The 71881-nt window shown below is 44.0% G+C and overlaps 1 protein-coding gene, 1 long non-coding RNA gene and 1 pseudogene across 3 annotated transcripts in view; 1 reads left to right on the top strand and 2 right to left on the bottom strand.

Annotated features, from left to right (window-relative positions):
- LOC147651512 (coiled-coil domain-containing protein 180-like) overlaps positions 1-42 on the bottom strand; it is a 5873-nt gene extending 5831 nt beyond the window's left edge. Inside the window, exon 1 of the mRNA XM_086842892.1 lies at positions 1-42. This exon is cut by the window's left edge and continues 119 nt beyond it. The gene's annotated coding sequence lies outside the window, so the exon portion shown is untranslated.
- An 18890-nt stretch (positions 43-18932) lies between these two features.
- On the bottom strand, positions 18933-50230 carry LOC111945651 (coiled-coil domain-containing protein 180-like; annotated as a pseudogene). The gene is made up of 29 exons (XR_015273811.1): positions 48629-50230; positions 47719-47801; positions 46352-46461; positions 46133-46261; positions 45856-45966; positions 44707-44802; positions 44299-44462; positions 44025-44144; positions 43251-43333; positions 42479-42567; positions 41096-41269; positions 40463-40578; positions 39539-39683; positions 39056-39119; positions 38187-38419; positions 37415-37632; positions 36724-36899; positions 35927-35980; positions 35441-35651; positions 34781-34928; positions 34367-34511; positions 34039-34155; positions 33490-33588; positions 32164-32555; positions 31505-31776; positions 30889-30944; positions 30036-30117; positions 28961-29032; positions 18933-21525 (listed from the first exon to the last, which is right to left on the bottom strand). The product of XR_015273811.1 is annotated as a coiled-coil domain-containing protein 180-like (transcript).
- A 5-nt stretch (positions 50231-50235) lies between these two features.
- Positions 50236-56096, top strand: LOC147651511 (uncharacterized). The gene is made up of 2 exons (XR_015274116.1): positions 50236-51431; positions 53209-56096. It is a non-coding gene; the product is annotated as an uncharacterized LOC147651511 (long non-coding RNA).
- The last annotated feature ends 15785 nt before the right edge of the window (positions 56097-71881 follow it).

Genomic DNA, 71881 nt, shown 5'->3' with positions numbered 1-71881 from the left:
CCGCTCGGACGCGCTCGCGCCGAGCCCGCGCGTGCCGTTGTCAGACCAACGGGGGCGGGGCCCGCCTCATCCACAGCGCCCCCCGGCGGCCGCTGCCGGCAGTACCCGGCCGGCCATCCCCGCCCGCTCACCCGGGACCTGAGCTCCGGAACCGGGGAACGCAGCCCCCGGTTTGTGTTCGTCTCTGCACAAGGCGGACCAGACTTCCCACGACCGGACCTTTCAGCTCAGCACGGCAATGAGAACACACCTCCGCTTAGGGGAAGGAACTTCTAAGGTCTTCCCCATACATTTTCTCTGAATACCCAAGTCGTTGCCATTCCTGAGGCTAGACTAACGCCTTTTTTTGCCTTACGGCTAAGAAATACCATTGTTCTGATCTACAGGTAAAGGCGCAGAAACTGGAAAACATATTTTTGTCTGGATTTCAGCCCATTTCTTAAAATACTTGGAAGACAAGATAATGGCGCTCTGTGCTATGTCCCACCACGCCACGTCCCTGTTCCCCGTCTGCAGCTGAGCCAGTCTGCAGCGCCCCAGGGAGGCACCCAGGGTCCCGCGGTGCGAGCTCTGTGCTGCTCAGCAGCGGAGTGTGGCTCTGAGGAGAAACATCATCACACGCTGTGCTGTCCCGTCCTGTCCCGTCCTCGCATCAAGAGTTCTGGCGGCCCCTCCACCGACGTCCCCATGGAGGCAGCTGTGGCTGGCCAGAAGACCCCCGGCATGTCCACGGGACGGCTTTCCTCATGGATACCGCAGAGGCTGCTCCCCGTTCCAGGCGTTTGCGCCCGCCCACGTCCCAGGACACACGGCCAAGAGCCGGTCGCTCTCCGGCTTCCGAGCACCTCAAAGCAAGAGCACGCCCGCTGGGTGGTTTCCCCCAAACCAGCGGCAGCGTTGTGCACCCTGGAAGGGTGCGAGCACCCAGGGCTGCAACCCCAACGCCGGGCAGCACCACCCTGCTCGCCGGCCTCTGGCCATCACCTGTCCCGAGCACTGCCCGCGCCCTCTCGGACCCGCCCGGAGAGGCGGCGCCGCGACCACCACACACCGCTCGGAGCAGCTCGGCGTCACTCGATTAGTCTCGGAGTCACTCGGCATCACTCGATTACTCTCGGTGTCACTCGGCTGGACTCGGCGTCATTCGGCTGGACTCGGCGCCACTCGGACCGCCGCCCCGGCCCGGGGCTCTCCCACGGCCGGCACGGCCTCGGCCCCCCCCCCCCCATCCCCCCGCCGTGTGCGAGTTGTTTGCATCGGTGGAAAAGGGTCCGTTTTAATGACAGCATCTTGAAGTTCTGTAAGTGTGAAACTGGGAAGCTCTGGAGCCTTTGTGGTGGTTTAGCCGAAGTGGCGGCTCTGCCGCAGGGGTGTTCCTGTCCGTGGTACCGCTGGCGGGCGGGACAGGGGAAGGAGCGGCCTGAGGGGGCTGCGAGCAGGGCTGTGGGAGGGAGCAGTAGTGGGGAAGGCTCGAAGCCGGCAAGGTCGCCAAAGCACAGGGAGCAGTAGATTCTGCTCTGATGAGGACGATGTTTGACAAGTAAAGAGGGTGATCTAGAGGTGAAAAAAGGCTTTCCCGGATGGTGTTGCTGGAGCAATCAGCTCATCACGTCTGCTGCTCATACATAGAGGTCACAGGCAAGTGCTTTTGCGAGTGGGCAAAATCCTGACCAGGTGACTCAAGGAACTCTGGAGCACTTCGTTTCAAGGGACTGAGAGCTGTGGAGAAAGTGGGCTGCCTGTATTTCAGAGTAGTGTTTCAAACCAGGTGCTTATAGACTGTGTCCTGCTAAAGGATTGTTCTGCAGAGCGCAAACTCGGTCTGAAAGTTTATGATTTATTGCTGTCTTAGCCTCTGACAAATAATCAATAATGATAGTGTTAATAGGCATTAATCAAGAGCCCCAAAGCAGTGGTTCAGCATAATCTGGCTCCCTGAGCTAAGTCAGGGGAGGTTTAGGCTAGGTATCAGGAAAAGCTTTTTTCCCTGCAGGGTGGTTGAGCGCTGGAACAGACTTCCCCAGGGAATTGGTCACAGCACCAAGCCTATCTGAGTTCAAGAAATATTTGGACAATGCTGAGCCCATGTGATGGTATTATTGGGCTGTCACGTGCCAGGCCAGGAGCTGGACTGGATGATCCTGGTGGGTTCCTTCCAACTCAATGGTTCCATAATAAACCTCCACAGGTGCAACTTGAGGCAATTTCCTCTTGTCTGTTACTTGTTACCTGAGAGAAGAGTCCAGTCATCACCTGGCCACACCCTCCTGTTGTGCAGAGCCAGAAGTCCTCCCTGAGCCTCCTTTTCTCCAGACTGAGCACCTCCAGCTCCCTCAGCTGCTCCTTCTCCAGCTCCTTCCCTAGATCTGTTGCCTTTTGTGGACACACTCCAGTCCCTCAATGTCTTTTTTTGTGATCAGGATCCCACAAATAACCGGAGGATTCGAGGTTTGGCCTAAGCAGTGCCCAGAACAGGGGGACAGTCGGTGCCCTGATCCTACTGGCCACACTATGTCTGGTAGAGGCCAGGCTGCCCTTGACCTTCTCGCATACCTGGGCACCGTGCTGGCCCATGTTCAGCTGCAGTAGTGATTTCTCTCTCCACTCCAAAGCAGCAGTTCAGTAATTCTTTTGTTACCAGCCAAGGTGTAGCAGAAGATGAACACAAAGCAAAGGGGAATCAGGTCTTTTCCAGGATGCAGAACAATCTTAAGTGGAGAATAAGGCTTAGAGGAAGCTGTCACAAAGAATGATTTCATTTCAATACCACAGCCCTTTCACTAGTCCAATATGCAAGAAAGAAGAGAAACCAGGGAGCCTGATAATCATTCCTGGTCTCTAGCTCTCTGCTGATTCCTCTGAGGCAGGACTCATCAGCAGACAGCGATTGCACCCTCTGGTGCCTCCTCTGCACTGTGTGAGCAGTGCACAGCAGCTCTGGGAGGGAAGCTTCACTGCAGAGAGCTTGTGCTTTTTGGCTTTTCACCTTTACGAAATGGTGCTTTGGGTCCTTGAACTGAAACACGCAGGACACTCCTCTGCTGAGGAAGAAGCAGCTGCTAAATCTCTTTTTGTGCCCAGCAGGTGAGGAATTACCACGGAATAATTGACGCCACAGATCTTTCAGCTGTAGCTTGCTGTTCCTCTGCAGACTTCTCCTGTGGTAAGATGACTACGGTGACGTTCTGGCAGGCGGTGATCGCTCAGGTGTGAATTCCCAGGCAAGTGATCCCTCAGGTGTGAATTCCCAGCGGGCGATCCCGGGGGGCCAATTCCAGCGGCGATCCCTCGGGCTCACGGTGAAGTCCCACGAGCAGCAGCAGCAGCAGCAGCAGGGCCGGAGGCGCTCCAAGCGCTCTGCGGTACAAGGGGGACACCGGGCGGTCGCTGCCGGCACACACCGGGTCCTGCCCGCTCCTTGCATTTCCTGTCCTGTGATGAAAGGATGGGAAAAATCTCTGATCTTCCACGGACAGTGGAAGGCACCGCTCCTTTGGAGAAGGAAAAGTACTTAATGCAGAATTACTATTTAAGCCTTGTTGCTTGCTCGGAATTTTTAGAAACAATTCCATTTTACAGCCACATAAACAGAGCAGGTATTTAGAAGGTGTGTTCAAAGTCCTGCAAACAAAGAACCATCTCCTGATCACACTGCCTTTGCAGTCTACAAATGGGAATGCACAACATGAGAAGCAAGAAGGTCTGTGCTGAAATCCATGGGTAGGGAAGGACAGCAGCAGTGTGCCAGTGCTTGCTTTTTCAGGAGAGTGCAAAGGATGCAATGGCAAAGGCAGTTTCCTGTGCCTTGGGACTCAGTATTGCTGCAGCACTGGGGAGTGAGTGCCAGCTGTGAATTCTGAGTGCTGGGCTTTCATCCTTGGCATGAGAACTGCTCTTTATTTTTTTTTCCCCCTGTATTCATTCAAAATGGCTTCTGTAAACATTTGTCTATATATTGACTTTTATTTGCAGGGGCACTTGAGAGTCTGGCTGCGATGAGGACCCTAAATTTTAGAAGAGCAAACTTTCAGTTCTTTAAGGAAGTAGTGGAAAGGATGCCTTGGAAACTGTCCTCAGGGATAATGGAGCTGAACAGAGCTGGCACCTATTTGAAGACATTCTTCTTAGAGAACAAGGGCTCACAATTGCCACTTGTAAGAAGTCAAACAAGGAATGCAGGAGACCAGCTTGGCAGTGTAAGGATCTCCTTGTTTAAAATGCAAGAAAATAATATGCATACAACATATGTAATGCAAAGTGGTTTTTGAAAGAAAGTTAAAGCAAGAGGGTTATTGAAAGTTAATATATGTGATGCAAGAAGGTCATATGCAGGCAATATGTAGTGGCACACATCATGGGAAAGATAGAGAGATAACACATTGGTGTGTGAGGATGAGATCAGTATAGCTAAGGTTCAGTTGAAGCTGCATTTGGAAAAGCCTTTAAAAATAATAATAAGGGCACCTAGAGGTACTTCAGTGGGAAAAGAAAGATAAAAAGAAACCTCCCCTATTTCCCCCCTACCCCCACAAGCCAGACAGGACTAGTGACAACAGACAAGGAGGAGGCTGAGGTACTCAACAATTGTTGGTCTCAATTTTTACTGCCAGTCACTATTCCCACATCTCTCAGGTTATTGGGCTGGCAGACTTAATTCCAGCCCCTTGTAGCAGAAGGTCAGGTTTAAGACCACCTGAGGAACCTGAGCATGCACAAGGCCATGGGACCCACCCAGATGCATGGCAGGTCCCTGAGAGAACTGGGAGCTGTAGCTGCTCAGATGTTCCCTCCATCATATTTGAGAAATCAAGGCAGCCAGCTGAAGTCTCCATGGATTGTGTTGTACTAACACAGAAGCCATTTGACTCCAATACTCTTGATCTTTTTTGTAAATCTTAAAGTTCTGAGTAAATTTCTACAAAGGATGTCCAATGCAAAGTTTCAAAATGGAATCTTTGTTATTTGTTTTCATATTGATCTTGGATATTTCCATTTTTTGCACTCCTATATTTTCTAAACATTTGTAGTGACTGAAAAGAAAACTGAAAGGAGTGACTATGTTCTTTCCAGTGGTATAAATGTGTGGCCAAGACTAATATTTTTTAAGACAAATATATTTTTGCTATGTCTATACACATGTGCTTACCTGTGTTTAGTTTATGTGTCCAGGTTTTGGCAATGGGGGAGCCACAGGGCTGGCCTGTGAGAATAGCCCAGGTTCTGTCCTGTCCCACCTGCTTCCAGCTGGCTCCACTTCAGGATGTCCTCCCAGCAGAGAGAAGAGGCTGGGAAAGCAGCCTTTAGAAATGTGACTTTTTGTTTGTTTTGATTTTTTTTTAAGTTAATAAAAACCTTCAACCTGATTTTTTAGTTTTTTTTAAATTTCTGCCTGTTTGTTTGGGTTTTTTTCATTATTTGTTTGGGGTTTTTGTGTCTGTGTTTGTTTTGTTACAGTTTTGTAGAATTCTTTAAGCAAGATTGATTTGAAAGCTGAGCAGTCCTGTACTGTATTCTCCTGGATTCACCTGAGACTCTTCCTAGGCAGCTCCCTGATCCTGTTTGCACTGCGTCACACATCGTTCTCCTGAAGAAACTGTCTGCTCATGGCTTGGATAGGTGCATTGTTTGCTGGTGATAAACTGGGTGATGGCAGGGCCCAGAGTGGTGGGAAGTGGAGTTCATCCAGCTGATCCCCAAGGCTCAGTCTTGGGCCCAGTCCTGTTTAGTATCTTTATCAGTGATCTGGACAAGGGGATTGAGTGCACCCTCAGTAATTCACAGATGATGCCAAGTTGGGTGGGAGTGTTTTTCTCTTCTGGAGGACAGCAGGCACAGAGGCTCTCTCTAACTACAGTTCTACACAGTCCCAGTAGGTGCCCCTGTGCTTACCCCTTCATCTGTCCATCCAGGTCAGTCTGTAACCTCTACACCAGCAGCCTTTATTCATCATGATCAACAGGTCTGGACATGGAGACCAGTTTGTCACTATTCAATGTCAGTCTTGGCTGTGGGCACATGCTACTTCTGCTTTATAAGTGTGACAAATTTTTAATGCTCCAAAGAGTTTTACTATGTACTGTGCATCATGCAGGTTTGGAAAGAAAAAATTTCCCAGGCCAGGAAATAGATATAAAATAAGAGGAGATGTAAACTATTTACTTTTGTGAGTTTTTACTCTTTGTCCTTCTTTCCCAGCTTTATAAATGTCCATTAAATACCTCATAAAATGTTATCATGACATAGCCACTTCTGTAAGGAATTAGATAATCCTGATGCTTTACAAGACACTTGATTTGGCCCAGGTAGAATGCTGTTCACAATCATTTGTCAGCTGTCACTACAAACACCTTTTGTACTGGTGGTTTGTGGGTGCTTGGGTTTTGTTTTATTGGAAAGGACTTTGCTAATTGCACAGAACAGACGTATTTCAATTTATTCTTTCTATGAGTTTACTGACTTTAATTAAATTTTCTCAGTAAAAGGCATTAATAGAAAGTATTATAATAGAACTTTGTAAGCTTTCTTATTCATGAAAATTTCAGTTACTGAAGTTTTAAGAAAAGAAGTGTACATTATCTACTTTGTCATATTGCTAAACTCTATAAGAAAAACATAATATGTAATTGAAGTTGCACCTTCTTTTCTGGAATGAGTAATAAAAGTATTTAATTTGGTAATAATGTACCAAACCAATATACTTCTGAAACAAGTATCCATGGAAATAAAAGATATATTAAAAAAATTACCACAGTTTTACTGTTTTCTAACGTGTTAGCAAATAGGACTTTTTTGCATTTTCTTTTCTTTTAGTTTGTGAACAAGTATGAAAAGGAAGGCTGTGTCTCAGCAGTTTTTCAACAGCTTAAGGAAGAAGACTTCACAACCACCCTGGGCAACCTGTGCCAGTTTGTGGTCACTCTCAAAATAAAAAAGTGTTTCCTGGAGATTAGAGGGGATGTCCTGTATTTCAGTTTGTTACCGCTCACTCCGGTCATGTCACTGGGCCCACTGAGAAGAGCCTGGCTCCCTCTTCTTTGTGCCCTCCCTTCTGGTATTTATAGACATGGATAAGATCACCCTAAGCCTTCTCTTCTCCAGGCTCAATAGTTCCATCTTTCTCCATCTTTCCTCACGGCAGAGTTGCTCCAGTCCTTCCATCATCATCTTCACAGCCCTTCACTGCATTCTTCTGAGCTGAGGAGCCCCAAACTGGAGCCAGCACTAGAGGTGCTCCCCAGTGCTAAGCAGAGGAGAAGGATCCCCTCCCTTGGCCTGCTGGCTGCACTCTCAACACAACTCAGGATCCCTTTGCTCTTCTCTGCCAGAAGGGTGCATATTTTGGCTTGTGTTGATCTTGGTGCTCTCCAGGACCTGCCAAGCCTTTCCTGACCATCTGCTTTCCAGCCCAGCTAGGAGGCCTGCAGCATGCTCTGGTGCCTGCCTGGTAGTGTTCCTCTCCAGAAACAGGACTTGGGGGTTCCCCTTCTTGAACTTGGTGATGTTCCTGTCAGCCCATTTCTCAGGCTTTTCGAGGTTCCTCTGGATGGCCACATGACCTTCTGGCATGTCTTTGTAGATCCTTTCCCTCTATTCAGTGCTGGTGAGGCCTCAGCTGGGCTCCCAAGCTGGATAATGAACAAGTGGGATATGAAGCTACTGGAAAGAGTTCAACAAAACATCACTAAGATGATGACATTTTAGTTCTCACTGTTTTTCATGCACTTCAATTATTTCAGAATATCTGTCTTTTATTTTAGCACCTAGTTTAATCTTCTTTTTGATTCTGTCTGCCATAGAATACTAGAAGTTTCTCCTGTACCTAACATGAAATTGAAAAATAGTTTTATCATGAACAAAATGACTCAACTACTATGGTTTCAATGGAATCAGGATCAGAGTAATATAATTTTTTTTTAACAACTAAATTAACTGACAGTAAATGAAGAAGGAGTGGCTGAGGTCACTTGGTTTGTTCATCCTGGAGCAGAGGAGACTGAGAGCAGACCTTGTCGGCAGCTGCAGCTCCTTCCAAGGGGCAGCAGAGGGGCAGCTCTGGTCTCTGCTCCTTCTGACCAGGGACAGGAGACCCAAGGGCACTGCTGGAGCTGTGTCAGGGGAGGATTAGGCTGGGTATCAGGGAAAGGATTTTTCCCCAGAGGGTGGTCAGGCACAGAACAAGCTCCCCAGGGAATGGGCACAGCCTTAAGGCTGCCAGAGCTTCAGGAGCATTTGAACAATGCTCCCAGGGATGCACAGGGTAGGATTGTTGGGGTGTCTGTGCAGGGTCACGAGTTGGACTGGATGAATCTGGTGGGGGCTCCTTCCATTTCAGGATATTCTGTGTTTCTGTGACTGTAACAGTTATAATTTCAGGATCAACATCAAAATGTTCTATCACCACGTAAGCTGGATGCTGGCACCTCCTGGCACCTCCTGGTGGTCCAGTGGCTCAGATGTTCTTTCTGTCCTGGGCAGGGATAGCGAAGTTGTTTGGGTGACATCTGTCAGTGTTGCACCAGGTACTGAATATTCTATTTTACCCACACCAAGAAGCTTGCTGTAAGCCAATCATGCCTTATAAAGTGCTATCAAGTATGACTCTCAACTTTTAAAATTAATGACCTGACTGAATGTTCCTGATGGAAATACGGCAATCATTCTGAAGAAATACAAGCTCAGTGGTGCAAGGCAAAGGAAAGGGTAGCTTCAAGTGCATTTATCAGCACCCAGTATGTTTGGAGCTAAAAAAACCCTAAAGCCCCCATTCAGCAAACCCTCAATTTTTACAGCCCCATTATGTAATGACATTTAAGCAAGTTATGTAACTGAATGAAACATTTATTAAGTTCCCTCTTAACTATCAGTGAAAATGCTATTAATTCTTTCCTGTATATCATGCATATAGGCATACATCATAATACATAAACTTCACATGTTCTCTCTTCCAAGTTTAGGAGTGATGTATCCCAACAAATAGGAAGTCAGGCAGAAATGCAAGGAGGCATGCATGGATGAAAAATGAACTCCCAGACAAAGCCAAACACAAACAGGAAGCCTGCAGAGGATGGAAGCAAGGACAGCCTGGGAGGAATACAGGGGGATTGTCCAAGCAGCCAGGGATTGTCTTGGGAAAGCTTAAGCCCTAATAGAACTAAACTTGGCCAGAGACATCAAGGTTAACACTGGGACTTGGACCAACCTGGTCTGCTGGAAGTGTCCCTGCCCATTGACTCGATCTCCTCGAGTGTGGCCCGGCTAGCTCAGTGATGAGGTTTCTCTTCACTCGAGTTTCGAGCCAGCATATGTTTGTGGGGTTCACTGATTTTCTTCAAGAATTCAAGTCTATAGAGCGAGCAAAGAAATCAGGGGGGGGACTCTCTCTCTGGTTTGCATGCCACAGTTTATTTCTGTGAAGGGGAATCCAAAGGACGAGAGACAAAGGATTTGGGGTCTGGGGGGTCTCTTTTAACAGGGTTTCTCGGAGGGAGGGAACATCAGAGAAAGAAACAATTATTTTTCTCAGTTAGTACATCTTACAAACTTTCTACAAATCAAGGTCACACACACCAAGAGAAGAAATAACAGACACCAACTTCTTCAAATGCCCACAAAGGTGTAGGAGTATTCTCCACAGAGGGGCAGCGGGGGGGAGAGGGGGCGGGCTTGGTTTCCTGGCAACACAGGGGGGAAAGAAAGGGAAGGCAAGGTAAGCATGGCCTCTCAGCTTCCATAGCTCAGAGGCATTCAGGGACAGGAACAACAAAGTTACAAACCTCCGTGTTGGAAAGAAGGGTCTCTCTTCTCCCAAGCCCGTGCTTTCCTGGGCTAAAGAAACTTCAAGCAGCTGGAAATGCCAGCAGGGTCTTCTCTTTTCTCTGTCCGGCCTCTCGCCGTGGGGCTGAGGAGAGAAACTTCAGTAACCGTGGTAACCTGACACCAGGTAAACAGGAGAAAGAGAAGTTGGGGCGGGGGGGAGATCCCAACTAAAAGAGGGGAAAAGATATATTTCAAGCTATCAACTACAACAGGTTAGTATTTTCCCTTGTATAGAAACCTGCTGATAAGAATTCAATGTGACAACTGAAATAGATTTTTCGTTGTCTCATGATTATTTTTTCCCCTAATTTTATATAATGTGAAACATTTAGTTAAATAGCCTGAATTTCATATGTCATGAACAATTAAGCATATGAAAAAATTTAATTGCTAATGCAAACTGTGTCCCTTTACATAGGATGTAGTGAAATTATTCCTTCCATACACACGAGCTCTGTCCCACAAGAACTCTGCTGTTCTCACAGTACCACTATTGATCCAGAAAGATGGGGAAGCTTGCTGTAAAAGTAATGAAAGCAGGATCCTGACCCATGCTCTAATTGTCCTTTCTTCATGGATCCAGCCAGTGAACAGGAACAGTGTGAACACCGGAAAACTTAATTCTGCTGACAAATTTTCAAGCTTGATGTCCAAAAGACATGGTATTTACTGAGTTGACCATTTTATGGATGACTGCTCCACTGAAGAAAAAAAATATACAACCTTTCAAATAGAAGCACAAAACTGTCTTGAAAAGCAACACTATAATTATATTACTATGTTTTTATAGGAACTATAATTATTATATATATATATATAATATAATATTATTATTATTATTATTTATAACTATAACACAAGTGCCAAGTTTTGCTCATGACAATCATCAGTAAATGATTTTATGGTCTTTTGTCTTGACCCATGAGATTTTTCATTTTATTTTCTCTTCTCTCCCATTGAGGAGAGGGAGTGAGAGACCAGCTGGGTGAGGGCCAGATCAAGGTCAATCCACCACCCAACCATCCTCAAACTTCACTTACTCACTGTAGGCTTCTAATACAAGATTCCCTAGGTCAGTGTATTTCAAATTTTGTATTGCAGCCATAACTGGTTGCAAAAGTCAAGAGTTAACTGAGAAATAAGAATGCATTCATGTGATGCTGACGTATGAAATTGCTGATGCCAGCACATGACTTTAATTGCACTGACACAGAAGTTTAAAGCAGAGAAGCTATTTTTACCAGCTCCTTACACACATTCCTAATTGCAAAATTAATTTTTTTGTTTAGAAGAATTCACTTTATAAAAGTATTTCAGCTGAAAGAGAAAAACCCTCTGAAAAGGCAACATATTTCCATAGAAAGTTTAATCAGGAGAGCTATTTTGGATCTTTTCCCCAAACATGATATATAGTGAATGATTTAACACATTTGTGAGCCAACCCACTATAAATGTTTATGAAAGACTGTAATTTTTAAGTATTTTAGAAAAAAAATAACTGGAATTCATTAACACAGCTACTTGCAATCATGGAGAACTTGGGAAAATTTGGGGTTCTGCAGTCTTACTGTCAGATGTATCAAGAATTTCATCATGGTTGAAATAAAAAAGTGTTTATCCTTTCCCTCTTCATTTCTGAAACTTTCTTGTTATTGGCTGCGATCTTTCTTTCATTTCTGTGGAGACCTCCATCCGAAATGCTCCGGCTCCATTCCACTTCCTTCTTACCTACAAATATCTCCTCTGTTGTAACAGGACAGCTTTATAGCGCATACTGAAGCAGAGAAAGCAACTGCAGACTGTCAGATGGAAGAACCCAGCTGGTTTTAGTGTGATCGGTTCCAGGTAAGGGAATCTAAGAAGGAAAAATAAATAAATAAAATAAATTAATAAAATAATCTTTTCTAGGGCAGTGGACATCTGAGGACACTAACAAGTAGATGAGGGCAAGGGAACACTGCAGAAGTTATTACATGCCACCAAACGTGGAACCAGATTCTTCTTGAATCCAAAGTCTAAATTGCTAATAGAATTCAGGGATTGGCTGCTTCTAGCTTAATAGACAAAGTGTGGATTAAAAATCTTGTTTCATATATGTCAACTAAGGAAAAGTTAATCTAACAGTTTACTTAAGGAGTAACAATATTAGGAAACACTATTAACCAGACTCCCAGAGCTCCAGTCCCTGCTTCAGAATGAAGGAATACAATGGACAGAATTTAATACTATGCAAATTGTGAGATTACAAACAAAATAAAATATCTATTAAATATTTATAAATATGTTTCTATGGTGCTTATCTAAGTCTGAGTTTCTAAAATTACGGTAAACCTCACTGACATCCTTGAAATTGATTACATTCTTGCTGTAGGGCTATAGTGGATATCTGAACTAGTTTACTTGTACTGCAACTTACTGGAAAGTATAAGAATATTAAAATTTTATATTTAATATTTCATTGGTTCTGATTATTATTATTTTATTGCATGTTCTGCCTCTTTACTTGGAGCACCTATTCTTTATTGCTGTGTGGCTTTCTATAGTGAGAAGACATCTAGAAACATGCTCGTGGGTTTCAGTTAGACATTATCATCTTCAACATCTAAGTATTTTTTATTTTAAACTATGCTTTCAGTCTCTGACTCTTTAATTTGTACACATATATTTGTGTTTCCTCATTACACCTGATTTTATAGATTAAAAATCCTTAGTAGATGAACCTATAAGCTATGAAGCTTATATATTGTGCAAGAAACTGCATATTAAAGTATTGACATGATACTTACTTAGAACAAAGTTTTCCACATACATTTTTGATGATTCTTACTATCTCCTAACAATGTTATGTCCTTTTGCAGGTAAATGATTTCTCATCTGAGAATTGCCACATCTTTCTTTGATGGTAATGACAATGCCCAAGTCCTCATCTCCCCTTGGCTGTGTGGGTTAGCTTACAGAACCAGATCATAATTCATCGGGGCAGAGGTAGAGTCACAGGTGCTTGAGGCAAAGCACAGTGGGAAAATTCCTGTTGCCATTCACTCCTTCCTCTAGGACACTGGTAGAACGTGGTTGTTTATGTTCTGAAATGGTTTTCCCAGGCTGGACTCCCTGGGCTTGGACTATAAGGAAAAATATGGATGCTCACAGCCCCTGGGTGTTTGGAAACAAAGCCAAGTGAAAGCAAGGCCTCCCTCCAGCTGCACTCTCTGCAGCCACCTCTGTTCCTGCCTCCTGCCCTGAGGGCCGCGGCGGCTGGACGGTGTCCTGTGGGCAGAGCCTGGATCCTGTGGGCACTGCCTGGATCCTGTGGGCAGAGCCTGGATCCTGTGGGCAGCGCCTGGATCCTGTGGGCAGAGCCTGGATCCTGTGGCCAGGGCCTGGATCCTGTGGGCAGAGCCTGGATCCTGTGGCCAGGGCCTGGATCCTGTGGGCAGAGCCTGGATCCTGTGGGCACTGCCTGGATCCTGTGGGCAGAGCCTGGATCCTGTGGGCACTGCCTGGATCCTGTGGGCAGGGCGTGGATCCTGTGGGCAGGGCCTGGATCCTGTGGGCAGAGCCTGGATCCTGTGGGCAGAGCCTGGATCCTGTGGGCACTGCCTGGATCCTGTGGGCAGTGCCTGAATTGCCCAGGCAGCGCTTCGATTCTCCAGGTAGCGCCTGGATCATCCAGGAAACCCCCGTCTCCCTCCCAAACATACCCCGCTTTGGGAACCTGGTGATTTCTAAAATCTATACAATTGGTGAGAAACCTCATCAAGGCATGTGATTGTGAAAAATTAAAATTCCTGCAGGAGGAGATGAATCACAAAAGCATCATCCACCTTCCATCAGCACAGGCCAGGGCTGGCAGGACCCACAGCACCGGGGCAGCTTGTGTCTGCTTCCTGGGGGAATATTTTCCCTCCAGTTCCACAGATTTAAAATCAAAAGAAAGGGTGGAGAGAAATAGGACAGAAGGGATATGTTTGCCTCACCTGGATGAGCTCACTGCTCCCTGCACATGGGCAAGATATTGCCAAGCACAGGACTTGTGTGTTTTTAAAAGCTCAGGCCTCAGAACATCCTTCTGGATCCCTGCTCCAGGATCCACAAGTAATGCCACCAAACCCAAGAACATCCATCAGGGAGCACAGATACAAATGCAAATCCGCCCTGTATTTGCCAGGTTTAATTGGCTGTGCTTGGTGCTGGAAAAATCAAGATCTGGAGTTGCCTAAAGCTCATCAGGAAGGTGACGGATTTTTGCCTGCACTAATGATGTGCAGCTGCTCTTCTCAGATGTTATTGAAGGACTGTGACTTTAAAATCAAAGGTAGAAATATCTTCCTTGTTTTGTGGCTTGGGCTGCCTTCCATTCCTTGGAAAGATTAATGTAGATTCCCTCAGAGAACAAGGTGGTTTTTTCTTAGCAACAATACCTAGGGTTTTTTTTTACAAAAATGGAAGAGTCTCAGAGCCTCCTCTGGAATCCCTTTGGTGATATAAAATTCAAGTTGTTCATCTCTTTTGGCCCAATGAAAGGACTGTCATGAAATTTAATCTGTGACATGCAAACCCACTGTACCACCAAGCAAGTCCTAGATAACTCATCATTAGGGGACCATGTGCTCATTGGAGATACTTCAGAACATGAAGACATGATTCCAAAGCTCTGTGTTATCCAGTCCTGAAATTAAGGTGTTAGAAAAGAGAAAAATGTTCATTTTATGATTGTGTCAGGGCCTGAAGTTGTGTCTAAGGTTGTGCCATCTTTGGTTCATTGTTGTGAACCTCAACAAGATAATGAAGAAAAGTCGATGAAGAAAACCCTCTTGTCTAACTGGTGGGAATTTGACCCTTAAGAGAAACAATGGATGGGTCAATGGATGGGAACTTCAGCTGTGAAAGAGGAACAATACTCACTGGAGCTGAGCTCAGCATGGAGTGGCTCTCATGAGCCATTGTGGCCTCATCGCACACTCTGACCAAGCGTGCAATGCCATTGTAACTGGGAAAATTCCAGTGCAGTGGAGGAGATCGAAGGTGTGGTTCTGTGGAGGAAACAGAGAGAAGGAAAAGATGCACTCCATTTCCATCCAGGGGACAGTCTGAAGGTGCCTGGCCTGCCCCTCCCACCTGAGCACCGTGCTCCTCCTTCTCCTGCTCAGCAGCTTTTCATGAATCTAGGGGTTGGTGTGTGTTATTTGATACATCGACTAATAAAACCAATTTGCTTTGCAATCCCAAGTGCCTTTCAAATCTTTTGTGCACAGGCATCGTCCAGAATCGTCAACATGAATGGGAACAAGGGTGGGATGCCCAGAGCACAGAAACTGGTGCTGTTTTGAATGTGTGTGAGAGAAAACCTGATGCTGTTTGGAGTGTAAATAGGAGAGAAAGTGACACAAACACGGATGGGGCTTGGGCAGTGGAACATGTGGTTGCACCAGGAGAGGGAGCGTGTAGCTGCCCTGAGAGAAGCTGTTCTGTGTGTGTCAAGTAGTGAAGATTTAATTCAGATACCCAGTTGTGTGGGTGGTCCCTGCTGGCTGAGAAGCTGCCATTTGCAATGCCAGGCAAGCACTCCTTCCCTCAGAGATCCCCCAGAATGATCTCTACAGCAGGCAGCTATCTTGGAGGAGAACTGGGATGGAAGAACGGGGTCCTGCATCAAACAAACTCCTTGTGCCACAAGTCACAAGGACTTGGTGTCCCCACATCCCTCCCGGCGCAGGCAGCGCCTTTCTCCTCTGCCCCACACAGCACACACTGCACCGCCCCAGCAACCCAAAGGCTTTGGCATTCAGGATCTCCCCCCAGAACGATGACTATAGCGCAATGAAAAAAGCAACCACTTCGTATTTATTAATTCAATCCTTTTATTTCAACAAAACCATCTTACCTAGACTGGTCAAACTAATCTCTAGGCCATCAGAACACTAATTTCACCTACAGAACTTTATTATTTACCTATGCTAGCTAAAGTTTTCTCCCTGCCCTCCCTCTCTACCCACCCTCTTAACTCCCTTGTGTTTCCTATTACCCCCCCCTTGGTCCCCCCTATCTCTAACCCTCCCTTGTTCTCCCTGCCCTCCCTCTCCTGATCTCTATGGCCGGCTTCACTGCCTCCGGGCCCTGACGCCTGTGGCTCTGTGTTCCCGGCATCGCCGGATCACAGCCGCCACCCTGCTCTGGATGGCCCGGGAGCCGCGCCGCAGCGAGTGCAGCAGAGCCCGGCCGCGGGCCCTGAGGCTGTGCGGGGCCGCTGCCCGGCTCTCTGCTGCTGCCGCCTGCGCGCCAGGGGCTGCACAAGCGGCTGGCTTTGCCATCTCTTGTGGCTGGCCAGTGGCACGCACAGGGTGCTCCTTAACTTCTGGAGCTCTGGCCGGGGCAGCACCTGCTGGCTGGGTGAACCTGGGAGCTGCCAGGCCATAAGATGTGCTTGGCAGCTCAGCATCTTCCTCATCTTCCAGCACCAAGTCGGGGTCCATCAGCAGCTGTGGGTAGCGGGGATTCACCCAGATGGTGTGGATAATGATGGCATTCTTATCTTCCCTTTTCACAGCTGCTCGATCTTCGGTTTTTGTGCCGGTCCAAAGCTCCAGGAGTTTGGGGTCAGAGCTACATGTAGAGCTGGTGTCTGATGTTGACATCAGCAGCGGCAGCAATGCCGAGTAGCTCTCAACCCCACTGGTGCTGGACCGGACATCCTCTGAGATGTCCCCCTCCTCGTTCTGCAGTTCTGGCAGAACTACCCTCGGTGCTGCCCACTGCCCGTGAGCTTCCTGTGTTGCTGAGGGGCCGGGGACGCAGCTGGGGCCGTGCGGGGCAGCTGCCCCGCTCTCTGCCCCTGCTGCGGCGGCTGCTGCCGCCGTCCCCGAGCCCGTGCCCTGAGCCAGGCCCAGCTGCTGGCCGCATCTCCAGATCACGGCCAGCACCTTGCTCAGGATGGCAAGGAAGCCGCACCACAGCAAGTGCAGCAGAGCCCAGGCGCAGGCCCTGAGGCTATGAGGGGCCGCTGCCCGGCTCTCTGGTGCTGCCACCTGCGCGGCAGGCCCAGCCCAGGAGTCACGGTGCAGCAGTTCCCTCGCCCATGGCAAGCCCGGCCCAGGCCCCGAGGCAGCTGCGTGCTGCCCCATCGCCTTCTTCGGAGAGGTGTTCTCTGGCTTCGTGGATGAGCTCGTCTCCATGTCCATAGACATTTCCGACTTGCTCACACTCCGCCTTCTCCCGGGAGCCGCTGTCTCCTGCCGGAGCCGCTGTCTCCTGCCGGAGCTGCTCTCCTGGGAGTGGGCACCGCCGGGCTCTCCGTGCCCTTTTATACCCGCCTGGTCAGGGCGTGGCCCCAGGTGTCACAATGGGCTCTGGGCACACGCAGCCTCCTCGTCACAAAGGGGAACGGTGTGGGTGGGGCACCAAGTGTCCCAAAGGGCTCTGCGAACAGATAAGAAGTCCATAATTTCCCCCTTTATAATGTAGAGTGAGACGCAGGAGAACTCGTATGGTTCAGGTGGCAAAGGAAAAAAATCTGATGATGAGCTATTGGAATACAATTTGGAAAAAGGGAGACCAAATACCCCTGAAGGGCTGGAGTACTTCAGTGTCTCCTTGGCTTCAGTTTAATTCAAAAGGTTTCATTTCTAAAGTGATTAGAAGTGAAACACTTAAAACCCTTTGAAGTGTGCTTTTTCCTTGTGTCTTTTGTCTAAGATTCAGTATTGGGTGATGATTAAGCAGGTATTTAACTGTAAAAATGAATGCCAGCCAAGGTGGAGGGGCACTGGCCTTGACCCCCTAAAAAGTGATGCTGACCTGTGGGACGTAACCACTAAAGAAGTTGCTTTTGAAAGCGAGAGGTATCCATCCAAGAGTGAGACCAGCTCTGCTGTCCTGGTCTGCCACTGAAAACTCAGCGTATTATTCTGCAAAGCAAGAGAGACATGGTAGAATTTGTTTATGTAGCAGGGTGGGTGGTCTATTAGGGTCGGAAGAGGAAAGCTGCATGATTTGGCATGGGGAGAAAAACAGCAGGAGAATGACTGCCAGTAAAGAGAGCTTGAATGTGACTAGCATGTGGTTTGACCATTACCCCTGATTTTTCCAATCTTCCTTGTCCCATTATCCTTGTTGGTTGCAGTTTGGTAGTCTTTGACTCCACAAATGCTGCAGCTGAGTCTTAATGTCAGGCAAATCTGCTTTGAAAAATTGAGACGTATTTCACCTTGACATCTAAAGACATAGACAAAAATCATTCTTACACAAAGTGCTCTCAGGAATTAAGAACAAGCACAGACTAACAGGAAAGAGAAAACATTTGCTTGCACTCAAGTAATTCATCCAGTTCTACTGAGTTTCAGTAGTCTCAAAGAAACAAAAGAACAGTGATACAATTTTGGTATTCCTTTCTATGCCTTCAGTAATACCACCTTGAATTTGTCCATTTTATCCATTTTGCTAGCCACAAGTGTACAGGTTTGGGAAGACTTTCTGTGATGCAAGTGGAATAGAAGATAATGCTGCCAAAGCAAGTGCAGCCAAACCTGGTGACATCTACTCCTTCTTTCAAAGTCTGTTTGTTCATCTTCAAAGGAACCAAATATGTAAGAAATCTGATACTATTGGTACCAGAGAAGTTGTGAGTTCCCCATTCCAAAAGTGTTCAAGGCTAGGCTGGACATGGTTTGGAGCAACCTAGTCTACTGGAAGGTGGCCCTACCCATGGTAGAGGGTGGATGAGTTTTAAGGTCCATTCCAACTCAAACCATTCTGTAAGTCTATGAATCTGGTACTGTATTGTGATGAATCTGGTGTGTTGAGTGTAAGAGGCAGATGTGGAACATGTTCCATGCAGATAATATACTATAGTAAGAGTCTCCCACTGTCTCTGATGTGCCAGGTAGCCAGAATTACTTAGATGAAATAAATGTGCTACAGTACTCTCTTCTCCTTCATTACTGCATTTTTTTTTAGTATGGGTTAGTGACTCGATCTCCTCAAGTGTGGCCCGGCTAGCTCAGTGATGAGGTTTCTCTTCACTCGAGTTTCGAGCCAGCATATGTTTGTGGGGTTCACTGATTTTCTTCAAGAATTCAAGTCTATAGAGCGAGTAAAGGAATCAGGGGGGGAACTCTCTCTGGTTTGCATGCCACAGTTTATTTCTGTGAAGGGGAATCCAAAGGATGAGAGACAAAGGATTTGGGGTCTGGGAGGTCTCTTTTAACAGGGTTTCTCGGAGGGAGGGAACATCAGAGAAAGAACCAATTATTTTTCTCAGTACATCTTACAAACTTTCTACAAATCAAGGTTACACACACCAAGAGAAGAAATAACAGACACCAACTTCTTCAAATGCCCACAAAGGTGTAGGAGTATTCTCCACAGAGGGGCAGAGGGGGGGAGAGGGGGCGGGCTTGGTTTCCTGGCAACACAGGGGGGAAAGAAAGGGAAGGCAAGGTAAGCATGGCCTCTCAGCTTCCATAGCTCAGAGGCATTCTGGGACAGGAACAACAAAGTTACAAACTTGCGTGTTGGAAAGAAGGGTCTCTCTTCTCCCAAGCCCGTGCTTTCCTGGGCTAAAGAAACTTCAAGCAGCTGGAAATGCCAGCAGGGTCTTCTCTTTTCTCTATCCGGCCTCTCGCCGTGGGGCTGAGGAGAGAAACTTCAGTAACCGTGGTAACCTGACACCAGGTAAACAGGAGAAAGAGAAGCTGGGGGGGGCGGGTGGGGCGGGAAACGGACTAAAAGAGGGGAAAAGATATATTTCAAGCTATCAACTACAACATCTCCCCCTAATTTTTTCCAAAAGAAGGAAGGGAACTCGGTTTTACTTCTTAAAACCAAGGGGAAGGGGTTTGGGGTGTATTGGGATTTGGGAATTCCACAGCATTTATCTGAGGTGCAGGAGAAATTAACTTGGTGGTGGTGGTAACACACCAACGTTGCAAAACAGAAAACATAATCAAAACAACAACAATTGCAAAAAACCCTAAAACAGTTTGGAATACAGAAGACAGCCATCCCGAAAATCCCCATGCTGAGAAAATGTCCACAAAACTGTCATGCTCGGGATGGTTTCTTCCTAAAATACAGGTAAACAAGGAACAAAAACCATTAGCTGAATTCATCAATAAACAGATTCAACAGAGGGAAGTCAGGGTAGAATGGAGAATCTGGATTTCCTTCTCCACCCAAATACCTGTTGGATCTTTGAACTTCTGCCACTGAAATATCGGGGGGTCTGGTGGGATGTTTTTCAATGTACGGTTTTACCCACCTCTGTGGGACCCACCGTAAACCCAGGGGTGTTGATACACAAGCGTATCCTCTTCCCCATGTCACTAATTTGTAAGGACCTTCAATTTTTCCACTCTCAGGGTCTCTCATCAACACTGGTGGATGTTCCTTGAGCTTGTGTTTGCCATGAGGGGAGAAATGCTTAACCACTGTGGGGTTTTGATCTTCCACAGAGCAGTTTAAAAAATTGAGAGTGAACAGGGCTTTGCATAATCTTTCTTGTGGTGTTAACTTTACTTTGTCTTTCCATTGATTTTTCAAAACTCGTTTGAGTGACTGGTGTGCTCTCTCTACTATTGCTTGACCTGTTGGAGAGTGAGGGATTCCTGTCTTGTGTCTCACTCCCCATTCTTGCAAAAATTCCTTAAACACTTTGGAAATACATGCTGGTCCATTTTCTGTTTTCATTTCTTTAGGGATTCCTAGCACAGAAAAAGCTTGCAACAGGTGCTTTGTGGCATGCACACCTTTTTCTCCTGCATGGGCTGAGGCAAAAATTGCTCCCGAGAAGGTATCAATGGATACATGTACATATTTTACCTGTCCAAATTCAGGGATGTGTGTTACATCAGTTTGCCATACTTCACAGCTTTCAAGTCCCCTTGGATTAACTCCAGCACCCAGGGATGGCAGAGCTGTGCGCTGAGAGTGGGGATACGTGGCCACAATGGCTTTGGCTTGATCTCGTTTCAGATTAAACTGTCGAATCAAACCTGGTACATTCTGATGCAACATTTCATGGCTTAATTTTGCCTGTTGAAACAGGTCAGGAAGTCTGGCCAGCCCAAGAGGGGCAGCAGCCAGAGAATCAGCTCTGTCATTCCCTTCTGCTATGAAACCACGTGTGAAAGCGTGTGTGACCGGGTATGCATAACAAAATAAGGATGTTCTCGATGGGAAACTGCATAAATCAATTTTGAAAGCAATTCAAACAAAGTTCTGTTTGAGATCTCCTTGAGGACTGCATTCTCTGCTCTGGAAACCACTCCTGCTGTGTGGTGGTGCATATTTCTGGGAGTTACTTTGTTTCTCTGTGAGGTGTCTTTCCCCTCCCCTCCCTGTCCCTGAAACGTTATCCCAGTGCTTGGTGTTATATGTCCCCCTCCCCTCTCCCGAGGTTTGAAAAAGTCCGGGAAAGAGGCACCCAGGCTCTTCTCTCTTCTGGAAGCGAGCCAGAATAAACATCCTCCGATCCCCCGGAGGGAGAAGCAGCACCTTTTTGGTCTTTTCTTGGTCTCGAAGAGCCTCCCTGACCCCTCCATTCGACAGAGCTAGCGTGGATTTACTTCGGGGGGCAAAGGGAAGGTCTCTTCACAAGAATACACCTATGAAAGCAGAACTGACTAAAGAACATGACATTTCCTTCCCTCACCAAGGCAGAGCAAGGTGTTGTTACCCTTCCAGAGAATATTCGTAATAATCCCCTTAAAAGTACTGAAAACCAAAAAAAATTTAAAAATTTAAATTGATGATCAAACTGTTAAATAATCACACTGGCAATATTCACTGTTTTTCCAATATTTTGTTCAGATTAATTTCCGTATGCTTTTCAGAGCATACACAAACCAATATTCAGAATGCCTAAGAACTTTTCCCCACATTAGCACAGATTCTCTTCAGATGCAGCCAGGACAAGGAGCTATTGTAATTGCTCACTGGAGAGCACTGCCATGCCACTGTCAAAAAAAAGTGATCTTAGCCAAATTCCTGTGCCCAAAGAACTAAGTATGCATTTTAGATAAAGAAAAAATATTTGAAGGTGGGTTGAGCTGTTTACTGGAATTATACTGAAAAAGAATATGGAATAAAATTCTCAAATGCTTAAATATCTTAAGCACTAATCTTAATAGTTTTGTATGGCATGTTGTCCTAGTTTAGGGTTTGCCCCTAGGAAGGAAAACTCTAAATGGGGATTTCTACAGGGAAATGCCCCTCTCCACTAACGGGTCCGGGAAAAGGGAAAAAAAAAAATTCCGTGGAGAGAAGTGGAAAAAGCTGTTTATTTAACAGAAATTGAGTAATATTAAATAATAAAACCTCTTGCTGTTTGATGGGATGGTAAGTCTAGGAAGAAAAGTCTTTTTTCATGTGGTGCAGCTCGGCTCGCTCAGGTTCTTATCAGTCCCTCCGGCGCTGGAAAAGTGCCGAGGCCCAGGCCCCGGTGGGCCACAGGCCTGAGCTCCCGGGGTTTGGCTGGGTGTTCAGTCCAGAGCAGGCTTGCACAGATCCAAGAAAATTGAAAAAAACAAAGGTCCAGGGAACTCTTCTGCCTCAGCTAGCTAAAACTAACTAAAAGTCAGAGAGAAGCTCTGTTCCGCTGTCTGTCCGTGCTGCAGACACCACAGTCCAGGAGCGGGGTGCGTGGGAGTGATGTTTTCTTTAACACACTGCGCGCTTCTTCTTCTCTCTCTCTTGCTTTTAAAGACAGTCTTAAAGGTGCAGAACTTAATATATAACATAAACCAGACGATTGGGGATACCAGTATCATAAAGTCACCCCAGGACATTCCACCCCTTATCCCCATATCGTCAACTTATTATCAAAATTAATATATATATATATTTTAACCCTACAACACATACATTATATACAGACAAGGGCATTTATTCATAATCTTCACTTAACTATCAGATCTCTCTGAGGTACACATTGTGTTGTTCCATCTTTCTTCATTATCTACTATGTGCAACTCGGTCCTTGAGCAAAAACAACTCTATGAATGGGTTTGTCTGTACTCGAAGTAGAATTGATCTAAACTGTCTTTCCTAACAAACCTCTGAGATGTACTGCTGGGACCTTGTCTCCGTTTACTTTATGCAGGGGCTCGGATTGGGCTGGGCCTGCTCGATTGGTGGAACCTCGGGTGTTAACTATCCAGGTGGCTTTTGCTAGATGCTGCTCTCAATTTTTGAAAGATCCTCCACTCAACGCTTTTAAGGTAGTCTTTAACAGTCTATTGTACCTCTCTACTTTTCTCGCAGCAGGTGCATGGTAAGGGATATGGTACACCCACTCAATGCCATGTTCTCTAGCCCAGCTGTTTATAAGGTTATTCTTGAAATGAGTCTCATTGTCTGACTCAATCTTCTCAGGGGTACCATGCCTCCAGAGGACTTGCTTTTCAAGTCTCAGGATGGTGTTACGGGCTGTAGCATGAGGCACAGGGTAGGTTTCTAACTATCTAGTGGTGGCTTTTACTATTGTGAGCACGCAGAGCTTGCCTTGGCGGGTTTGGGGCAGTGTGATGTAGTCAATCTGCCAGGCTTCCCTATATTTATATTTGGACTAACGCTCACTATACCATAGCGGCTTCAACCGCTTGGCCTGCTTGATCGTGGCACACGTCTCACAGTCATGGATAACTTGGGAAATACTGTCCATGGTTAGGTCCACTTCTCGGTCTTGTGCCCACTTATAGGTGGCATCTCTACCTTGATGGCCTGAGGTGTCATGGGCCCATCGAGCTAGGAACAACTCTCCCTTGTGTTGCTAATCTAAGTTTATCTTTGACACCTCTATCTTTGTAGCTTGATTTACCTGCTCATTGTTTCAGTGCTCTTCATTAGCCCTGCTCTTGGGGACATGGGCATCTACATGACAGACCCTCACAGACAGTTTCTCTACTCTGGTGGCGATGTCTTTTTCCTCATCAGCAGCCCAGATTGGCTTTCTTCTGCGTTGCCAGTCGGCCTTTTTCCACCTTTCCAGCCATCCCCACAGAGCATTGGCTACCATTCATGAATTTGTGTAGAGGTAGAGCTTTGGCCACTTCTCTCTTTCAGCAATGTCCAGGGCCAGTTGAACAGCTTTGAGTTCAGCAAGTTGGCTTGATCTACCTTCTCTTTCAGTGGCCTCTGCGACCTGTCGTGTGGGGCTCCATACGGCTGTTTTCCACTTCTGGTTCATCCCTATGACGCGACAGGAACCATCAGTAAACAGAGTGTAGCGCGTTTCTTCTGCTGGCAGTTGGTTGTACGGTGGAGCTTCTTCAGCCCGTGTCACTTGTTCTTGCTCTTCTTCATCAGTGAGACTAAAGTTTTCACCTTCTGGCCAGTTTGTAATTATCTCTAAAATCCCAGGGCGATTCGGGTTTCCAATACGGGCGCGCTGCGTGATGAGGGCGATCCACTTGCTCCATGTAGCGTCGGTGGCGTGGTGGATAGCAGGAACCTTTCCTTTAAACATCCACCCCAGCACTGGCAGTCGGGGTGCCAGGAGGAGTTGTGCTTCTGTGCCAATCACTTCTGAGGCGGCTTGAACTCCTTCATAGGTGGCTAAAATTTCCTTCTCTGTGGGAGTGTAGTTGGCTTCGGACCCTCTGTAACTTTGGCTCCAGAATCCCAGTGGTCGGCCTCGAGTCTCCTCAGGCACTTTCTGCCAAAGGCTCCAGGACAGACCGTGGCTCCCGGCTGCAGAGTAGAGCACGTTCTTCACATCTGGTTCTGTTCTGACTGGGCCAAGGGCTACTGCATGAGCGATCTCCTGTTTGATCTGAGTAAAGGCTTGTTGTTGTTCAGGGCCTCACTGGAAAGTGTTCTTTTTGCGGGTGACCAGGTAAAGAGGGCTCACAATCTGGCTGTACTCAGGAATGTGCATCTTCCAAAAACCTATGGCACCTAGGAAAGCTTGCGTTTCCTTCTTGCTGGTGGGTGGAGACATTGCTGTGATCTTATTGACAACCTCAGTGGGAATCTGACGCCGTCTATCTTGCCACTTTACTCCCAGGAACTGAATTTCACGAGCTGGTCTCTTAACTTTGCTCTTCTTGATGGCAAAACCGGCTTTCAGGAGAACCTGGATGATTTTCTCTCTTTTCTCAAAGACCTCTTCAGCCGTCTTTCCCCAAACAATGATGTCATCAATGTACTGCAGATGTTCTGGAGCCTCACCCTTTTCTAGGGCAGCCTGGATCAGTCCATGGCAGATGGTGGGGCTGTGCTTCCACCCCTGGGGCAGTCGGTTCCAGGTGTACTGCACTCCCCTCCACATGAAGGCAAACTGAGGCCTGCATTCTGATGCCAGGGGAATGGAGAAAAATGCATTGGCAATGTCAGTAGTGGCGTACCACTTCACTGCTTTGGACTCCAGCTCGTACTGGAGCTCCAACATATCCGGCACAGCAGCGCTCAGAGGTGGAGTCACTTCATTCAATGCACGATAGTCCACAGTCAATCTCCATTCTCCTGCAGATTTACGCACAGGCCAGATGGGGCTGTTGAAGGGTGAGTGAGTTTTGCTGACCACCCCTTGGCTCTCCAGTTCTCGGATCATCTTGTGGATGGGGATCACAGCATCTCGATTTGTCCTATACTGCCGGCGGTGCACCGTCGAGGTGGTAACTGGTACTCGCTGTTCTTCTACTTTCAGGAGTCTTACTACAGATGGGTTCTCTGACAGTCCAGGCAAAGTGTTCAATTGCTTGATGCTCTCTGTCTCTATAGCTGCTATCTCAAATGCCTACTTAAGCCCCTTTGGGTCCTTAAAATACCCACTTCGGAGGTAGTTTATGCTTAAAATGCATGGGGCCTCTGGGCCAGTCACAATGGGGTGCTTCTTCCACTCATTTCCAGTCAGGCTCACATCAGCTTCCACTAAAGTAAAGTCCTGTGATCCCCCTGTCACACCAGCAATAGAAACAGATTCTGCCCTTACATATCTTGATGGGATTAGGGTACACTGTGCACCAGTGTCAACCAAGGCCTCATATTTTCGTGGTTCTGATGTGCCAGGCCAACGAATCCACACAGTCCAAAAGACACGGTTTTCCCTAGCCTCTACCTGGCTAGAGGCAGGGCCCCTCTGAACTTGGTTATCATCATACTTGTCAGTTTGACTACAGGCTACTGGAGTGGCTTTCTTTTTGGTGGAGTATTCTCCCTGAGTCTTGCTGTCTTTCAGTTCAAGCATCCGTTTTGCCAGAGCAGCAGTAGATTTTCTATGTCATTTTTTCATGTTTTCTCCACAGTCACGTAGGAAAAACCACAGCTCAGCTCTTAGCTTTTTCTCTCTATCTGGGGAACTTCTGCGTTGAGTACCAGGGCTCCTGGTCTGTACTGCTGAGACTGGAAGAAGGTCTTCTCTGAGTTTCTTGAAATTCTCCTTCATTTTGTTGTGGAAGTTTTGCATACGTGTTTCCATAGCTGCAATTTTTGTTTGTATGGGGCCATGCACGGTATCTGCATATGCTCGAAGCTTCTTCGCCATATCCAGCACAGTCTCTTCCCGGTCATCCTGCTTCATTGTTGCTAAAGCAGAAGCGTATTCTTGTGGCCCAAGTCGAACAAGTTTTCGCCACATCACAGATGTGCATGGCACCAAGTCTGGATTTCTAGTACTTAAGTCACTCACAAAGACAATCTCTACTATTGCCATTTCTCTCAAGCGCTGAATCCTTTGTTCTATGGTTTTCTAACGAGTTTGCTGTATATAGAGATCGTCTGCACACAGATATCTTTGTGCCACACTTCTTAGGACCCGTTCCCAGAGACTATAAGGGTCAGCCCCCCTCATCATCTCCTGGTCAATAACCGGATCGTGTGACAGGGACCCCAGATGCCTCGCTTCAGTGCCATCCAGAACTGTAGCCTCACCTGCAGCATCCCACAGACGGACTAACCAACTAATTATAGATTCATCAGGTCGTCGAGTGTAATCTTTTCTCAGGCCACGAAGGTCCTTCAGGGAGAAAGGTTCACCAGTGCCTTCTGATTTTGTGTCAGTTGCTGGTCTTGAGGGTCCTTCCCCCGCATCACCATTATCATCATCTACTGGCCGATCGGTTTTGGTTTTGAATTTCATGCCTCTCGTGGCAGGAGCAACAGACACTGGCTTAGGCTCACTGTCTGGTTTGGCTGCTGGCTTAGGCTCACTGTCTGGTTTAGCCTGAGTCACTGGGGTAGCTGCTGATTTATCTGCTTGCTCTACAGTATCTAGCACCGTGCGATAAGCATACGCTAGGGCCTAGCTTATTGCAATGAGATTTTTCTTTTTAGAATCATCACAGCAATTCTCTTCCAGATATTTCCTTACTTCATCTGGGTTCTGAATTTGTTCACGTGAAAATTCCCAGGCTGGGGGATCAGAAAATTCCTCCAGAGTTCGGCCAATTCTCTCCTATTCTCTACACCACTCAGGATTTCCCACACCTGAGTCTACTTCTGGGGCAGGGGTCTCGTTGGCTCTTCTGGATATCTCAGCCCTCATCTTAGAGAAGCTGCAGACTATATAGAGGAAGCTTAACAGCTGAGCCAGCTGTACTACCAGGAAAGTGGTATCCTTAACACTCAGGGGAAACTGGGTATTCTCAAAGAGGGACATAACAGATTCAAAGGAGAAGAAGGAAAGAAAAGGCTGAAACGCCTCATCCCCTGGTCTTCCTCTAACAAACTGGGTGCAATTACCAATAAACTCCTAAAATGTGCTACTAGGACTGGGAGGCAGGGTCGGGCGAAGAAACCATGAGCCAAACATACCTGACAGAAACTTCAGTAGTTCTATAAACTTCCTATAAATCATTATCACTGAGCCCAGCACAATAACCATTCTAATCCGTGCCCCTCTACTGTGAAAGAGGGCAAAGACAGGTATTAAAACCTCAAAAACTTTTAGGGACCAGGTCCACATGAAGGCTTCTACCCCAAGAGACATTATGTATCTAAACAACATGACTACTGACTGCTTTATCCCAATACAGAGTAAATACAACCAACAATCAGTACAGGTTTTTCCACTTTCTCTCGCCCCACGTTCGGGTGCCAGGAACTGTATTTGTCCTAGTTTAGGGCAAATCAGGAAGGAAAACTCCAAATGGGGATCTCCACAGGGAAATGCCCCTCCCCACCAACGGGTCTGGGAAAAGGAAAAAAAAAAAATTCCGTGGAGAGAAGTGGAAAAAGCTGTTTATTTAACAGAAATTGAGTAATATTAAATAATAAAACCTCTTGCTGTTCGATGGGATGGTAAGTCTAGGAAGAAAAGTCTTTTTTCATGTGGTGCAGCTCGGCTCGCTCAGGTTCTTATCAGTCCCTCCGGCGCTGGAAAAGTGCCGAGGCCCAGGCCCCGGTGGGCCACAGGCGTGAGCTCCCGGGGTTTGGCTGGGTGTTCAGTCCAGGGCAGGCTTGCACAGATCCAAGAAAATTGAAAAAAACAAAGGTCCAGGGAACTCTTCTGCCTCAGCTAGCTAAAACTAACTAAAAGCCAGAGAGAAGCTCTGTCCCGCTGTCTGTCTGTGCTGTAGACACCACAGTCCAGGAGCGGGGTGTGTGGGAGTGATGTTTTCCTTAACACACTGCGCGCTTCTTCTTCCCCCTCTCTTGCTTTCAAAGCCAGTCTTAAAGGTGCAGAACTTAATATATAACATAAACCAGACGACTGGGGATACCAGTATCATAAAGTCACCCCAGGACACATGTACAAAATATCTCAGTTCTATGGAGTACAGCTGCACATATCCAGAAACAATATGATAATTTTCTTAGAGAAAGGGAATGGAACCTGTTTGCTCATTGTTTATCCTGCTAATGGAACACTGAGCACAAGAATGAAGACATAAAATGTATTGGTCTTCTTAGGTGTGAAAAGAATTGAAGCAGAGGCTATTTTACATTCCCCACCCACTTCTTATAAATGTACAAAATGGGCTCCAGTAAGACCCCCCACTTCAGACATTAGACAGAATGAACTAGGTGGCTTAGATCTTCACTCTTACAATGCTGCAAAAAGGAAGTGCTCTGGAAGTACTTTGACCTATAAATATCAAGGCTAAATACCTTCAGTAGTGAATTCTATAGGTCACAATGATACATACATACATACATACCTCAAGGTTTTTTATAGATTAATTTCTTGTTCTGGAAATATTCGACTCACTCAGACTTTGGAGGTTTCTTTCCAAGTATCTGTGCTCTCTCGTCCCTGGTAAGAGATTTCCTGCCTTTTTCACTGGAAAGGAAAAACATTAATTTTAAACTATCCACAAGTGTTTTCCTCTCTGACTGATGATTTGAGCTAGTCAATCATACAACAGACATGAAACTAAAGAAAAATTAGAAAAAAAGGTAACTCCTAAACTAGTATTCTATGGTTCTGGCCAGGACAGGGTTAATTTCTACAGCAGCCAGGAGGGGATATGAGCAGGACCTGGAAGTTATTCCCTACCACCTCTCACCATTGTGGGGGTGGGTGGAAGGGTCCCTGCTGTTGGGGAATGTGGTGGCAGTCGGGTACTGTCACGGGTTTCCTTGTGGTGAGCATTCACATGTGAATCGCTTGCCTCTCTTGTACACTTTGCTATTAACATCACTGCTGTTACTGTTCTTCTTTTAATCTCATTGCTCTTTCTAGTAAATTGTTCTTATCTCAACCTTATCTTCACCTTTTGTTCCTCCAATTTTCCTCTCCAGCTGCTGTAGGGAAAGGGGAGTGAGAAAGTGGCCCACGGTTTGGAGTGTTTTGGTAGGAGTGCAAAATTGGGGAATACCATTCTCAAACCATGACAATATAAATAGAGTATTTTGATGGAAAATGATTCTCAGAATTCTCCTCTAAACTCTCACTTGTTCAAAAATTTATTGTTGTTTTCACTATTACAGTAGCTCATTTCCTCAATCTGTGGACTAAGCTGAAGACAACCTATTTAGACACACCTGAAAATTCAGCCCCACTGATTTAAGGGTTAGTCTATATTTCAACAACTGCAAAATACAAAATTGCAGCAGATTGAAGGCGAAAAAGAAAAATGTTTTTCCAGTCAAAATGTGGGGAAAAAGCCCCACAAAGCTGATCATGTGGACATAAAGAGGTAAGAGATTCCAAGTGATAAGCAGTAGATGGAAAGAAGGGGAATACAAATAAGCAGTATGAATCTTTCAGTGTATAGACCAAGTCTAGGTAAATTCTTGCATAGGAATACTTTAAATGGAATTCCTCACTTTATGGGTCTCACCTTTTTTTTCGCTTTGTTTCACCCCGAGATGAACTCTTGCTAGAAGACTTCTGAGAATGTGCATCAGATACCCTCTTCCTTACTGGGGGAAGAATTGCTTATAGTTAACAAGGGAAGAAGAAGGATATTGCATAAATGCCAACCAACTGAAGTTTTTGATGTGTATATGTATACTGTATTCTTATTTCTATAATGTTTCCTTGTAATATGTAGGGGACAACAACAGGAGCAATCATTTCTGTCAGACAGGCCTGAAGTAACTCAGAAGTGGCAACAGCAATAAAGGTTATGAGCTGGGGCATGAGTCCCAGGAATGTCACAGAAAATACATGGTAAATGGAAGAGATGTAAAGCAAATTTGAGGCAGGTTAATAAGGAGAATGAATGGGCTACATTCATAGTATTAGTGGTCATGGGGACTTGTAAATGTGAAAGCTTTGGAAATGGCTGGAGGAGTCAAGGTCTGCAGAAGAGACATGAGGAAATGGGAACACTAGGCAGGGAGCATCTAGGGTTACCTCTGTGCTCACTTTGGAGTAGATGATAATACACTGTGAGAATACACTGATTCCCTATATATTTCATGATTTTTGCACCACTTCTTTTCTCAACCCTGCTTCCCTGTTGCTATCACAGGTACTCTTTATAACATTATTATCTCATTCTGCAGCTTTCATTGTTTTAGGAATTCAAAATCATCTTAATCTAAGTAAAAATGTCCAGGAAAAGAGGTGAGAAGCACAACTATCTCAGAGTTCCTAGCATAGAAGCCATTGGCCTGGACCGTGTGCAGTAAAATGCCAGGAACTGCAATTTAGATGAAAAGAAAATATTAAAAGAAATACAGGCACACCTGGATCATTTGTCCTCCCGTGGTTTAGGTTTGGGGATTTTTTTGATAGGTCAAATCTAAAAAAAAACCAAATTAAGTACTACTGAATAACAAATAGCAAACAAGGCATGCTCTCTATCCCTGTCACGTGCTGAGCTAAATTTCTGAGCTCATATGTAACAGATAGGATTACTTTCACAACTGACAGTGTACATAGAAGTAATTTCATGGGACTGATTTGTTTAACTGGTATTTTGGAATTTCTACAAGCAAAACTACATTAAAATACTATTTGCAAATCAAACATTTGTCATAGTCTTCATTTTACACTTTTTATATTCAGTCAACTATGCAGCAGATAATCACCTTTTAACTAAAATAAATCTCTAGAAGACAAAACTTAAATACCTGAAATTTATCATTGTATACTAGATGTCACTTATTACTCAAAAATATATTTGGCTATGAGAAATATTGGTTTTAAAAAGAAAGCAGTCTCAGCTAGACGAATTTTTAAAGTTAGATCAGAAAATACATAGTAGTATTACCTATGACCAGTCTATTCACTAGTTCTGGGCAAAGAAAATATAAATAAAGACAAGGAAAGAAAAATACCTTTAGGCAAACAAGTACTTACCCAGATAAATTTTTGATAACATTTATTGCCAAATCATTAAACATAGATGTATCCATTCTGCTTGGATTTAACAAAGGGAATTTGTCAGGATCCAGTCCCATCACCATCCTTTTGCTCTCATCTCTGAGACTGTCTTCTCTGCAATGAGAGCTCTTTTTTGCTCTCATCTCTGGGACAGCAGGAGCAATGGAATCTTGTAACCTCCCATTCATGTCAAGAGTTGTTAAGTCCCCTTGCAATGTCCCATCTGTGTCAGGAGTGGTGAAGTCCTCCTGAAATGGGAAGAAAGATAAAGGAAGCCCTGTAGACTGTAGCAGGCAGTTAGTGAAAGCATTCCATGTAATGACCGGCCACTAAAGCAGATTTTCTAAATGGACAGTATCTTGCTTCACAGGCTAAAGTAAATTTTTTGTCAGCAATGTTGTTACAGCTATACAGCTCTAAAACACTTCTAAGCAGTTAAGAGTAGGTTCTCATAATCATCATAAACAGTATTTAAGGATATACTCTTAAAACAATGATCCACTGAGATTACAAAATAAAGACAGAATTTCCAGAAAAGGGAGGAAAGAAAACAAACCCCATTTGATAAAAACAAAATCCCTTCAGGACACATCTGGGATTTAAAAAAAAAAAAAAGAAACCTGTGAAATATGTACCTCTGAATAGTGTTACACCTTGAAAACAAACTCTTGTGAAGAACTGAGCAACTCACTGCAATGCCATGCATCTCTTTCAGCGTTCTGTAGACTTGGTGATTTACTCAGCCTCTTAAAAAGGCTGTCCTAATGTTACAGTGTCTCTGACATCTTGGCATAATGCAGATTCTTTTTTCATTTGAAAATTCAAAGCACAGATTCTGAAAAGCCATTAAAGTATGTACACAAGAAAATTCTCTTCATATTAAAGGAAATAGAGAATGTGAAAGTTATCTTAGAGTGGCATGTGGAATCTTTGCTTTTACTAAGAAGCAGTCAAGGTACTTGCTCCTCTTTTTCAGCTGTTCCAACACCTCTCTGGCAAAATCATACAACTTTTCAGAAGTTAAAGCCTGAAAAAGATGGTAAGACAGATGGTATTTACTAAACTAACTGTTCTAACCTTTTCAAACATGCTGACTCTTGCAAACAACATATTTGCCTCTGTTCTGCCACCAGTTTATGTACACATACATGGAAGAAATGAGATTGTATACGAGGCTGAGGTTTTGGTTTGGTAAACAGGAAAACAGGTTGTCCAAAAAGGACTATGGTGGTATTAAACCCAGCTAGAAATTAAGCACTGCACAACTCAACCCTCCTTCTCTCCCTCCTTGCCCTGGTGAAATGAGGAGCAGAATCAAAGGCCAACATGTATATTGAGATAAGAACAGTTTAATAATTGAAAGTAAAGTGAAATACAGTGATAATGGTAAATAAATAAATAGTAATAATAATAATAATAGTAACAACAGCAATAATAACAATAATAGTAAGTGAAAAACAAGTGATGCACAACACCATCACCACCTGCTGACCGATGCCAGAGCCCCTTCCTGAACCCAGACTGCCCCTCCCAGATAACTCTCCCCGTTTACAGACTGGGTGTGACATCCCATGGGCTGCAATATCCCTTTGGCCAGTTTGGGTCACCTGTCTCAGCTATGCTCCCTCCCAGTTTCCTTTGTGAACCCCCTCAGTGGCAGAGCAGGAGACAAGGAAAAAAAGTCCTTGACTTAGGATAAGTACAACTTAGCAAAAACTGATTTATCAACACCATTCTCATTCTGAACCCAAAACACAACACTGCAACAGCTACTGAGAAGAAATTAACTCCATCCCAGCTGAATCCAGGACAAGGATCTTTCTGAGCAAAAATTCTGTGTTCCTGCCCAGCCCCAAATATGAGGAAACGTAAGTCTTCCTCAAAAATACTACTTTTTAACAAATTAATAACAATTAATAACAAATCAAATTAAGTACCATTTGATGCTGATTAGAAGTTACTTCTTTATCTGCAGTAGAACAAACATAAGCATCTCTCTTCTGCTGGAGCTTTTCCAGGTAAGGCTTTAATGTGGCTGACTGCAAATTGGAATTCGCTACCTAAAGCAGAAGCAAACACCAGAGAAGTAAAGTCCCCATCCACAGGAGTTTCAGAGGCTCCACTTTCATTACCATTAGACCATTAGAACCACTGATAAAAACTGGTTAAAAATCCCAGGTACTCAGAGGAGAAGCTGAAAACAGTAATTCACAAAAGCAATGCTTCACGTTGTTTGCTGCACCACACAAAAATGCTGGTGAATTCAGATGTATACACTCAATGTGCTGCAAGGCCATAGCGTGCCAGCACAGTGTCAGCACTATTAAAAAGAAGCTTTTCAGCAGATAGTGACTGCTGAAAATAGCAGATAGATAGAAAACAGGTTTTAAATCAACATAAAAATAATGTAATATTTGTCCACTATGAATTCAGCCAAAATCTCCTCAAAGGTATAAGAAAGAAAATTATTATAACGAATTTAAGCAAAGTTCTGATGTTTCTGTTTGTACCTCTGATTTGATTTGCTGTCGTAACCTCCTCAAAGATTGATGGACCTTCCTCATAAAGGCTCGACTCAGAGAGAGAGAAGCAAACCTTTTTTGAGACTGCTTGAACAGTTCTGTAGCCTTTAAGAATGTCAGAAACAAAAGACAGAAGAAGATAATTTTTCACTTTTTAAAACTGAAGTGATAGACCTTGCCATTTTTACTAATTTTTTCCATCATGTAATTGCCAAACAGAACAGATTTACAGTTCTAATCTGAAAGCAGGCTGACTGCAAATCCCATCAAATATGTCAACAGAAAACATAATTTGAAATAATGTAATTCTGCATACCTGCTCCAAGCAGCTCGATTTTATTTGCTCCACATCTGTTTTGACTGAACTTTCAAAGGAGTCAATTTCTTTACTTTCTTTCTGAAGACACTTGCTGAAAAACTTTACCTCCTCAGAAGAAAAGTTACCGACTTCTGAAAATAATCTGAAAGCAAACATAAAAACAATTGGCTGTGAGTCATCTTTTTCCCCAAGACTGTTTCAGCTCAACAGCCCTGAAACATATATATCAACACAAATGTGATGAAAACAGCATAATAATTGTGCTTTAACAAGATGCATTTATTTTTTTAAATGGGAAACTAGATGAATAACAAAATAAAATTTACTTTTACTCTTCTGCCTATGCAACAAACGCTGATTCCCAGAACTCGGTCACCATTTATAAACAACACTTCTATGAAATCTATATACCTGCAACTTTTGAGAAAAATCCACATTTGAATCCCTTAATTTTCCTAATGCTTCCTCCAAGTGCTGCTGGTAACTTCTCACAGTAACCCTGATGGACTCCAGGTGGTTCTGGAGCTCTGATTCCAGATTGTTGCTGGAAGAAGCTGACCTAACAGCAAATAATAAAAGATAAGGAAAGATGTCTGAAAAGGAACACAACACAATGATTCAACAACTGCTGGCTGTAAAGACATGAGCAAATCTGAGGACTCAGAAGTGATTTATGACTCTCAAAGCAGCTCCCCAAGTTGGGATGGTTTGGATGAACCCATGGAAGGTATCAGCAACAGCTGATACTATTGCATCTTTTTCTTCAAAAACAATTAGTCAGCTGCTCTTACAGTGCATGTTCAGTAAACTGGATAAAATCTAAACCAATGAAACATCTTTTCTACTTAAAGACTGTCAGATGAAAATTTCCAGGTGTTCAGTCCTGATTTTAATTTCTTCAGGGCAAGAGAATGAAATTCTTTACATGTTTTCAAGTTTTATCAAGTAGTCTTCATTGAAGAGCAATAACATATGAAAGAACAGGTTCAGAATGCAAGCCATAAACACCTCAGACAGAAATCAGGAGTATTTAACTAGGGAGATTCACAGCAACAGCAGTGGCACACTTACTGCTCAGTCACAGGAGCGTGGAGCAACTCAAACTCCAAGTGACTGACTCGGGAATTGAAGTGTGTGTTGAGGTTATTTAGCTGGTCTGAAAATCTGAGGAATTCAGCTCTCTCCTTTTCCAGGCCTTCTGCCAGTACTGCACAGTGGCGCTCAAGATGCTCTTTGTGAAGTGACAGTTCCTCTGAGAAGAAAGGAACTTTACAACAGGAACATTATTCCCTGTTTACTGTGAACTATCACTATGCCCAGTCAACCTGTGACCAGCAGCAGCAGCAGCAAAATAAAACAAAGCCATACCTCATAGTAGCTGAAATATACAAATTAAATACATTCCATTTGGTTTCTTTGACTTTTCTCCTGTGGAAGACACAGATCCTTAACAGCTCCTAATCCATTCAAACCACATGTGTCTCTTGTCTGCTCCAAGCATTCTTTTTCCTTTATTTTTGGTCATTGCTGACATCTCCATTTATCTCTCTGTTCTCAGTCTCGTAACAAAACCAATGGCCATATTTTTTAATGGAAAATCATTCACTTTTCCTAGTTTTGTGAGGGAAGGAAAAAAGTCAGTTTTGGTCTCTCTTCCAGAATGATAGCTGGATAAATCAAGAGCCAGGCAACCACCTGAAGAAAGCTGCCAGAAGAAGCACCTGTCCTCTTTGCAGAAAAAGGGAAATTGAAAAATTATTTGCCTGCTCTCCAAAAGCAGAAATTTTTGCTTATGTGTTAAAGACCAAGAAACCTGTCTAAAATCCCTTTTTCTCACCATAAAAACTTGACACTTCCTATGCAAAAGGAGTTTTAATTAGACGATGCTCTGTAGCTGCTCAATGCTATTTCACAGAGTTAAATCCTCCCTCTCATGTTTTCAGAAGCTTGGCCCTGACATTTTGGCTCTCCCAACTTGCTAATTTCTTTTCCTGCAATACTTTTAAAATATTTTTTGTACAGCACAGACTCTTGTTAAATAATTTCAAGGTGGATGAGAATTCACAAACATTGACAATAGAATGTTCAGTATCTTCTGCAATCCAGTTGTTAATCAAGGCACTACTGTCTATTTTTCCAAAAATAACACAGCACAAACCAGGAAGAGCTATAGAAAAGAAATATCATTTTAAAAATATGTAAGTAACATAATATACTGGGAATTCTTGACAGCCAACTGCTTTCTATTGTCTTCTACTACTAAGTCAACTAGTGCTGAAACAGATTTTGGCCCACTTAGGACCATCATGTTAGGAACACATGTGATGCTCAGAATACAAAAAAAAAGTCAATACCAGCTCGAACATTGTAGATTTTTGTCTGTATATCCTCCTGCTTTCCTTGATGCAACTTAAGATGCAGCAGAAGTTTTGAATTCAGCTCCTCTTTCTTGGCAGCTACAAAGACATAGGAGTTTGACAAGGATTCTGCAAACCATTTCTCCAAGTGCTCAAAAAAGCAGAGGCGAATCCTATGATTGAAAAAGAAATATTATGGTGAGGAACAGCAAATAATAAGTAAGGATTTATTAAATACATAACTTCTAAGAATTTAACTTCTGGCTATAGGAAGGTATGGTTTCAGTACCATTTGCATAATACTGGTAGAATTTTTGAGCTAGCTGCATATTACTGAGTACCAGGCATTTTACCTTCAAGGCTTTGCAGGGAATTTGGGCAAATTACTTGTCTCACTAGATAATTTTCCTTAAATGATGAATATTCTGTAAAGGTAAATGTTTTTATGGTACTTTGACAGCCATGGATACAAAGCAATATAAACATTTTCTCGTATTTGTATGAATTTCAAAAGTGGATTAATGTAATAATTGTACAATCAATTTTATAATTAAATAGCTAACAATATAAATATCTAATTATACAACACTAATTAGATAACTTTTCCTCTGTAGTCTAATGTTTCTTCTAAGCAGCTGAAATTTGTGTGTTACATAAAGGGAAAGAACAGAATTTGTTTTCTACTTACCTTTCCTTCAGCTTGACAAACATGGCTTCTGTGAGAAGTACATATTTCAGATACATAGGAAGGGATTCTTCTATTTCAAAACTTGTAAGGTAACTCTCTGTGATGTCACTCTTTCCTGCCTCTTCAACTCCAAGAACAGTAAAAGTGTTTCCACTAGCAGTGGAGAAAATCTCCGTGGCAATTTCAGCACTTTCTGCCTCGCTGCTCTTGGATGCTGACTGGGAAACAGTGGGAAATTATCACGTTACTTTTAAAGGTATCAGCATAGAATTAACAGCGCACCAGCTAGTCTAGGAATCCTCAGGATATTTAGAATAATGTTCTCATTCTTAATTTGGACATTTACACAGTTCTGGCAATATTTATATATTTGTATATTTATATATTTATATATTTATTTATATATATGCCAGCAAGACATAGGCAGAGTCAACAATGTTTGAAAACGTTTTTGTTACGGTAATAAATTCATGGAAACGGAAAAACTAATACGTAGGTACAAATACTTAGCTTAAATCATTCACTACAGGCTGAGAACACTGTGATGAAAGACGGATTAGAAAAAAAAAATTATGAAAAATTATCAAAAAGAATGGTTGTGAACTGTTTTATACACTCCATTTTCCCATAAAAGGATCTAGAGCCCTGGGTGCTTTGTATACAAACTAAGCAAAAAAGGACTTTTATTCATTCTCAGCAAAAAGACTTCCTATTCCTCTTTATTTTGGTCAAGACTGCCTTCACTTTCAAATGTATTCTCTTGCTCACTTACCTGCATAATTCTTAGTCCCTGTTCTGCATGCTCATTTTCTTCACTTTTATGAGGAACACTCTCCTCATCTTCTTCTTCCTCTGTTTCTGCAATTTCCTGTGCCAAGATCACCTGCTTCTCCATTAAGTTTGTTTCTCCAGCTGATTTTTGACAACTGTCCCTATCTTCTGGCACCAGTTGAGAGAGGCCATTGTCCTGCTCTGCTCTGGGCTGGGATGTCCTTGCTTCGAGCCCTGGGGGTAATTTTGGATGCCACAATGTTAGAAAGACCTAAAGCTGCTAGAGAAGTCCAAAGGAGGAACACAGAGATAGTGAAGGCTCTGGAGTGGAAACCATACAAGTGGCTGAGGGCATTTGGCTCAGCTGGAGAGAGGAGACTGAGGTCACACCTCACTGGGGGCTGCAGCTCCTCTCGAAGGCAATAGAGGGGCAACTTTAATTTCTGCTCTGTGTGACCAGGGACAGGACCCAAGGGAATGCCTGGAGCTGTGCCAGGGGAGGATTAGACTAGGTACTAGGAAAAGGTTCTTCCCTCAGTGGGTGGTAGGCACTGAACAGGCTGCCCAGGGAATGGGCACAGCCCCAAGGCTGCCAGAGCTCCAGAAACATTTGGACAATGCTCTCAGGGATGCACACGTTGGGATTGTTGGGATGTCTGTGCAAAGCCAAGAGCTGGACTTTCATGATCCCTGCAATTCCCTTCCAACTCAGGATACTCTGATTTTCCTCTCCTTGCACAATGCTCTCAGCTTGCTGCTCCACTGTTTGTTCAGCTTCTGAAGCCTCAACTAGTTACTTACAATTAAAGCAGACTTCTACTGGTTACAGTCCAAAGAAATAGAAATTGAAAAACAAGTAAGCAGAAATACCTGTTTGGACTGTTGAGGTATTATTTTGATCTTGAACTGTGGAGTCTATCGTGCCTTGCAAGTTCTAAAACCAAAACAACAACAAAAAATACCTACCACACTGTTTTAAAATATGGATTTGCTTATAAGAAACCCATATTCCTTCTCAAAATGTTTCTATTTCAGTAAGATATGATAGTCTTGAATAGATCACTTACTATCTAAAGAACCTGTAACACTCAAATAGATTATTTTAAGTCTATTACCTTGTAGTTCTTTGTTCAAAAGGCAAATGGATTTGCTAAAATGCCGTTTGTAACAAGGACAGAGTTAAAAGTGGGACTGAGAAATGTTTTGTTTTCCCTCTGCTATCTCTACCAAAAGCACTTTATTCAATGGCTGAAACAATACTTTATATAATCTGGATTTTAAAGGTAAATTTTCTCTAAAGTGAAAAATGAATACACTAATAAGGTTCTAAACCAGTAGATATTTTCTTTTTACCTGTTTGGAGATTTCCTTCACACTAAAATGCTGGCTGATGGATATACTATAAGAAATCAATTCCCACAAAATAGCTTTTGGGTAAGCCATTACTTCATCCATTACAATTTGCTTGAGTGTCTCATTCCTGTCCAATTTAAGGTCACTGTTTGAGAGACTCAAGTATGTATAGAAATAAAATTCAGTATGATTACAGTGCCTTTAAATCTAAATCTGACCTTCTGATCAGTCTCATAAAACCTTTAGGCTAAATGTTGCGATTGACCTGTTTACACTGAATACAATCACATTCTGGCTTGTTAGAGATTAGTTCATTACAAATAAATAAATGCACAAAAGTTAAGAAATATTTATAGTAAAGCCTTTTACATCCTTCCTTTTGGATGGGGAACCATACAAACACTGCTTACATAAAAGATGTTAAAATATTGTCTTCCATGTTAGTTCTGCACTGTGCTCAGCTGCGACTGAGCCTTTCTGGTTCATCTTCTTCTTACTTGAAAATAAAGCTACATCTTGATTCAAGAAAAATCAATGCTCACACTTGTTTTCATTTACATTTGCATTTGCTTTGTCTCCTAAACAAAAATAATTATGGGGAATTTATGTATATGTTCAGATAGGTTACATTCCATTTCTGCAATCTGGACTTGTATTTTCACTTGGTCTGTTACCTCTGACTTTCTTTTAACTGCTCAAATGAGTGTGGTTTTTGAATGATAGCAGTCTCCCTTTGTCCCATTCCTAAACGGTGGGTATTATTTGCCTTAACCTTGTTCAATATGTACATTATTTTATATTCTTACATGAAGTAAAAAGCAGTCTTTTCCCATACCTTCACACAATAGCATAAACAAGACCTAAGTAGTACAACCAGCGTTAAAATATGCTTTACTTTTTAAGTTTACAATCCAAAACTCATACCTAGTTCTAATTTGATCTAAAGAGGAAAGGGCTTTCTCCAAATATTGCTTCAGCTCTTCTTCACAGCTTGCCATCTTCATTTTTTCCAAACTTGTATCCAGATTATCTTTCATCATCTAAGGCCACATGAAAAAGCTAGTAATAATGGTTTAGTAGATACTAAAATCTCCATTACTATTTAGGATTCAAGTAAGTTAATTATGTACATATATTCTACACCAATAAGGGAAGCTACCTTAGCAAAACTCATCACCCATGAAGATCTGCCTAGATAATGAACACCTCTGACATTGCTATCCCAAGCTGGCTGTTGTAACTATGAGAACTTTGCATCCAACCAGACTCTATACCTGCACAACATCCCATAATAGCAACTTGCAGCCACTTTATACGGAAAGCAGCAGTGATCCTTAACACTGTTGCCCTATCAAGAATAAGACAGGACTGTCCATTCAGTGTGAATCAAGGAGTTAGCAAAAATGCACTTGACTGAATGAAACTGAAAAGTAGAAATTCCAATACAAAAGTCAGATATTATGTTCTTAATTTTATAGCAGCTATTTTGAATTCCAGAGGGTTCTTTGCATTAAGAAGTCCTTTCTTTACAGCACACCCTTGTTTTTATGTTTATACCTGAATTATGTTATCCTGTTCCCATCTGCATTCATCTACTTTCTTCTCAAGTACATCATCCTGCTGGGACAGTTGGAGCTGATGGACATCCCAGAGAGCCATGGCATCCTGAACATAGTTGTACAAGCCTTCACAATGCTGCTCGTGCCATGTAGCCATCTCCTTAAAATCACTCTAAAGAAAAACATTCAAGTGAACAAGTTCTTTTTAAACTGCTGGAAGGTGAAATGAATGAGTAAGAGGATATGTAACGTGATAAAAGGCTGCCTGGAATTACATGACTGGTATTCAACATGGTGTCTTCTATTTGGAGAGTTAAAAAAAATGAAAAATCCAAGTAAACTGGGTAAGAATGTGGATTTTTGTAGTACAAGCTGAGAGTATCAAAACTTCTGTTTATTCTGGCATCATAAAGCACCAAATCACATTCTACAATTTATCACATCAGGAACAACTGTCCAGTCATTTTTATATACAGAATCACAAAAGATCAGATTGGAAGACATTTGGGAGATCATTTAAATATATTCCTCTGTCATAAGGCAGACTGGGTGGGCCATACGTCATTCATCTCTATCATATGCATTTCAGATATAAATTATAATAAAAACACAATATATTTATATTACAAATAATAAACACAATAATTATGAATTCTTCCACAGGAAGCTTTTCCACACCAAACTTTGCTTCTTTGTAGTGCTTAGTCACACTGTGGACCTCTTTCTAATGTGACATCAATAGCCTACAATGCAGAAGGCATTGCAGGTGGGAGCACAGGAAGAAAGGACTAATCCCAAGGAGTGATAAAAATAAATGTAATAGACGCACATTCATGTGCTCCAGCTGTTCTTCAAACCTATGTTTTAGTTTCTCAGTCATCTGGAGCATGTTGGAATGCACAATTTCAACATCTTCTACTGTGCAAATATCCAACAGGGTCATCGAAGTGAAAAGAATAGCCAATTATTCACATGCATATAAGAAATACTGCATGGCTTTCAGAGAAGATGGCTAAACTTAGTGTTTATTTGCTTGTAATGGACAGAGGGAAGATTCAACCTCCTAGAGCCCACATTCCGTTAGTAAACAAAACAATTCAGTTGGATATAAAGGGAGAAACTGAGGCAGAGAGGTGGAATTTCTTTGCCAAGATAAGATGGATTTAGCACAAAGGCTGAGGGTCCTTGCATCCTCCAGGTAAATGCAGGACAGCACCCCCTTCATTACTGGCATTTGTTACAGCTTTTACACATTTCAAGTACCTTTTGAACAGAGTAAGAGGTTAAAAACTTGTTATCTCAATGTTTGGCGGATCCTCAAACATATTTTACTGTAATGACATATCGTACCATCACTTCCACACCCAAAGCTGACACTCACCTTGCAGACCTGCACTTTTTCCTGACATTTGTCCTGGACCAGCTCATACTGGATGCGCATTTTCTCCATGCACTCCACATTAGGTGTGTCTGAATGATATGGAACAGACCACGGTCAACATTCCTGTACTTCACAGTGCAGTGTGAAAAGGAAACATGACAGCAGCCCTGTGCTGAATCTCAGCACAGGGACAGATGCCAGCAGTGTCTGCACACCACTGTGACACCACCAACCAATCAAAAGAGACACCTTAATACACAGCTGTTTATAATTATGCTTCAAAGTAGCAAGTTATTTACAATTGCTACCAACCTCCATGCTACCATACAGGCTACAAAGCTCACTGTGCTCTGCAGCAAGAGAAGGCAGACACAGAGGGAAGGCATACTACAGGACTTGGAGAAAGGAATTATCTGCAATATTTCCCCTCTTCTTCTCTGAGAGTTAAAAAGGAGGATTTTTTTAGGATTGAGAACTGATCCATGTCAAAATTAACCTTCTATTTCCCCCAGATTAATTCTAACAAGCCAGTTTCTGCTAGATCTCACCATGACTAAGTGTTTGCACTGGCCAAAGGAAAGTGATGTCACAGGCAGCTTCTTTGGGTCTTCCTAGTAGCCAGCTCAAAGCAACAGAGAACCTAAGTGGGAACATATAGAATAAAGAATTGAGCAAACATGCACTTTCACAGCAACTGTCTGCCTCATTGTTGCCTGGGGAAAAAGAAAGGATTGCTTGAATTCCAAACTGGTTTTATGATTTCTCAACTTACCAATACTCCTGTTTAAATTCTCCAGAGTTCTGTACCATTCATTTATTATGTCAGATTGTGTATGTTTTGGAGGCAACAAGGTGCTATCAAAGTAGGAAACAAGAGTCAGGTATCTTAAAATACAAATCAGTCCGTACTTAAAATATAAAATTATGAATCAGAGTATCCATACTACTGTGCATTATTTTATTTAAAGCCATTTTGGCAATGAAAATAAACCAAAGAGACTGTTGTTGTTTGAGGCCAACTATTTACTGCCTGACAAGGAACTAAGTGTAATTCCTGCATGTAGGAATGTAATTGTTCCTACATACACTGTAAAAAAACTCCCTGTAAATATTGCAATACATTACACCCAAAAATGCTTCTTGTGTTCAGGATGGATATTCAAACACAGCAGTGTTGGATTTCTATGCAGACTCCTCTCTTAATTTATTACACAAATAAAATCCCACAGAGAAAAAATGTCTTGACATACCAACTTCTAGTTCTCCACCCATTCCTACCCCATTTCAAATGTCAGTAAGATTTACTTTTGCATTCCTGCATTTTTAGCCCTTGATCACCACCTATTTAGTGTAGCTGGTGCAGTGAAAATCAAGAGTGCATTTTTTTCCATTAAAAAGAGCTGTACAAAAATAGGTTTAGACCCTGCCTTATTGCTGAATTTAACAATCACACACTGACAGGAAGCAAAGTGCATTGTGTAGCCAAGTCCCTCATCAACTCCAGAAAGAATTGTTTCCCTTTATGCTATACCCTCTTCTGCCATACCCAATGTGCTGCAAAACTCTCAGTCTCTGTTCACTAAGTACAATCTGCTCCTTTATCATATTTTCCATTTCTGTTTTCACAGTTGGGGGACTCTGTATTTCTTCACTTGCCGTAAATTCTCTGCAGGATGGAAAAAAGATCTGTATAATGGAAACATGATATATGTGATATCATATGTGATATGTATAAAGAAAAAATGATAAAGTATTACTTTTATAGAAACTAGTCACTTTGCGTTATTCATTGTCCAAAATAAGACTGCAAAATTTCTGACCTGAAACTCTGAACTATGCAGTTCTTTTGGATGAGCTTCCAGACCTTGACTCTCTCTTGCCATTTCAGTTGATGCAATTTGTCTTTCTCAAGCTCTGATTTCATTACATTAAAGAGCAGCTTGGCAGTTGCCCTCTCATTACCCAGCAGTACTCTGTTTATATTCTGTGTATTAAAAAATAAAACCAGGAGTAGAAGCATTATACAACATGCAAAAACCAAAAAAATTGTATCTTCTACAGAACATGAGGGGAAAAAAAGGACACAAATGATAATGGATACCCTGCCAAGTCGAAATCTCTTCTATATTTCAGTGATTGATAGGCAGAAAAAATGCATTTCAGTTGGGGAAAAAAAAGACATTCTAGGAATATTCAGACTGATATCTTGCCCCAGGTAAAACATTTACCATGGCCTTATTGTTAATGAGCTGGTGAACATCAGCTGCCAAGAAGAAAGAAATTTCTTCCAGTTTCAAGGTCTACTTGGACAGTACATCTGCTATCTGTGCAATAAAATAATAAAGAAAGTCAACAACGAAGTGTAACTCAAATATCAATTTTCCAAGTCAAAAAACTACAGGAATGAGACAATTTTTCCATTAAAATCAATTTAAATAATTAATCAATTAAATAAATTAAAATGAATTTAAGTTAATTGGATGACACAGACTGAGAAGTAAATTTTAAAATATTACTCTTAGCTATCTTAATGACTGATTTTTTCATTAATTCATAAAAATAGTAATGAAAACATTCCACTTTGCTACTACTCAGCTGATTTCTCTTTAATTGTGATAATTGAGTGCTCTGCAGACAGGCTGCAATATGAATTTAAAAATCAAACCAGCTTCCACTTAACCAGTGTTAAGTGAACACAGAATTAAAGCAAATGTGTTCATCTCTGCCATTTGTTGCAACTAATCCAACAGAAAGGTTACTGGTGATACTCTCAGACTTATTCACCATACCTGAATTACAAAGAGAGGAGGAACAGGCACTGATGGAACAGTTTTTCTTTGCCTACAAGGACAGTGCAGCAAGCTCTTCCAGAGTCTATCCATTTTTTTATCCAAACGTTTCCTATGATGTCCAATGACTTTGACAGGTTAGGCTGGATACTACAAAACTGCAACACATTTGCTACTGACACCCAGCCAACACAAACTAAAATCAAGCTAGCTCATGTCTATGCTCCTTCTCAGCTGCAGAATAGCTATGTTCCCCAAAAAAATAACAGACCAGATGAAAGTTTGACCTACACAAGTCTCCAGGAAAATAAAAGCAGCTCACATATTCCTTGCACCTGTAGTATCCGTAATCGTGAAAGAAAGAAACACCTTAAAACTAGGAAAAAAGTAGCTTTTCCTGATTATGTGGGTGTAAAATGAGTGAAAATAAATGAGTTTATTAGTGAAAAGAAAGCAATCACCACATAACAGAACTACTGGCAGGCCTCTGACTCCTGTGGAAACAAGCTACTCCTGCTCTGCATCCAGCATGGTATCAGCAAATAACAATCTTATGCTTAAGCAACAGTTATTGAGACTGCAGCTCACTTTAACAGCTCGACTCCTTTCAATCTCCTTCAGGGATTCGTCCACTGCCCTAATCCACTTTTTTCTGTTTGAGGGTTCTTCATGGATCATATTCCACAGTTCTTCCAAACCCTGCAATAAAAATCTACTCTCAATCTCATTGAAAAGTGAATATATATAAGAAAAAAATAAAAAAGGAAAAAAACCAATAATTTAGGACTTCAGTGAACCATAAGAAGATATTACATAGAGCAGGTACAAGTAACTGAAGTTGAGCCAATGCTCTGAGCTGCCTTACTTCCAATGAGAAACCTTCCAAAGCCATGCCAGATGCAATCTTTTCAAACAGAAGTTTACTCTTTTCATCTGATTTCATCACTTTAAGCTGAAGGAATTCCTGAATCTTCAAAACAGAGGCTTCCATCTCCTAGAACGGTAGGTCAGTGTAATCATTTCAATATTGGGCCTTGACCTTAGAAGAGCACTCAAGACTCTGCATTAAAAGATCCTGCTTTACCCTGCCAATGCCGTCCAGCTCCTGCTGCATTTCGGTCACTGCTCGATCGTGACGCTTTTGCCGCCGTTCTGCCAGGTACTTCCATGTACCACTGCCTGCTTCCTCAGGAACTGCAGAGAAAGAAATGAGCATTCTATAGCCTGGAACTGTTGCTGCAGAATATGGGATGCGTGAACAATAAATCCCTCAATCTACACTGTAACTGCTGTAGTCTGTGGAGTTCTCACAGTGTACAACATCTTTCCTTGGGAAGTGCAGTCTTAGCAAATGGAGGTAAAAATACAAAATACTAGAGTGTATTTTAAAATTTCCCTTATTAACTTCTGTTTTTCAGAAGGATAATAACATGGAACTATTAGCTCAGCTATGATGTAAAAGAATTGCAACATTTCAGGAATGAGATTTGATTACATCAAAACTGGAATTTATAATGCTAAACATGACCTGTGATTGACAATTTCACAACTGCTTTTTTTTCCTATTAGAAGACTCTTCATCTTCAAAATCATCAAATCATCAAAACTTTGAAACAAAAATTTGAAGATGAGGCCTCTTAAGCTTCAAATCATCAAAAATTGTCGGGCCATTTCTGAGCCTGATTTTTGTTGCCTTGCAGGAGAAAAAAGTGCCAATGTGGCTGTAACCAAACTGTGTATTCTACTCCCCTCTACCTCATTTTGTGATGAGCTGTTAATGATAGATCATTTTCAGTGCATACCTGACCCCCCAGGATACAAGCTGGATGTTAAAATGAGAAGAGGCAGACCCTGCAGGGTGAGATAGTGTTTCTTTATCCTTCCTTCAGCTGGGGAAGCAGCAGCACCACCCATCCAGTGAGGGTCATGTCTGCCAATGGGCCATAATGAACTGAATATGTACTAGCAGAATGGGCAGCTGATCAAGGACTCCAAAAATATTCTAGATTCAAGGGATTCCATCAGTCCATTGTGAACCTCCCTGCCCTGGGGGATGTACCACCTGAACCCCATGTATATAATCTGGGCAGTTGGGCACTTGGGACACCACCACCACCACTGGACATCCAGAGGAGGACCCAAACTTTCACAAGACCACTGCTTCTGGCAGGACTGCAACCACTGCAACCCTGACCACAAGGGTGCCAGGCTGTACTCTGACTTTGTGTTTTAAATGTTTTTCTGTATCATTGCATTTACTGTAATCTTTCTATTAAATTGTAACTCCAATTCAAAATCTCTCACAAGGTATTTGTGTGGGGTTAATTTCTCCTGCTGATTTTCTTTCAAACCAGCATAATTTTATACCTTGTTCAGCTAAAACTGTTACATGTACCATGTCTCCTGTGAATGCAACTTAAAATAGATGACATTAAGAGAAACCAGTTTTACCAACTACATCAGGCAGGCCTCTGACTTTCTCAGCTGCACTTGCATCTACATTTCCCAATGCTTCTGAAAAAGGTATAGGTTGTCTGAAACAGAAAGTGAATAAAGCTTCAATTTGTACTATTAATGCACCAGAAGAGGGACTAACATAATAGTATAATTCACTTTAATTGGCAAAATGTAACATTAAAGTGATCCTAAGTATCATCCCAACTTTCAAGAATATAATTTAAAGAATCAATGTTGCTTCTTCTGAGACAAATTGAAGCCTGGATGGTAGATCCCAGCTTAAAATCTATTAAGATGGCATTAAAGCAATACATGTTAGATTTAGAATGTGTAAACTACAGAGACATACAGAACAGTTCTAACAGGTAAAAAACTGTGAACTCTTTAGGAGACACCAGCAAGAAACGTGGAAATAGCCTTTATCTGCCCAAGTGCTTTTCCCAACAGCCTGGGCACTGGGTTTTTCCTTGGGGTCAGTGAGAATCCCTGTATCATTATTCAGCAGCTGGCTTAGGATAAAAAGGAATGGTTGTATTATCTTCATTCTTGTTTGTCACATTATCTTACAGCATCATCATGTAAGCCATTTACTTGGAAATATAGCCTAAAAAATATGTTTCAGACTGGGTATATATCTAGATTGCTATGAGCAAAGACAACTTCTTTTTAAAAGGAAAGCCATACAATATGCCTTCTATTGCAAATATTGGTCTGTTAGCCTGCACTTCAATGGGCAGCAAGCAGTTCATTATACTAAATTTACACTTGGCAAGGAGACAGTCTATTACAAGTCGTTAGGTCTATGACCAAGAATTCAGTAGTTCCTAATTCCCACTGAAAATCTGTCAATTTCATCCCTCTAGTTATGAACATATCATTGGGGTTTTATGCTTCTGTTCTTTACCTGTCTGACTGTGGCTTTTTTGTGAAGTCACTGATGGGTGTTTCACCAACACATTTCTGCTGATTACATGGTAATGGCATGGCATCAGCAGACATTTCTGAATGCCTATTTAAAGTGTACTTTTTACTCTTCTTAGAGAATCTTGTCTTTTTTCCTTCATCCAAAAGGTGGGCTAAGTGAGCCTTTAAAGAAACATAATCTCAACAATTAGAATTCCTTCAAACCTACTGAATGGAGAACAGCGACAAAATAATTAATAAAAACAGCAGGGGAAAGACAGCAGAAGAGAAAAGTAAAATAATGAACCCTACACACCACATGCATAACCACTTTCATCTAAGGCTATCTTCAAAATGAGAAAAAAAAAAAAAAGGATAATCTTTTGCTTAGAGAGGAAAAGTGGAGTAACTGGATTGTGCTGCCTTGCTTACAGTTACCAAAGTTAACAGCAGAGTTAAAAATGCCTGTATTTGGCTAATTATGCCTCTAAACGTTTTACTACTCTGTTATGATTCTGCCTTTAGTTAATATAACCTGATAGACAACAAAGAAATGGGAACACATGTAGATTCACTGGAGAGCATATGCTGGAGACAACACATCCATTTTTTCCTAAAACAAACCAAAACCACAAATGACCTGAAAATGTTGAAAATGACCTGGGATCATTTCAACAGCCAGCAAACTGAGTAACACAACAAACTCCTTTGGCTCTTACTCAATCCTCTGCTTTTTTTGACCTGGGCCTTGAAGATCTGTTTACAGATCTCTCTGTGAACATGTCACACTCGTCCTATTGAGAACACATGGCTCATCGCAGCTGACTGGCCGCGCCTGCTTCCAGAACTGGCAACTACAAGCTGGGAGCCAAGAGGAGATACAACACTTCACTTGGAAAAGGGCCTTCCTTGAATCCCAGAATCCCAGAATGATTTGGGCTGGAAAGGACCCTAAAGATAGATCATCTTACAACTGCCTGGCATGGGCAGGACACCTTGCACTATCCCCCGTTGCTCCAAGCCCTATCCAGCCTGGCCTTGGACACTCCCAGGGATGGGGCTGCCACAGCCTTTCTGAACAATCTGTGCCAGGGCCTCAGCACCCACACAGGGAAGAATTCCTTTCCAAGCTCCCATCTATCCCCACCCTTTGGCAGTTTGAAGCCATTCCCACTTGTCCTGCCACTCCGGGCCCGTTTCCAAAGACCCTCTCCAGCTCTCTTGGAGCCTCTGTAGGCACTGCAAGGGACTCTAAGGTCTCCCTGGAGCCTTCTCTTCTCCAGACTGAACACCCCCAGCTCTCTCAGCTTCTCCTAAAGCAAAGGAGCACCAGCCTTCACAGCAGCTTCGTACCCTCCCGGAGACTCCTAACGGTGAAACTCCACGCCTACCGCTCCCCTGCCAGGCCCCACGGGTGTCGCTCCCGGGTGTCGCTCCCGGGTGTCGCTCCCGGCTGTCGCTCCCGGGTGTCGCTCCCGGCTGTCGCTCCCGGGTGTCGCTCCCGGGTCTCTCTCCGCCCCCCAGGGGCCCTCAGGCGGTCCCGCTCGGACGCGCTCGCGCCGAGCCCGCGCGTGCCGTTGTCAGACCAACGGGGGCGGGGCCCGCCTCATCCACAGCGCCCCCCGGCGGCCGCTGCCGGCAGTACCCGGCCGGCCATCCCGGCCCGCTCACCCGGGACCTGAGCTCCGGAACCGGGGAACGCAGCCCCCGGTTTGTGTTCGTCTCTGCACAAGGCGGACCAGACTTCCCACGACCGGACCTTTCAGCTCAGCACGGCAATGAGAACACACCTCCGCTTAGGGGAAGGAACTTCTAAGGTCTTCCCCATACATTTTCTCTGAATACCCAAGTCGTTGCCATTCCTGAGGCTAGACTAACGCCTTTTTTTGCCTTACGGCTAAGAAATACCATTGTTCTGATCTACAGGTAAAGGCGCAGAAACTGGAAAACATATTCTTGTCTGGATTTCAGCCCATTTCTTAAAATACTTGGAAGACAAGATAATGGCGCTCTGTGCTATGTCCCACCACGCCACGTCCCTGTTCCCCGTCTGCAGCTGAGCCAGTCTGCAGCGCCCCAGGGAGGCACCCAGGGTCCCGCGGTGCGAGCTCTGTGCTGCTCAGCAGCGGAGTGTGGCTCTGAGGAGAAACATCATCACACGCTGTGCTGTCCCGTCCTGTCCCGTCCTCGCATCAAGAGTTCTGGCGGCCCCTCCACCGACGTCCCCATGGAGGCAGCTGTGGCTGGCCAGAAGACCCCCGGCATGTCCACGGGACGGCTTTCCTCATGGATACCGCAGAGGCTGCTCCCCGTTCCAGGCGTTTGCGCCCGCCCACGTCCCAGGACACACGGCCAAGAGCCGGTCGCCCTCCGGCTTCCGAGCACGCCCCCAAACCAGCGGCAGCGTTGTGCACCCTGGAAGGGTGCGAGCACCCAGGGCTGCAACCCCAACGCCGGGCAGCACCACCCTGCTCGCCGGCCTCTGGCCATCACCTGTCCCGAGCACTGCCCGCGCCCTCCCGGACCCGCCCGGAGAGGCGGCGCCGCGACCACCACACACCGCTCGGAGCAGCTCGGCGTCACTCGATTACTCTCGGCGTCACTCGGCATCACTCGATTACTCTCGGTGTCACTCGGCTGGACTCGGCGTCATTCGGCTGGACTCGGCGCCACTCGGACCGCCGCCCCGGCCCGGGGCTCTCCCACGGCCGGCACGGCCTCGGCCCCCCCCATCCCCCCGCCGTGTGCGAGTTGTTTGCATCGGTGGAAAAGGGTCCGTTTTAATGACAGCATCTTGAAGTTCTGTAAGTGTGAAGCTGGGAAACTCTGGAGCCTTTGTGGTGGTTTAGCCGAAGTGGCGGCTCTGCCGCAGGGGTGTTCCTGTCCGTGGTACCGCTGGCGGGCGGGACAGGGGAAGGAGCGGCCTGAGGGGGCTGCGAGCAGGGCTGTGGGAGGGAGCAGTAGTGGGGAAGGCTCGGAGCCGGCAAGGTCGCCAAAGCACAGGGAGCAGTAGATTCTGCTCTGATGAGGACGATGTTTGACAAGTAAAGAGGGTGATCTAGAGGTGAAAAAAGGCTTTCCCGGATGGTGTTGCTGGAGCAATCAGCTCATCACGTCTGCTGCTCATACATAGAGGTCACAGGCAAGTGCTTTTGCGAGTGGGCAAAATCCTGACCAGGTGACTCAAGGAACTCTGGAGCACTTCGTTTCAAGAGGGCTGTGGAGAAAGTGGGCTGCCTGTATTTCAGAGTAGTGTTTCAAGCCAGGTGCTTATAGACTGTGTCCTGCTAAAGGATTGTTCTGCAGAGCGCAAACTCGGTCTGAAAGTTTATGATTTATTGCTGTCTTAGCCTCTGACAAATAATCAATAATGATAGTGTTAATAGGCATTAATCAAGAGCCCCAAAGCAGTGGTTCAGCATAATCTGGCTCCCTGAGCTAAGTCAGGGAAGGTTTAGGCTAGATATCAGGAAAAGCTTTTTTCCCTGCAGGGTGGTTGAGCGCTGGAACAGACTTCCCCAGGGAATTGGTCACAGCACCAAGCCTATCTGAGTTCAAGAAATATTTGGACAATGCTGAGCCCATGTGATGGTATTATTGGGCTGTCACGTACCAGGCCACGAGCTGGACTGGATGATCCTGGTGGGTTCCTTCCAACTCAATGGTTCCATAATAAACCTCCACAGGTGCAACTTGAGGCAATTTCCTCTTGTCTGTTACTTGTTACCTGAGAGAAGAGTCCAGTCATCACCTGGCCACACCCTCCTGTTGTGCAGAGCCAGAAGTCCTCCCTGAGCCTCCTTTTCTCCAGACTGAGCATCTCCAGCTCCCTCAGCTGCTCCTTCTCCAGCTCCTTCCCTAGATCTGTTGCCTTTTGTGGACACACTCCAGTCCCTCAATGTCTTTTTTTGTCATCAGGATCCCACAAATAACCGGAGGATTCGAGGTTTGGCCTAAGCAGTGCCCAGAACAGGGGGACAGTCGGTGCCCTGATCCTACTGGCCACACTATGTCTGGTAGAGGCCAGGCTGCCCTTGACCTTCTCGCATACCTGGGCACCGTGCTGGCTCATGTTCAGCTGCAGTAGTGATTTCTCTCTCCACTCCAAAGCAGCAGTTCAGTAATTCTTTTGTTACCAGCCAAGGTGTAGCAGAAGATGAACACAAAGCAAAGGGGAATCAGGTCTTTTCCAGGATGCAGAACAATCTTAAGTGGAGAATAAGGCTTAGAGGAAGCTGTCACAAAGAATGATTTCATTTCAATACCACAGCCCTTTCACTAGTCCAATATGCAAGAAAGAAGAGAAACCAGGGAGCCTGATAATCATTCCTAGTCTCTAGCTCTCTGCTGATTCCTCTGAGGCAGGACTCATCAGCAGACAGCGATTGCACCCTCTGGTGCCTCCTCTGCACTGTGTGAGCAGTGCACAGCAGCTCTGGGAGGGAAGCTTCACTGCAGAGAGCTTGTGCTTTTTGGCTTTTCACCTTTACGAAATGTGCTTTGGGTCCTTGAACTGAAACACGCAGGACACTCCTCAGCTGAGGAAGAAGCAGCTGCTAAATCTCTTTTTGTGCCCAGCAGGTGAGGAATTACCACGGAATAATTGACGCCACGGATCTTTCAGCTGTAGCTTGCTGTTCCTCTGCAGACTTCTCCCGTGGTAAGATGACTACGGTGACGTTCTGGCAGGCGGTGATCGCTCAGGTGTGAATTCCCAGGCAAGTGATCGCTCAGGTGTGAATTCCCAGCGGGCGATGCCGGGGGGCCAATTCCAGCGGCGATCCCTCGGGCTCACGGTGAAGTCCCACGAGCAGCAGCAGCAGGGCCGGAGGCGCTCCAAGCGCTCTGCGGTACAAGGGGGACACCGGGCGGTCGCTGCCGGCACACACCGGGTCCTGCCCGCTCCTTGCATTTCCTGTCCTGTGATGAAAGGATGGGAAAAATCTCTGATCTTCCACGGACAATGGAAGGCACCGCTCCTTTGGAGAAGGGAAAGTACTTAATGTAGAATTACTATTTAAGCCTTGTAGCACACTTGCTCGGATGTTTTAGAAACAATTCCATTTTACAGCCACATAAACAGAGCAGGTATTTAGAAGGTGTGTTCAAAGTCCTGCAAACAAAGAACCATCTCCTGATCACACTGCCTTTGCAGTCTACAAATGGGAATGCACAACATGAGAAGCAAGAAGGTCTGTGCTGAAATCCATGTGTAGGGAAGGACAGCAGCAGTGTTCCAGTGCTTGCTTTTTCAGGAGAGTGCAAAGGGTGCAATGGCAAAGGCAGTTTCCTGTGCCTTGGGACTCAGTATTGCTGCAGCACTGGGGAGTGAGTGCCAGCTGTGAATTCTGAGTGCTGGGCTTTCATCCTTGGCATGAGAACTGCTCCTTATTTTTTTTTCCCCCTGTATTCATTCAAAATGGCTTCTGTAAACATTTGTCTATATATTGACTTTTATTTGCAGGGGCACTTGAGAGTGGCTGCGATGAGGACCCTAAATTTTAGGAGAGCAAACTTTCAGTTCTTTAAGGAAGTGTGATAAACGGGCCAGGAGACCAGCTCCTTTTAAAAAGGCCTTTATTAAGCAGCACAGCTCTGGGGTGGGGGCCCGAGGGGTCACGCACACCGCCACTGCTCCCACTGGACACTGCAGAAGAGGAGGATCCGTGCAGCTCTGTCACTAGGGCAGAGCTGGGCCTTCCTTCCTCACGGGAGTCCCCGGGAAGACTCGTTCTTTAGGGCTCGTAGGGCTGTCATAGCAGTCGAGTCTCCTCGAGGTTATGTCGGCCTCTGGAAAGAAGTCAGGGGACTCCTCTGGGTCTTCCTTGTTCGATGGTGCTGGTTTTATTCCTTTCCTTTTGCGTGGCTCGTTGTTTTGGGGTTTTTTCCAGTCTGGGTGCATCCCATAAGTCTCTGGTCTCTCTCGTTTGCATAAAAGTCAGTATGTCATCTTCCTCCTCAGGACGGTACAGCAACTCGGGGCAGGGGTACAATGTTGCCATGTGGGTGTCTAGGAGCAGTGGGGGCAGTGCCTGGCTGAACACGGAACAAGAAATATGGGGTACAGCAATTTGCAATAGGGGTACAAGGTAAGTAAGGAGTTTACAAACAGCAACTGTAACATATTATTCTTAACAGAAGTAGTGGATAGGATGCCTTGGAAACTGTCCTCAGGGATAATGGAGCTGAACAGAGCTGGCACCTATTTGAAGACATTCTTCTTAGAGAACAAGGGCTCACAATTGCCACTTGTAAGAAGTCAAACAAGGAATGCAGGAGACCAGCTTGGCAGTGTAAGGATCTCCTTGTTTAAAATGCAAGAAAATAATATGCATACAACATATGTAATGCAAAGTGGTTTTTGAAAGAAAGTTAAAGCAAGAGGGTTATTGAAAGTTAATATATGTGATGCAAGAAGGTCATATGCAGGCAATATGTAGTGGCACACATCATGGGAAAGATAGAGAGATAACACATTGGTGTGTGAGGATGAGATCAGTATAGCTAAGGTTCAGTTGAAGCTGCATTTGGAAAAGCCTTTAAAAATAATAATAAGGGCACCTAGAGGTACTTCAGTGGGAAAAGGAAGATAAAAAGAAACCTATCACACCTCCCCTATTTCCCCCCTATCCCCACAAGCCAGACAGGACTAGTGACAACAGACAAGGAGGAGGCTGAGGTACTCAACAATTGTTGGTCTCAATTTTTACTGCCAGTCACTATTCCCACATCTCTCAGGTTATTGGGCTGGCAGACTTAATTCCAGCCCCTTGTAGCAGAAGGTCAGGTTTAAAACCACCTGAGGAACCTGAGCATGCACAAGGCCATGGGACCCACCCAGATGCATGGCAGGTCCCTGAGAGAACTGGGAGCTGTAGCTGCTCAGATGTTCCCTCCATCATATTTGAGAAATCAAGGCAGCCAGCTGAAGTCTCCATGGATTGTGTTGTACTAACACAGAAGCCATTTGACTCCAATACTCTTGATCTTTTTTGTAAATCTTAAAGTTCTGAGTAAATTTCTACAAAGGATGTCCAATGCAAAGTTTCAAAATGGAATCTTTGTTATTTGTTTTCATATTGATCTTGGATATTTCCATTTTTTGCACTCCTATATTTTCTAAACATTTGTAGTGATTGAAAAGAAAACTGAAAGGAGTGACTATGTTCTTTCCAGTGGTATAAATGTGTGGCCAAGACTAATATTTTTTAAGACAAATATATTTTTGCTATGTCTATACACATGTGCTTACCTGTGTTTAGTTTATGTTTAGAGGTTTTGGCAATGGGGGAGCCACAGGGCTGGCCTGTGAGAATAGCCCAGGTTCTGTCCTGTCCCACCTGCTTCCAGCTGGCTCCACTTCAGGATGTCCTCCCAGCAGAGAGAAGAGGCTGGGAAAGCAGCCTTTAGAAATGTGACTTTTTGTTTGTTTTGATTTTTTTTTAACTTAATAAAAGCCTTCAACCTGATTTTTTAGGTTTTCTTAATTTCTGCCTGTTTGTTTGGGTTTTTTTCATTATTTGTTTGGGATTTTTGTGTCTGTGTTTGTTTTGTTACATTTTTGTAGAATTCTTTAAGCAAGATTGATTTGAAAGCTGAGCAGTCCTGTACTGTATTCTCCTGGATTCACCTGAGACTCTTCCTAGGCAGCTCCCTGATCCTGTTTGCACTGCGTCACACATCATTCTCCTGAAGAAACTGTCTGCTCATGGCTTGGATAGGTGCATTGTTTGCTGGTGATAAACTGGGTGATGGCAGGGCCCAGAGTGGTGGGAAGTGGAGTTCATCCAGCTGATCCCCAAGGCTCAGTCTTGGGCCCAGTCCTGTTTAGTATCTTTATCAGTGATCTGGACAAGGGGATTGAGTGCACCCTCAGTAATTCACAGATGATGCCAAGTTGGGTGGGAGTGTTTTTCTCTTCTGGAGGACAGCAGGCGCAGAGGCTCTCTCTAACTACAGTTCTACACAGTCCCAGTAGGTGCCCCTGTGCTTACCCCTTCATCTGTCCATCCAGGTCAATCTGTAACCTCTACACCAGCAGCCTTTATTCATCATGATCAACAGGTCTGGACATGGAGACCAGTTTGTCACTATTAAATGTCAGTCTTGGCTGTGGGCACATGCTACTTCTGCTTTATAAGTGTGACAAATTTTTAATGCTCCAAAGAGTTTTGCTATGTACTGTGCATCATGCAGCTTTGGAAAGAAAAATTTTCCCAGGCCAGGAAATAGATATAAAATAAGAGGAGATGTAAACTATTTACTTTTGTGAGTTTTTACTCTTTGTCCTTCTTTCCCAGCTTTATAAATGTCCATTAAATACCTCATAAAATGTTATCATGACATAGCCACTTCTGTAAGGAATTAGATAATCCTGATGCTTTACAAGACACTTGATTTGGCCCAGGTAGAATGCTGTTCACAATCATTTGTCAGCTGTCACTACAAACATCTTTTGTACTCGTGGTTTGTGGGTGCTTGGGTTTTGTTTTTTTTGGAAAGGACTTTGCTAATTGCACAGAACAGACGGATTTCAATTTATTCTTTCTATGAGTTTACTGACTTTAATTAAATTTTCTCAGTAAAAGGCATTGATAGAATGTATTATAATAGAACTTTGTAAGCTTTCTTATTCATGAAAATTTCAGTTACTGAAGTTTTAAGCAAAGAAGTGTACATTATCTACTTTGTCATATTGCTAAACTCTATAAGAAAAACATAATATGTAATTGAAGTTGCACCTTCTTTTCTGGAATGAGTAATAAAAGTATTTAATTTGGTAATAATGTACCAAACCAATATACTTCTGAAACAAGTATCAATGGAAATAAAAGATATATTAAAAAAATTACCAGAGTTTTACTGTTTTCTAACGTGTTAGCAAATAGGACTTTTTTGCATTTTCTTTTCTTTTAGTTTGTGAACAAGTATGAAAAGGAAGGCTGTGTCTCAGCAGTTTTCCAATAGCTTAAGGAAGAAGACTTCACAACCACCCTGGGCAACCTGTGCCAGTGTGTGGTCACTCTCAAAATAAAAAAGTGTTTCCTGGAGATTAGAGGGGATCTCCTGTATTTCAGTTTGTGACCGCTCACTCTGGTCATGTCACTGGGCCCACTGAGAAGAGCCTGGCTCCCTCTTCTTTGTGCCCTCCCTTCTGGTATTTATAGACATGGATAAGATCACCCTAAGCCTTCTCTTCTCCAGGCTCAATAGTTCCATCTTTCTCCATCTTTCCTCACGGCAGAGTTGCTCCAGTCCCTCCATCATCATCTTCACAGCCCTTCACTGCATTCTTCTGAGCTGAGGAGCCCCAAACTGGAGCCAGCACTAGAGGTGCTCCCCAGTGCTAAGCAGAGGAGAAGGATCCCCTCCCTTGGCCTGCTGGCTGCACTCTCAACACAACTCAGGATCCCTTTGCTCTTCTCTGCCAGAAGGGTGCATATTTTGGCTTGTGTTGATCTTGGTGCTCTCCAGGACGTGCCAAGCCTTTCCTGACCATCTGCTTTCCAGCCCAGCTAGGAGGCCTGCAGCATGCTCTGGTGCCTGCCTGGTAGTGTTCCTCTCCAGAAACAGGACTTGGGGGTTCCCCTTCTTGAACTTGGTGATGTTCCTGTCAGCCCATTTCTCAGGCTTTTCGAGGTTCCTCTGGATGGCCACATGACCTTCTGGCATGTCTTTGTAGATCCTTTCCCTCTATTCAGTGCTGGTGAGGCCTCAGCTGGGCTCCCAAGCTGGATAATGAACAAGTGGGATATGAAGCTACTGGAAAGAGTTCAACAAAACATCACTAAGATGATGACATTTTAGTTCTCACTGTTTTTCATGCTCTTAAATTATTTGAGAATATCTGTCTTTTATTTTAGCACCTAGTTTAATCTTCTTTTTGATTCTGTCTGCCATAGAATACTAGAAGTTTCTCCTGTACCTAACATGAAATTGAAAAATAGTTTTATCATGAACAAAATGACTCAACTACTATGGTTTCAATGGAATCAGGATCAGAGTAATATAATTTTTTTTTAACAACTAAATTAACTGACAGTAAATGAAGAAGGAGTGGCTGAGGTCACTTGGTTTGTTCATCCTGGAGCAGAGGAGACTGAGAGCAGACCTTGTCGGCAGCTGCAGCTCCTTCCAAGGGGCAGCAGAGGGGCAGCTCTGGTCTCTGCTCCTTCTGACCAGGGACAGGAGAGCCAAGGGCACTGCTGGAGCTGTGTCAGGGGAGGATTAGGCTGGGTATCAGGGAAAGGATTTTTCCCCAGAGGGTGGTCAGGCACAGAACAAGCTCCCCAGGGAATGGGCACAGCCTTAAGGCTGCCAGAGCTTCAGGAGCATTTGAACAATGCTCCCAGGGATGCACAGGGTAGGATTGTTGGGGTGTCTGTGCAGGGTCACGAGTTGGACTGGATGAATCTGGTGGGGGCTCCTGCCATTTCAGGATATTCTGTGTTTCTGTGACTGTATCAGTTATAATTTCAGGATCAACATCAAAATGTTCTATCACCACGTAAGCTGGATGCTGGCACCTCCTGGCACCTCCTGGTGGTCCAGTGGCTCAGATGTTCTTTCTGTCCTGGGCAGGGATAGCGAAGTTGTTTGGGTGACATCTGTCAGTGTTGCACCAGGTACTGAATATTCTATTTTACCCACACCAAGAAGCTTGCTGTAAGCCAATCATGCCTTATAAAGTGCTATCAAGTATGACTCTCAACTTTTAAAATTAATGACCTGACTGAATGTTGCTGATGGAAATACGGCAATCATTCTGAAGAAATACAAGCTCAGTGGTGCAAGGCAAAGGAAAGGGTAGCTTCAAGTGCATTTATCAGCACCCAGTATGTTTGGAGCTAAAAAAACCCTAAAGCCCCCATTCAGCAAACCCTCAATTTTTACAGCCCCATTATGTAATGACATTTAAGCAAGTTATGTAACTGAATGAAACATTTATTAAGTTCCCTCTTAACTAACAGTGAAAATGCTATTAATTCTTTCCTGTATATCATGCATATAGGCATACATCATAATACATAAACTTCACATGTTCTCTCTTCCAAGTTTAGGAGTGATGTATCCCAACAAATAGGAAGTCAGGCAGAAATGCAAGGAGGCATGCATGGATGAAAAATGAACTCCCAGACAAAGCCAAACACAAACAGGAAGCCTGCAGAGGATGGAAGCAAGGACAGCCTGGGAGGAATACAGGGGGATTGTCCAAGCAGCCAGGGATTGTCTTGGGAAAGCTTAAGCCCTAATAGAACTAAACTTGGCCAGAGACATCAAGGTCAACATTGGGACTTGGACCAACCTGGTCTGCTGGAAGTGTCCCTGCCCATTGACTCGATCTCCTCGAGTGTGGCCCGGCTAGCTCAGTGATGAGGTTTCTCTTCACTCGAGTTTCGAGCCAGCATATGTTTGTGGGGTTCACTGATTTTCTTCAAGAATTCAAGTCTATAGAGCGAGCAAAGAAATCAGGGGGGGGACTCTCTCTCTGGTTTGCATGCCACAGTTTATTTCTGTGAAGGGGAATCCAAAGGATGAGAGACAAAGGATTTGGGGTCTGGGGGGTCTCTTTTAACAGGGTTTCTCGGAGGGAGGGAACATCAGAGAAAGAAACAATTATTTTTCTCAGTTAGTACATCTTACAAACTTTATACAAATCAAGGTCACACACACCGAGAGAAGAAATAACAGACACCAACTTCTTCAAATGCCCACAAAGGTGCAGGAGTATTCTCCACAGAGGGGCAGAGGGAGGGAGAGGGGGCGGGCTTGGTTTCCTGGCAACACAGGGGGGAAAGAAAGGGAAGGCAAGGTAAGCATGGCCTCTCAGCTTCCATAGCTCAGAGGCATTCTGGGACAGGAACAACAAAGTTACAAACTTGCGTGTTGGAAAGAAGGGTCTCTCTTCTCCCAAGCCCGTGCTTTCCTGGGCTAAAGAAACTTCAAGCAGCTGGAAATGCCAGCAGGGTCTTCTCTTTTCTCTGTCCGGCCTCTCGCCGTGGGGCTGAGGAGAGAAACTTCAGTAACCGTGGTAACCTGACACCAGGTAAACAGGAGAAAGAGAAGCTGGGGGTGGGGGGGAGATCCCAACTAAAAGAGGGGAAAAGATATATTTCAAGTTATCAACTACAACAGGTTAGTATTTTCCCTTCTATAGAAACCTGCTGATAAGAATTCAATGTGACAACTGGAATAGATTTTCCGTTGTCTCATGATTATTTTTTCCCCTAATTTTATATAATATGAAACATTTATTTAGTTAAATAGCCTGAATTTCATATGTCATGAACAATTAAGCATATGAAAAATTTTAATTGCTAATGCAAACTGTGTCCCTTTACATAGGATGTAGTGAAATTATTCCTTCCATACACACGAGCTCTGTCCCACAAGAACTCTGCTGTTCTCACAGTACCACTATTGATCCAGAAAGATGGGGAAGCTTGCTGTAAAAGTAATGAAAGCAGGATCCTGACCCATGCTCTAATTGTCCTTTCTTCATGGATCCAGCCAGTGAACAGGAACAGTGTGAAAACCAGAAAACTTAATTCTGCTGACAAATTTTCAAGCTTGATGTCCAAAAGACATGGTATTTACTGAGTTGACCATTTTATGGATGACTGCTCCACTGAAGAAAAAAATATACAACCTTTCAAATAGAAGCACAAAACTGTCTTGAAAGGCAACACTATAATTATATTACTATGTTTTTATAGGAACTATAATTATATATATAATATAATTATTATTATTATTTATAACTATAACACAAGTGCCAAGTTTTGCTCATGACAATCATCAGTAAATGATTTTATGGTCTTTTGTCTTGACCCATGAGATTTTTCATTTTATTTTCTCTTCTCTCCCATTGAGGAGAGGGAGTGAGAGACCAGCTGGGTGAGGGCCAGATCAAGGTCAATCCACCACCCAACCTTCCTCAAACTTCACTTACTCACTGTAGGCTTGTAATACAAGATTCCCTAGGTCAGTGTATTTCAAATTTTGTATTGCAGCCATAACTGGTTGCAAAAGTCAAGAGTTAACTGAGAAATAAGAATGCATTCATGTGATGCTGACGTATGAAATTGCTGATGCCAGCACATGACTTTAATTGCACTGACACAGAAGTTTAAAGCAGAGAAGCTATTTTTACCAGCTCCTTACACACATTCCTAATTGCAAAATTAATTTTTTTGTTTAGAAGAATTCACTTTATAAAAGTATTTCAGCTGAAAGAGAAAAACCCTCTGAAAAGACAACATATTTTCATAGAAAGTTTAATCAGGAGAGCTATTTTGGATCTTTTCCCCAAACATGATATATAGTGAATGATTTAACACATTTGTGAGCCAACCCACTATAAATGTTTATGAAAGACTGTAATTTTTAAGTATTTTAGAAAAAAAATAACTGGAATTCATTAACACAGCTACTTGCAATCATGGAGAACTTGGGAAAATTTGGGGTTCTGCAGTCTTACTGTCAGATGTGTCAAGAATTTCATCATGGTTGAAATAAAAAAGTGTTTATCCTTTCCCTCTTCATTTCTGAAACTTTCTTGTTATTGGCTGCGATCTTTCTTTCATTTCTGTGGAGACCTCCATCCGAAATGCTCCGGCTCCATTCCACTTCCTTCTTACCTACAAATATCTCCTCTGTTGTAACAGGACAGCTTTATAGCGCATACTGAAGCAGAGAAAGCAACTGCAGACTGTCAGATGGAAGAACCCAGCTGCTTTTAGTGTGATTGGTTCCAGGTAAGGGAATCTAAGAAGGAAAAAGAAATAAATAAAATAAATTAATAAAATAATCTTTTCTAGGGCAGTGGACATCTGAGGACACTAACAAGTAGATGAGGGCAAGGGAACACTGCAGAAGTTATTACATGCCACCAAACGTGGAACCAGATCCTTCTTGAATCCAAAGTCTAAATTGCTAATAGAATTCAGGGATTCGCTGCTTCTAGCTTAATAGACAAAGTGTGGATTAAAAATCTTGTTTCATATATGTCAACTAAGGAAAAGTTAATCTAACAGTTTACTTAAGGAGGAACAATATTAGGAAACACTATTAACCAGACTCCCAGAGCTCCAGTCCCTGCTTCAGAATGAAGGAATACAATGGACAGAATTTAATACTATGCAAATTGTGAGATTACAAACAAAATAAAATATCTATTAAATATTTATAAATATGTTTCTATGGTGCTTATCTAAGTCTGAGTTTCTAAAATTACGGTAAACCTCACTGACATCCTTGAAATTGATTACATTCTTGCTGTAGGGCTATAGTGGATATCTGAACTAGTTTACTTGTACTGCAACTTACTGGAAAGTATAAGAATATTAAAATTTTATATTTAATATTTCATTGGTTCTGATTATTATTATTTTATTGCATGTTCTGCCTCTTTACTTGGAGCAGCTATTCTTTATTGCTGTGTGGCTTCCTGTAGTGAGAAGACATCTAGAAACATGCTCGTGGGTTTCAGTTAGACATTATCATCTTCAACATCTAAGTATTTTTTATTTTAAACTATGCTTTCAGTCTCTGACTCTTTAATATGTACACATATATTTGTGTTTCCTCATTACACCTGATTTTATAGATTAAAAACCCTTAGTAGATGAACCTATAAGCTATGAAGCTTATATATTGTGCTAGAAACTGCATATTAAAGTATTGACATGATACTTACTTAGAACAAAGTTTTCCACATACATTTTTGATGATTCTTACTATCTCCTAACAATGTTATGTCCTTTTGCAGGTAAATGATTTCTCATCTGAGAATTGCCACATCTTTCTTTGATGGTAATGACAATGCCCAAGTCCTCATCTCCCTTTGGCTGTGTGGGTTAGCTTACAGAACCAGATCATAATTCATCGGGGCAGAGGTAGAGTCACAGGTGCTTGAGGCAAAGCACAGTGGGAAAATTCCTGTTGCCATTCACTCCTTCCTCTAGGACACTGGTAGAACGTGGTTGTTTATGTTCTGAAATGGTTTTCCCAGGCTGGACTCCCTGGGCTTGGACTATAAGGAAAAATATGGATGCTCACAGCCCCTGGGTGTTTGGAAACAAAGCCAAGTGAAAGCAAGGCCTCCCTCCAGCTGCACTCTCTGCAGCCCCCTCTGTTCCTGCCTCCTGCCCTGAGGGCCGCGGCGGCTGGACGGTGTCCTGTGGGCAGAGCCTGGATCCTGTGGGCAGAGCCTGGATCCTGTGGGCAGGGCCTGGATCCTGTGGGCAGAGCCTGGATCCTGTGGGCAGGGCCTGGATCCTGTGGGCAGCGCCTGGATCCTGTGGGCAGAGCCTGGATCCTGTGGGCAGAGCCTGGATCCTGTGGGCACTGCCTGGATCCTGTGGGCAGAGCCTGGATCCTGTGGGCACTGCCTGGATCCTGTGGGCAGAGTGGGATCCTGTGGGCAGAGCCTGGATCCTGTGGGCAGAGCCTGGATCCTGTGGGCAGAGCCTGGATCCTGTGTGCAGGGCCTGGATCCTGTGGGCAGAGCCTGGATCCTGTGGGCAGAGCCTGGATCCTGTGGGCACTGCCTGGATCCTGTGGGCAGGGCCTGGATCCTGTGGGCAGAGCTGGGATCCTGTGGACAGAGCTGGGATCCTGTGGGAAGAGCCTGGATCCTGTGGGCAGGGCCTGGATCCTGTGGGCAGGGCCTGGATCCTGTGGGAAGAGCCTGGATCCTGTGGGCAGAGCCTGGATCCTGTGGGCAGGGCCTGGATCCTTTGGGCAGAGCCTGGATCCTGTAGGCAGAGCCAGGATCCTGTGGGAAGTGCCTGGATCCTGTGGGCAGCGCCTGAATTGCCCAGGCAGCGCTTCGATTCTCCAGGTAGCGCCTGGATCATCCAGGAAACCCCCATCTCCCTCCCAAACATACCCCACTTTGGGAACCTGGTGATTTCTAAAATCTATACAATTGGTGAGAAACCTCATCAAGGCATGTGATTGTGAAAAATTAAAATTCCTGCAGGAGGAGATGAATCACAAAAGCATCATCCAACTTCCATCAGCACAGGCCAGGGCTGGCAGGACCCACAGCACCGGGGCAGCTTGTGTCTGCTTCCTGGGGGAATTTTTTCCCTCCAGTTCCACAGATTTAAAATCAAAAGAAAGGGTGGAGAGAAATAGGACAGAAGGGATATGTTTGCCTCACCTGGATGAGCTCACTGCTCCCTGCACATGGGCAAGATATCGCCAAGCACAGGACTTGTGTGTTTTTAAAAGCTCAGGCCTCAGAACATCCTTCTGGCCCTGCTCGAGATAAAACTGTTTCCAGGATCCACAAGTAATGCCACCAAACCCAAGAACATCCATCAGGGAGCACAGATAAAAATGCAAATCTGCCCTGTATTTGCCAGGTTTAATTGGCTGTGCTTGGTGCTGGAAAATCAAGATCTGGAGTTGCCTAAAGCACCTAAGGAAGGTGACGGATTTTTGCCTGCACTAATAATGTGCAATTCCAAGTGCCTTTCAAATCTTTTGTGCACAGGCATCGTCCAGAATCGTCAACATGAATGGGAACAAGGGTGGGATGCCCAGAGCACAGAAACTGGTGCTGTTTGGAATGTGTGTGGGAGAAAACCTGATGCTGTTTGGAGTGTAAATAGGAGAGAAAGTGACACAAACACGGATGGGGCTTGGGCAGTGGAACATGTGGTTGCACCAGGAGAGGGAGCGTGTAGCTGCCCTGAGAGAAGCTGTTCTGTGTGTGTCAAGTAGTGAAGATTTAATTCAGATACCCAGTTGTGTGGGTGGTCCCTGCTGGCTGAGAAGCTGCCATTTGCAATGCCAGGCAAGCACTCCTTCCCTCAGAGATCCCCCAGAATGATCTCTACAGCAGGCAGCTATCTTGGAGGAGAACTGGGATGGAAGAACGGGGTCCTGCATCAAACAAACTCCTTGTGCCACAAGTCACAAGGACTTGGTGTCCCCACATCCCTCCCGGCGCAGGCAGCGCCTTTCTCCTCTGCCCCACACAGCACACACTGCACCGCCCCAGCAACCCAAAGGCTTTGGCATTCAGGATCTCCCCCCAGGACGATGACTATAGCGCAATGAAAAAAGCAACCACTCAGTATTTATTAATTCAGTCCTTTTATTTCAACAAAACCATCTTACCTAGACTGGTCAAACTAATCTCTAGGCCATCAGAACACTAATTTCACCTACAGAACTTTATTATTTACCTATGCTAGCTAAAGTTTTCTCCCCTCCCTCTCTACCCACCCTCTTAACTCCCTTGTGTTCCCTGTTACCCCTCCCTTGGTCCCCCCTATCTCCTAACCCTCCCTTGTTCTCCCTGCCCTCCCTCTCTACCCACCCTCTTAACTCCCTTGTGTTTCCTATTACCCCCCCCTTGGTCCCCCCTATCTCTAACCCTCCCTTGTTCTCCCTGCCCTCCCTCTCCTGATCTCTATGGCCGGCTTCACTGCCTCCGGGCCCTGACGCCTGTGGCTCTGTGTTCCCGGCATCGCCGGATCACAGCCGCCACCCTGCTCCGGATGGCCCGGGAGCCGCGCCGCAGCGAGTGCAGCAGAGCCCGGCCGCGGGCCCTGAGGCTGTGCGGGGCCGCTGCCCGGCTCTCTGCTGCTGCCGCCTGCGCGCCAGGGGCTGCACAAGCGGCTGGCTTTGCCATCTCTTGTGGCTGGCCAGTGGCACGCACAGGGTGCTCCTTAACTTGTGGAGCTCTGGCCGGGGCAGCACCTGCTGGCTGGGTGAACCTGGGAGCTACCAGGCCATAAGATGTGCCCGGCAGCTCAGCATCTTCCCCATCTTCCAGCACCAAGTCGGGGTCCATCAGCAGCTGTGGGTAGCGGGGATTCACCCAGATGGTGTGGATAATGATGACATTCTTATCTTCCCTTTTCACAGCTGCTTGATCTTCGGTTTTTGTGCCGGTCCAAAGCTCCAGGAGTTTGGGGTCAGAGCTACATGTAGAGCTGGTGTCTGATGTTGACATCAGCAGCGGCAGCAATGCCGAGTAGCTCTCGACCCCACTGGTGCTGGACCGGACATCCTCTGAGATGTCCCCCTCCTCGTTCTGCAGTTCTGGCAGAACTACCCTCGGTGCTGCCCACTGCCCGTGAGCTTCCTGTGTTGCTGAGGGGCCGGGGACGCAGCTGGGGCCGTGCGGGGCAGCTGCCCCGCTCTCTGCCCCTGCTGCGGCGGCTGCTGCCGCCGTCCCCGAGCCCGTGCCCTGAGCCAGGCCCAGCTGCTGGCCGCATCTCCAGATCACGGCCAGCACCTTGCTCAGGATGGCAAGGAAGCCGCACCACAGCAAGTGCAGCAGAGCCCAGGCGCAGGCCCTGAGGCTATGAGGGGCCGCTGCCCGGCTCTCTGGTGCTGCCACCTGCGCGGCAGGCCCAGCCCAGGAGTCACGGTGCAGCAGTTCCCTCGCCCATGGCAAGCCCGGCCCAGGCCCCGAGGCAGCTGCGTGCTGCCCCATCGCCTTCTTCGGAGAGGTGTTCTTGGGCTTCGTGGATGAGCTCGTCTCCATGTCCATAGACATTTCCGACTTGCTCACACTCCGCCTTCTCCCGGGAGCCGCTGTCTCCTGCCGGAGCCGCTGTCTCCTGCCGGAGCTGCTCTCCTGGGAGTGGGCACCGCCGGGCTCTCCGTGCCCTTTTATACCCGCCTGGTCAGGGCGTGGCCCCAGGTGTCACAATGGGCTCTGGGCACATGCAGCCTCCTCGTCACAAAGGGGAACGGTGTGGGTGGGGTCCCAAGTGTCCCAAAGGGCTCTGCGAACAGATAAGAAGTCCATAATTTCCCCCTTTATAATGTAGAGTGAGACGCAGGAGAACTCGTATGGTTCAGGTGGCAAAGGAAAAATAATCTGATGATGAGCTATTGGAATACAATTTGGAAAAAGGGAGACCAAATACCCCTGAAGGGCTGGAGTACTTCAGTGTCTCCTTGGCTTCAGTTTAATTCAAAAGGTTTCATTTCTAAAGTGATTAGAAGTGAAACACTTAAAACCCTTTGAAGTGTGCTTTTTCCCTTGTTGTGTCTTTTGTCTAAGATTCAGTATTGGGTGATGATTAAGCAGGTGTTTAACTGTAAAAATGAATGCCAGCCAAGGTGGAGGGGCACTGGCCTTGACCCCCTAAAAAGTGATGCTGACCTGTGGGACGTAACCACTAAAGAAGTTGCTTTTGAAAGCGAGAGGTATCCATCCAAGAGTGAGACCAGCTCTGCTGTCCTGGTCTGCCACTGAAAACTCAGCGTATTATTCTGCAAAGCAAGAGAGACATGGTAGAATTTGTTTATGTAGCAGGGTGGGTGGTCTATTAGGGTCGGAAGAGGAAAGCTGCATGATTTGGCATGGGGAGAAAAACAGCAGGAGAATGACTGCCAGTAAAGAGAGCTTGAATGTGACTAGCATGTGGTTTGAGCATTACCCCTGATTTTTCCAAACTTCCTTGTCCCATTATCCTTGTTGGTTGCAGTTTGGTAGTCTTTGACTCCACAAATGCTGCAGCTGAGTCTTAATGTCAGGCAAATCTGCTTTGAAAAATTGAGACGTATTTCACCTTGACATCTAAAGACATAGACAAAAATCATTCTTACACAAAGTGCTCTCAGGAATTAAGAACAAGCACAGACTAACAGGAAAGAGAAAACATTTGCTTGCACTCAAGTAATTCATCCAGTTCTACTGAGTTTCAGTAGTCTCAAAGAAACAAAAGAACAGTGATACAATTTTGGTATTCCTTTCTATGCCTTCAGTAATACCACCTTGAATTTGTCCATTTTATCCATTTTGCTAGCCAGAAGTATACAGGTTTGGGAAGACTTTCTGTGATGCAAGTGGAATAGAAGATAATAATGCTGCCAAAGCAAGTGCAGCCAAACCTGGTGACATCTACTCCTTCTTTCAAAGTCTGTTTGTTCATCTTCAAAGGAACCAAATATGTAAGAAACCTGATACTATTGGTACCAGAGAAGTTGTGAGTTCCCCATTCCAAAAGTGTTCAAGGCTAGGCTGGACATGGTTTGGAGCAACCTAGTCTACTGGAAGGTGGCCCTACCCATGGTAGAGGGTGGATGAGTTTTAAGGTCCATTCCAACTCAAACCATTCTGTAAGTCTATGAATCTGGTACTGTATTGTGATGAATCTGGTGTGTTGAGTGTAAGAGGCAGATGTGGAACATGTTCCATGCAGATAATATACTATAGTAAGAGTCTCCCACTGTCTCTGATGTGCCAGGTACCCAGAATTACTTAGATGAAATAAATGTGCTACATTACTCTCTTCTCCTTCATTACTGCATTTTTTTTTTTTTAGTATGGGTTAGTATTTTCCCTTCTATAGAAACCTGCTGATAAGAATTCAGTGTGACAATTGAAATAGATTTTCCATTGTCTCATGATTATTTTTCCCTTAATTTTTATAATATTAAACATTTATTTACTTAAATAGCCTGAATTTCATATGTCGTGAACAATTAAGCATATGAAAAATTTTAATTGCTAATGTAAACTGTTTCCCTTTACATAGGATGTAGTGAAATTATTCCTTTCATACACATGAGCTCTGTCCCACAAGAACTCTGCTGTTCTCACAGTACCACTATTGATCCAGAAAGATGGGGAAGCTTGCTGTAAAAGTAATGAAAGCAGGATCCTGACCCATGCTCTAATTGTCCTTTCTTCATGGATCCAGCCAGTGAACAGGAACACTGTGAAAACCGGAAAACTTAATTCTGCTGACAAATTTTCAAACTTGATGTCCAAAAGACATGGTATTTACCAAGTTGACCATTTTATGGATGTCTGCTCCACTGAAGAAAAAAAAAATACAAACTTTCAAATAAAAGCACAAAACTGTCTTAAAAAGCCACACTATAATTCATGCAAAAAATGCTCAGAAAGAAAACCCAGTAAATGTATTCAATGATAAAGAGCTCTTTTAGATTGTCATCAGATTATTAAGTAGTCTGCATTATCCATGGTTTAAAGACTTAAGTCATGCTCCCATTTAAAATCAAGTGATCTCAAATTGTTTTCAGACTTGCATTCATGAAAGTCAATTTTGACATATAAGAATAAAGCATTTCCTTATCTTTATGATGAACTTTCAGATATTCTGTAGGGAGTTTGCATGCAAAAATAGTTCCTACTAGAAATATTCAAGCAAATGTCTCTCCCTAATGAATATTCTAGCAGGTCATTCAGTGAAGCATGCGGGGTTGACATGTTGTTTTCTAAATGATTCTTCTGCAGGGTGGGAATTCTTATTTCAGAACTCACTACATTTTAGCAGTGACAAAAAGATCCATTAATCCTTGTGGTGAGCTGGATTGTGAGCTGCCATTTTCCTTGGAAATGGCTCTGTTTATAAAAATATTTGAGTTAATTATTGTCAATTCCAGATGAACAAAATCATTATACAACATTATTGTTATGCTACATTAGGACAAACCTCACAGCTTTACAGTCATTCCTGTTGTTCAAAAAATGAAATATAATTACACAAGAGTTAATGTGAACCTGATCTCTGTTTCTGTGTCATCAGCAGATTATGAAACTGAACCTTCAGCAAAACAACTTTGACCTCTGTATCTCTGTCTTTACCCCTAACTGGAACATCAATAAATCACACTTACTTTATTTCATGATCTATTACTTGAACTCTCAAAACTTCTTGAATAATTCTTATATTAACTGTTTACCTTGGCACCCCAAGAAACTCTCTAACCTCAAATTCTTAGGGTAAATGATGTCTCAGGCCAAAAAATACATAAAAAGTAAATCCCCATGTGATAAATACGTAAGAAGACTAAATTTAAGCAAATATGTAACCTGAAGATTAAACTCATCTTACCCGGATCAGGATAACATTTATTAAGAAGAACCTGACATATTTTCCCCATGTTTACATGCCACCTAGAAATACTCCTTCTGAGCAGTAAAATATAAAATCAGCTATCAGCAAGGCTTTGCCTAACACAAATTATCTGAAGCTGGGTTAAGTTTTCTTTATTTGTTCCATTTATCAGAAGGCAGGTGAATATTTTCACTCTGAAGGAGACCCAAAAACCACAGCAGTCACCAAGGCACAAATTGTCCAAAATGGTTAACATTTTCAGAATTAAGTGCATATGAGATGCACAAATGTGTATTTTCAGAGGTTATGCTCTCTAACTCTAAATTAGTGTCCTCTGTCCCCATGAATAAACCTAGGAATTGAAATCTGTAATAGTATGGTTGAATGGTCTTTTCCATTGAATGTTTTGGGAATGACGGGATTTAAAGTTGTCATCTGTGGAATTCCAATTACAGAATTCAATTCCCAATGGTAGTCTAATGAAACACAAACCAACACAACTCATCTACTATGAGAACAAGTAGTTAGAAGTTTTATAAGGGACTAACTTGATCCATCAGGGATTGATTAATATAGTAGGATTTGCTTTTGAATAGGTCCCCAAATTCAATAGTATGTAAGTAACAATTCCAAAATAATACTGTTTTTCAAAAGAGAATCTTTGAAGAAAACACAGCAATATGTGAGGTTAAAGCACATGTTAACAACTCCATTTTGCAATCATTCATAGATAGACAAAATAAATTCTACACTTATGTGAGGGGAAAAAAATTATCTGTACCATGAATAAACAAATAAGCTTAGGCTGTACTTATAAATCAGTGCTCCTCATCACTGTAGAACTTAGAGGATCAGGAATGGTTTGGGTAGGAAGGGACCTTAAAGCTCATCTTTTTCTAAGCCTCTGCCATTAGGTACAGTGTCACTGGGAATGTAGGACACAATACACTCACAGTATTTCTCACAGTCACCTAAGGAAGTCCATCATATTACATATTGTTTGACAGAATCTCAGAAAGTACACTAGCATTTTAGTCATGGGTCAAGAGTGAACCATTTTATGGTTGCCTACTATGGAAAGTGGTGCGGCATTTGTGTGACATATTTTAAGGAAAACAGTGCTTTCCTTTTCAGTACTTTGGAGCTCTTCATGCTGAGTTCAGTCATAGATATCTCAAGTGATTGCACCCTTACACTACACTTAGCAGGGAGCAAGAGTCATGAACTATTTCAGTGCAGAGCAAGACAATGAATGTGTGCTCAACCACCAAATATTTGTGCTCTTTTTCACTTTGTAAAATGTAAAATGCATTCCTTGCAACACAGAAGGACAATCTTGGAATTCATCTCACAAATTCTTAATCCTTCTGAAGTGAAAAATGTAATTTATGTGCACAGGGAGAAGACAT

Source organism: Cyanistes caeruleus, chromosome 9 (genome assembly GCF_971803275.1).
Source record: "Cyanistes caeruleus chromosome 9, bCyaCae1.hap1.1, whole genome shotgun sequence".
NCBI lineage: Eukaryota > Metazoa > Chordata > Aves > Passeriformes > Paridae > Cyanistes > Cyanistes caeruleus.
The sequence above is the reverse complement of the archived record's forward strand: the minus strand, read 5'-3'. Positions and strand labels throughout refer to the sequence as shown.